The 52,257-nt window shown below is 38.0% G+C and overlaps 5 protein-coding genes across 11 annotated transcripts; 3 read left to right on the top strand and 2 right to left on the bottom strand.

The window, feature by feature from the left end:
• Positions 1 to 1,834: 1,834 nt before the first annotated feature.
• Positions 1,835 to 11,432, bottom strand: LOC147547407 (ADP-ribosylation factor GTPase-activating protein AGD3-like). 2 transcript variants are annotated; one of them, XM_086665530.1, is made up of 19 exons: positions 10,420 to 11,432; positions 9,943 to 10,019; positions 9,671 to 9,771; positions 8,612 to 8,682; positions 8,314 to 8,376; positions 7,508 to 7,552; positions 7,200 to 7,265; positions 7,047 to 7,094; positions 6,859 to 6,954; positions 6,722 to 6,763; positions 5,707 to 5,931; positions 5,486 to 5,617; positions 5,150 to 5,380; positions 4,884 to 4,970; positions 4,467 to 4,805; positions 3,974 to 4,119; positions 3,832 to 3,895; positions 3,111 to 3,583; positions 1,835 to 2,412 (listed from the first exon to the last, which is right to left on the bottom strand). In XM_086665530.1, the coding sequence occupies exons 1-19, from the start codon at positions 10,462 to 10,464 to the stop codon at positions 2,292 to 2,294; spliced, it is 2,472 nt and encodes an 823-aa protein (XP_086521656.1). In that variant the 5' UTR covers positions 10,465 to 11,432; the 3' UTR covers positions 1,835 to 2,291. The 2 variants fall into 2 exon arrangements, with proteins under 2 accessions (XP_086521656.1, XP_086521658.1); XM_086665532.1 differs by having other exon boundaries at positions 3,832 to 3,892; positions 10,420 to 11,419.
• A 2,017-nt stretch (positions 11,433 to 13,449) lies between these two features.
• Positions 13,450 to 19,706, bottom strand: MGP2 (MALE GAMETOPHYTE DEFECTIVE 2). Of its 2 annotated transcripts, XR_015237318.1 has the most exons (12): positions 18,961 to 19,412; positions 18,769 to 18,845; positions 18,049 to 18,135; positions 17,875 to 17,952; positions 17,700 to 17,791; positions 17,365 to 17,566; positions 16,862 to 16,952; positions 16,323 to 16,381; positions 15,474 to 15,622; positions 14,361 to 14,442; positions 13,798 to 14,258; positions 13,450 to 13,709 (listed from the first exon to the last, which is right to left on the bottom strand). XR_015237318.1 is itself a non-coding variant. In XM_086667874.1 (11 exons), the coding sequence occupies exons 1-11, from the start codon at positions 19,100 to 19,102 to the stop codon at positions 13,881 to 13,883; spliced, it is 1,437 nt and encodes a 478-aa protein (XP_086524000.1). In that variant the 5' UTR covers positions 19,103 to 19,706; the 3' UTR covers positions 13,450 to 13,880. The 2 variants fall into 2 exon arrangements, 1 of the variants encoding a protein (XP_086524000.1); XM_086667874.1 differs by having other exon boundaries at positions 13,450 to 14,258; positions 18,961 to 19,706.
• A 1,351-nt stretch (positions 19,707 to 21,057) lies between these two features.
• LOC147547405 (Histone superfamily protein) lies at positions 21,058 to 24,454 on the top strand. Of its 2 annotated transcripts, XR_015238910.1 has the most exons (5): positions 21,058 to 21,254; positions 21,337 to 21,408; positions 22,053 to 22,133; positions 22,567 to 22,787; positions 24,132 to 24,454. XR_015238910.1 is itself a non-coding variant. In XM_086672508.1 (4 exons), the coding sequence occupies exons 1-4, from the start codon at positions 21,143 to 21,145 to the stop codon at positions 22,707 to 22,709; spliced, it is 408 nt and encodes a 135-aa protein (XP_086528634.1). In that variant the 5' UTR covers positions 21,058 to 21,142; the 3' UTR covers positions 22,710 to 24,006. The 2 variants fall into 2 exon arrangements, 1 of the variants encoding a protein (XP_086528634.1); XM_086672508.1 differs by lacking the exon at positions 24,132 to 24,454 and having other exon boundaries at positions 22,567 to 24,006.
• A 1,441-nt stretch (positions 24,455 to 25,895) lies between these two features.
• LOC147547404 (uncharacterized) lies at positions 25,896 to 28,525 on the top strand. The gene is made up of 2 exons (XM_086665445.1): positions 25,896 to 25,953; positions 27,603 to 28,525. Exons 1-2 carry the CDS (start codon positions 25,896 to 25,898, stop codon positions 28,460 to 28,462), a joined length of 918 nt encoding a protein of 305 aa, XP_086521571.1. The 3' UTR covers positions 28,463 to 28,525.
• A 6,272-nt stretch (positions 28,526 to 34,797) lies between these two features.
• Positions 34,798 to 43,802, top strand: LOC147547403 (protein MEI2-like 4). Of its 4 annotated transcripts, none has more exons than XM_086664951.1 (16): positions 34,901 to 35,431; positions 35,578 to 35,720; positions 35,907 to 36,008; positions 36,130 to 36,175; positions 37,149 to 37,502; positions 38,093 to 38,508; positions 38,665 to 38,823; positions 38,949 to 39,065; positions 39,165 to 39,316; positions 39,951 to 40,048; positions 40,148 to 40,564; positions 41,004 to 41,658; positions 42,112 to 42,196; positions 42,317 to 42,385; positions 42,510 to 42,689; positions 43,069 to 43,802. In XM_086664951.1, exons 3-16 carry the CDS (start codon positions 35,931 to 35,933, stop codon positions 43,225 to 43,227), a joined length of 2,985 nt encoding a protein of 994 aa, XP_086521077.1. In that variant the 5' UTR covers positions 34,901 to 35,431; positions 35,578 to 35,720; positions 35,907 to 35,930; the 3' UTR covers positions 43,228 to 43,802. The 4 variants fall into 4 exon arrangements, with proteins under 4 accessions (XP_086521078.1, XP_086521076.1, XP_086521077.1 ...); XM_086664953.1 differs by having other exon boundaries at positions 34,918 to 35,431; positions 39,165 to 39,313; XM_086664952.1 differs by lacking the exon at positions 35,578 to 35,720 and having other exon boundaries at positions 34,798 to 35,431; positions 39,165 to 39,313.
• The last annotated feature ends 8,455 nt before the right edge of the window (positions 43,803 to 52,257 follow it).

Here is a 52,257-nt window from a genome sequence, read left to right as displayed (position 1 = left end):
TTATATAGGAGTTGAATGGGTATATATGTTTGTTGGGGTTAAGAAACACAACTGTTCAGAACTATGGACTAAACTTGAAGTCTGAATCAAGTTGAGTCGGTGGCAATCTGGACCATTGGATTTCTCTCAAAATCTCGGGCTAAACGCGAACCCTTAGATGGATACCGAAGCGTGCCCAACAGATGGTTACGGCGGACTTTAGATTGAGATCTGTTCAAATCCCGACAATGTCCTGACACGGAGAAGACCCGCGGCGTTGGATCGCTAAGATCCAACGCTTGTGGGAGCATCCCGAAATCGTCCCGAGGACCTAAACGCGCGACCGTTAGATCGCCCAAAATCCCACGCATCGAACGCGAGCCGTCCAGATCTTTATGTGCTCGTTTCGCGCAAATGGCCCCCAAATTGACTTATCCACTTTGACGTTCTAGTCCCTAATTTAAACGAACTTCGTTCAAACTTCAAAAACTTGAATTTCTCATTCATCCGGAATCGGATTCGAGTGATTTTTGGCTCTAAGTTTAAGACCTCGACGAGACAAACACAATGGTGCATTCCGTTTCTGAGTTTGACGAGTCGGGTCGAGCCAAAATTGACTCCGATTCTAACATCTTGCACCAGAGAGATCACCAGACTTCACATAACCTGAAATTATTGTATTGGTAGAGATAATATTTCTTTTAGACATTTGATCGAACAATTGACGTGCTTGAATTAAATTACCTCCTTTGAGGCAATCTTCCACGATAGAATTTGAGCGACATATTTTTGGGTCGAAACCAGTTTTAACCATTTGAGCGTCGACCACATCTTGATTAGCATTTGTTGATGAGTGAGAAAGCCTCTGAAACACGAAAAAGACTCCATTTTTTCCGATCAATGATTTCATGGAAAGAAGACAACAACTTTAAGGACTATAGGCACACCCCTCTTTACCCTAACCAACTTATAGTCCAGCCTTTGCTGGACTAAAAGTACGTGGTTTTGCTGCGTACTCTGATAATTGGGCAAATTGTTTGTCATTCGCTCATGTCGAGGCCTTTTGACAAGACTCGTGGAGCATTCGCAAAAAGAAAATACTCCCTTGTCGTGTGAGGTGGTAAAATCATGGAACAATGCCGAAAACTGCTAAGACTTGGAGTGTCACAGGTAGTATCGTAGAGCTAGATAAAAACCCTCTATGGCTTGGGCCGCCCACATGCCACTGCCGTCTCTCCCAGATTTTTAGACAGAGAGAGAGAGAGAGAGAAATCGCTTAATAAAGGTCCCGGCTTTGCCGTTTTTAGAGAGAGAAATTGCTGAAAGGTCCTTCCTTTACGTCTTCTCTCCCGGACTTTTAAGAGAGAGAAAGAGTTGTTCTTCTCTATAACACGACGGGGGACTATGTGGAAACAAGTATCCGAGAAAAGGGTATTACTTTCTTGACTTGGTCGGGAGTCCGAGTAGCATTATCCTTATTGTTAATGTGGAAATCAAGGAAGCATTATCCTTATTGTTAATGTGGAAATCAAGGAAGCTCATGGCCTAGACTTCAACTTTTCCGACTGATTACATCTTCATCTTCTTCGATCAATTTTCATCGATCAATTTTCATCTACTCCCTTCGATTTGTTTCTTCATCATATGATCTCACTCTTCTCCATTTGAAATTCATCTTCTTTTGTATTTTATAGCATCCGTCAAAATTTTTCTTTTGGTGAGGTTTGGTTTTGCGACATTATTCGTAATCACATATTCTTGCAAATGCCAACTACATCCTCCTGTAAATACATTTTTTTCTTTTCAAACTTCATTAGGGAATGAAATAGCAAGGGAACGAGTTAGAAACAGTTGATGAGAGAGAAGAGAATATAAACAAATTTTCTTTCAAGCTTTTTAGATCACAAGGAAGAGGCCCCCTCCAACAAGCAGCTAGTGGAAAAAGTACCCTCGAGAATCTAATAATGTACAATCCACCACATAAAAAGCCCTAACCTTTCCCTTTCTCACAAACAAAACCAAATTTAGTCAACACATTTTCATTCAGAAACCCCAACGGTCCACGAATCGATGTCATTTACTCTGTCACGGGGGAGCGAGTCTTAACTTACACAGAGGGGACAACATCGTTTACATCGAGTCAGGCCACCTGATTCGCCCCCACCCTCTCTTCTTAAAACCAAAAACCAATCCTGACTGCCCCCGCACACTCAGCCATACACCACATCTTTGTCCCATATTACAAATAATGAGACTGCCACACTTTTATGAGTGTGTTCATGTTTAAATAACACTCGTCCTCATCCACAACTTCATCTGCTCATATCTGCTGCCTGTAACATAGTTAAGACCTCATCGTCATTAAAGGCCGACTCTACAGCATGTTGCAGAACAGTTTTCCCTTCTTTATCAAAAGCCAACGGGTCCGCTCCCCTGCACCAACCAACCACATTCAGTTGAAAAAAAAATTCATTTCCCCACAAAAGAAATTCCTTGGAGGTAGCAAACAAGTGTATTATATAGAAATGTATTACAACCTCGTCACACTTCTATAGAAATATGCAATCGAACGGTTGAAATTAGCTTACTCTCCTAAAGCTTACTCATTCCCATGAATTGTGGCTATCAAACACAACCAAAGGTAACAAGAAAAGTGTAATGTGGAGGGCAAAGATGAACGCCAAGAAGAGACATCAAGCTGATAGATGTAGAGATATCCATCAGCTTTCCTCCTGTATCTATTTTGCCAAACATGTATAGGTCCCTACCATTAGTTGGATGAGACTATGTCTTGGTGTTCATTCAACAAAACGTTTATGAACTAGTTAGTTTAAAGTAAGAACATTCTGGAAATACAAAATTGATGTAGGACATTCGGGTGGCAGTGGGCCTTACTTGCCCCAAAGTGGGTTTGGGCATATCTCGCCCCAAAAGCTAGCTGAGGCTCTCTCTCACACTTATAAAGTGACCACCGCCCTCTCCCACAACCAATGTGGGAAGCACCAACTATAGCAACCAATTAGCTATATCATTAGTTATACACGAGTTATTGCTCATGGAGGTTGCAGGAGAAGGACAAGTTCTTAAAGAAGTTTAAATGAACCATGACTAGGTTGGACGAACGATCATACCTTGTAATAAGCAATTTGGCGAACACAGACCTGCCCCTAATTACACAATAGTGTAAGGGTGTTTGGTTCCTTGAATCAGAAGCATTTATGTTGGCACCATACTGTAGAAGGAGCTCTATCATTCCTATGTCTGCTGTTTGACATGCTAGGTGCAGTAAGGAGCATCCCTCCACACATTCCTCCTCCACAATCTGATCCTCCTCAATTGTACTTGCTGAGCTCAAAGCACTTCCTGCATCTATTTCTATTATGCGACTAGAGCTGCGTTCAAGACTCTCTTCTTTCGATAAAACTACATTAGGTAGAGACGTGCTAAACGGTGCCTCCCTTTGCACAGCATTGACATCTGCACCACAGTTAACTATGTACCGATACACCGCTTTCTTGTCATTGGCATAAACACTTTCCCACATCTTAACCGATAGATTATTTTGGTCCTCCTTCGGCTTGCGAGCAAAGAGTTTTTCAGCATACTACAGCGAAAGAAAACCAAGATTTAGCTCTACATCCCGAAATGACCAAGTAAGAGACTTACTGCAAGTGTCCTATCTACTTAGCAGAGAAAGGCATAGAAAAATGTCACCTAATTGGCCAAAGAATGAAATGAACTTTAACTTACACCCCATGTCAGTTCAATGAAAAAGCACATTCTGTGGTATTGCAACCCCATAATAGAAAAATAGAATGACTAGAAAGATAGATTTATGTCTTCGATTAATACCTTTGCATGAATGAACTTCTCTTTTACTGTAATAGGATCAAAATGATTAGGTTTGCTAGGTCTACTGCACAATAGAAAAGAAACAGTTATAAATTCAGTAACATATTATAAACTTTGAGAGATACAGGTTATGAGTATTTGCCTTTTGGAGTTGCTCCCAGACTGAAAAGTGCTTCCTGAGTGCAATAACTCCTCCCACACGGAATTGGCATACGTGTTACCCAGTGACTGGAACAATGTTATAACAGAAGGCTCCCAGACTTTCACATCAAGCGTCAGTGATCTTACCTACAAGTTCAGCAGTAATATTACTTATTCCCAGAGGAGGTCAACCACATATACTTCGACAGAAGACCAAACTTGATCTTCCTTACAAAATCCTAATCATACATGAAGTGCATTACGATCCGTAGTCTCTAAAGGAAATTACGATATACACCACACAATCACAAGTTAAAGAACACCTCTTTTTGGTGATATCAGCTTGATAACAAAAAGTAATAAAGGATGATTGCTGACATTGTCAGAGCACTTTCCAGAAAAACGAAGTGAAACTAATAAGGTACTGCTCGAGCTTCATTTTCTTCATTAGGTCCTTAAAACTTAAAGGAAAGAAATGGCCAATCAAGATATACCTTTGATATATGTACCCCAAGATTACGATGAACACCTGAACATTCAATGCAAACCAGAATCCCAAGGTTTAATGACGCCCAATCAGGATCCAGAGCACTACAATCAGCACATTTGTTGTTTCCAGGCACTCTTCTCAGCACATCAATTGGCTTTTCTGTTTTTACACTATATCTGTGTTGTTGTGAATTTCTAGATGAACGCTCGTGGTGTCCACTGATTACACTCCTCTCAGAGGTGTATTCTTCAATCGCTGAGTTGTCAAAATCAGAGCAGCTCTCAAACGAGCTACATTCACTAAGACAGCGGAGATCACTGTCCATAGGACTAGAAGGCTGACACTGAAATATTATATCTTATCAGTGGAGTGTTCACTATCCAACAATGATAACAAGAAAGTAGAAGTTCAGATAAGTTACTTGTTCAGGTGATTGGGAACTCAGAAGTGAAGCAATAACTCCTGTGATCTTTTCAATCCAGTCCATTTGATCCATTGCACTCTCTGCCTGTGTAAATGAACATATTGAGGTATCTTATATATATGACGAAATTCCCTTATTTACAATTCAAACAATAACTTTGGAAATGGAAAACCAAATCTGAGTGTCAAAAGAAGAGAATCTCAGGCAACACACTGTAAGAGTACCCCCAAGCTTATGTGTTCCACAGATAGCTAAAACAGTACCTGCAAAGTGTAGTTCTTCGCTGGTGAAATAATCCGGAAACAAAATCTCAAATCTGACTGATCTGCATCAACTTTTATTGTAGAAGTAAGCAGGTTCACAGTATGATGTGCAACAGACTTCTCATCATGCACTCCACCATGATAATGAGAAGAAAGCCAGCGGCTCAACAGCCCAGAACCAATCTCAGAGGAATTATGACTCCTCTGGTTGGAAATTTGACCTCCATTGCCCTATAAAGGAAACTCAATATCAGTACCGTAGAGAGATTCAAAAGGTTAACCAAAATGGAAATTCCAAATGCTGCAGGGGAGGCTATTTCTCAGCCAATGACTTACAGATGGTCTGCTCCCTTGTTTGCGGTAGTAGTACAGCATTCCTCTGCTATCAAGAACAAAAAACCTTCTCTTCCAATCACCCCTCAAGTTTGAAGATCGTTTTGAGAGATAACCTTGACGGATGGTTTGGACCTGAAATACAATGTCTTAGATTGAGAAGATAGCAGAGCCCTTAAACGTACAATGTCATACTTTTGTTTCAATAGTTTAATCGGAAATACCTTTCCCCTTGCAGCAGATTGCATAACTGCCTGTATTACTTTATGTGAACTTCGGCCGATGCTTTGCACCCCATCACCATTAGGAGAACCATATGACCCATGTGAGCTATTTGAAGACCACCTACTTTCTCGATCTATCTGTCTTTTGTACTCTTGCATCCTCTCCGCAAGAGCTGCCTGCTCATAGACTGATCTTTCCCTTGATTGTTTTGCATAAGTCAAGACCTTCCAAACAAAAAAAACCAAGATGAAACATAATTTGAGTAAGCAACATAAATTGTTCATACATATGAGATATGATCATATAGAATATGAGGCCAGAATATCATTTACATATATAGCAAATAAAACTTAGCAAACTAAACTTCGGTAACTGATACATGTTTCACTTTTTGAAACCGATACATGTTTTTCATATAATAGTGCAAGCTGGTCGATCTTTCGTAAAATTTGGAAATCGAAGTCTTCATAAAAACTTACAATAATCTCTCTATATAGTCAACAAGAAAGTCTCTAATGCTCGAATAAGCAAGTATTGCATGAACCACTACCCCGATCCTAGATTCCTGTATTCTAAATCTCGTATGCCATGTTCGGGTACTTCAGCAGTTCAGAACTCTTCATTAGGTATCATAAATCTTTTGGCCAGGTTTAAAAAAAATTAACATCTAAAACAATCGGAATTCACCATATAACAGGCAAATTAGCATACTTCTACGTTCTACCTCGTATCACATACTAAAACAATCAGAATTCCAGGTAAAATTGGTAAACAAGGTTTAGAATTTCATTTCGACCAATTTTCTAGATTAAAAGCCGAGAAGTCTCCACAAGAAACAAGAGAGGTGTGAAACAATAGACAAGCGGTTAACTTGTACTTTTGACCGCCTATACCTAACAGTTTTAGCGAAGCATTATGAACCATATAAAATTATGCTGAAAAATACATCAACAAACAAATAAACGAAAGTCAACCAAAATTTAAAAGAAAGTTCTGGGGAATGAGTTAATAAACCTGGTTGATATAAGGCTCCATCTGATGCAATAGCTCATAACCCTGCATTGAGAAACCCAAGAGTGAAATATTTAAATGCAAGAGATAGCCATGAAAGAAAAGAAAACAGAGAAAGAATATGCTACCAATAGACCAACCTGTTTGAAGTACCGAAGATGAGCATCCATCGTCCCACTAACAGCCTCCAAAAATTCAAACCTCTTTTTTGCCTCAACATTGGAAAGTGCGGTAACCTGGACTACCAGATATATCAACAACTTTTAGGATGTAGCTACATATATAAAACATCAGCATAGAACAATACTGAATGCAAGAAGTTACATACCAAACTAAAGCGAGCTTGCTCAAATGTAGATCTTGCTGCATAGAGTTCCTGTCAAACCACACAATATTATTTCTCACGAAAAGAACAAAATAATCTTAATCATAAAATAGACAGGACAATTCATTTGGAACAACTGAAGTCTTTAGTCAATACCTCCTCCAAGACAGTAGCTACATCCAGCCTTGTACTTTTCCTCAGCGATAAAAACTTTTCACGAGCCTGTTGCAAACAATGGCCACTATTGTATTAGAATAAAAGTGAAGACAAAATAGCATATTTGGGTCAAATATCTAAGAATTCCTTCACAAAGGATTCACATCAGGGTTCAACAAAAGCTGCTTTCGGCTTTCTCATTGAATAACCCTTATACCAAATAAACTTTCCATTTTTATTTGGTCTTGTGCAGCAACTACTTGCCAAAGTTGAAATTATGGTAAGCAAAAAGTAATCACAAGATGAACCTGGTCATATAGAAGGCTAGCCTTGTCAAAACGCTTTCGAGCTTCCTGCAGAAAGAAAGATGTTTCGTCACAAAATATATCACTCTATAAGAACTAAAAGACTATCCCCGAGTAGGGGAGCCTAAATGTAGAAGGGCATTCAATCATTTGAGCATGTGACTTTCTGAAGGTGAACTGTGTGCAAGAACAGCTTGTCGAAAAGAAAATATGTACTAAAAACTAAAAAATGAGCTTTCAGTAATAAGGAATTTAAGAAAAACTGAAAAGAAATCATCCTCAATGTTTCTAAGACCCATTTATATTTGCAGAGTCAGACAGCAAGTATAAAGGATCACCAAATTTAAGTTTAAGGCTCAAAGTTCAAACTCAGACACCCAATAAACTGCAAACTGGGGAAGTTCCAGACAGACTACTGAGGTAATAAAAAAGGAGGCTAAATCGACAAAAATATTTAAAAGCTAAACTAGCAACGAACCATTTGAAGACCCCAATACCTTCAACATAGACACAAAAAATATCCCAAGTAACATGACTATATTTTTCCATACTGTGCATATAAAGAACTTATAAAAGATTCACAATCTTCGAGCTGATAAAAAATTCAGCAAGATTGTTTAAGTGTTCAACTTCATACAATAATTCAAAGAAAGAATTATGGACACAAAGTATGAAGCCTTATGCACATATTATTGCCTCACAGACGTTCATAATGGCAAGATACAAATTCTACAATTGTCCTCAACTTTTCACAAAAAAATTCACATATCAGGAACCATCTTTTCCTTCTTGTTTTAAATAATACATACCTTGACATCAAGCAAATCAATGTTGACAAATTGCAGCAACCTTTCGTTCAGTATATGCTCCACCTAATAAAAACCAATCAAGTGCAATTAGACAATGAGAAGTTGAGAACCTCCTCTAACTTGCAAATTAGTACGACAAGGTTTACGCCCTCAACTGGTTAACTTATAAGGATACCAAGGCTGTGAACAAAAGAAAATGATCCAGTTAAGCTGTCATGTTTTAATTCTTAGTACGCATTAATTTTAGGAATAGTAAAAGTTCTTACAGGTATAGATAGCAAGAGTAAGATAATTTTACCTGAGAACGAAGAACTTCCCTGTATGTAGCAATTTCTCTCAAAGCAATGGTAAATTTGGTCAATACTGTGCCTGAAAACAACAAGTAGTTGTAGAGAAACAAAAAAAATCTCTTTTGTTACTAGGCAATCAACCCCATGGAAAATGATTTCAGTATATATCAGGATGAAGATGGTGAATAATACTCTTCACCAGATCATGAGACACTAGGCCGGGTTCAAATGTACCAGAAGTAAGAGCATCATCTCGCGAACAATCTACGCTACATCCCCTACATTGGAGCAAGAGAAGTGAATCCTACTTTTTTATTCAAATTTACATTGAGCAAATATACTCAGTTGAGCAGGCACATACTTTTAGGGTTTTAGCCTTATTCATGCAAGGTACTCCTCATCACATGTGTTTTCTTAGCTGTACTTACTAAATATTTTATTTCCTACAAGAGTTTGATTTAGAACAAAGCGGCCAGCCTTTGATGTCTCCACCGGAGGTTCATTCAGTCTATATCTACTGTACATCTAGCTTCAGGAAGAGAGGACTCAAGAGGCGATGATAGAGAATCAAATAGACAGGTCGTAGGTAAATCATGGCAAGTCTTTCTCGTGAAGGGTTCAACTCCCACCGCTTTGCCATGAAAATAGCGCGAAATATAGGTATAGAAGAGGAGATAAGTCTGAGCAGATAGCATAGCAGCAGTGTAAATCCTTTTCAGAGTGCGGTTTTGCTCTGTGCGTACACGCCAAACAATCAGGAAGCGGATTCTATCGCGGCAATGCAACGAAAGTAGGTGACAGTAGTAGTCAGTTCAATGAGTAACAAGACAGGAGTTTGACAACAAAGAAAAGGGCTTTTCGAATAGGTCAACTCATCGGGTCCATGACCTGAAGAGAGCAGCCTGCCCCGTCACAAGATGCGGCTGGGTTGGTGACTTCCCACTTCCCAGGACCAAAGAAGTAGAGATTTGGACAAGAAATAAGAAGCACCTAATTTACTCCTAAGAGTGAAGCTGACAAAAGCACAATATTTGGAACAGAATCAAGAGATAGAAGCAAAAGCCAACCTCCAAAAGCGACACCAATAGGATCATTATGCCCTCCTCCAAACGTTTCAAGGGCACTTGCAAAAGCAATATCTCCATCATAAGCCTCTCCGAGCCCTTCTCTGTAAACTCAAAAAAAACATGCAAGACTTAAAAAGGTTCCAAAGTTTTACGTCAACAGCAATGTCGAATCAAGCAAAACTCGTGATTCCAAAAAAAAAAACATTTTACAGATAAGAAGCAGAAGACTCAGACGAGGCATAGAAAAAAGGGTGAGCATAAAGTAGACATACGTGTATTTTCGACATCCTTTGTAAAACTTTAGACTTCTCTCCCTTAACGATTCGGCACTTTCCTCCAAACCTTGAATCTGTAGCAAATCACACTATATCAATTGATGCACCAAATAACACTATGCAGGAGGAAACACTTCCCCTTCAACGAAAACAACTCCGGAGATACACAGACATATACATTCCTCAATGAAAACAAGTAATTGGAATCAAAGGCTGCTACTGTTGATTGTGTAAGTTACTTACCTAGGGTGGGAAAATAGTTTCCGGTTTCAAATAGAACAAGATTTATCCATATAAACTGAGCCTAGCCTAACAACCAAAATGTATTACCAGCATAACTAGTATGACTTGAAGATCTATGTTCACACTATATACAATCAGTGCCGAAAAAACACATCTTTGGCTAATCGTGTAATTGTATATTCATCTTGACTTGATAAACAAGGAAAAGTTGGAGAAAAAGAAAGCACATACCTGTTTCCTGAACATGGGAGAATCGTCGAGCTTTGCAAATTGCATGATGAAAGTAGGGTTTTTGTATCAAGAAATCCTCTTTATTTGCAGCATATCACAAGGACGACGATGATGCTAAATGCTAAATATACAACTTAACTTGCCGTTGATTCATGAAAACCACACTCACTGGCAATCATAACAAAAGCAATCTAAAAGAAAGATTGCACATTTCCTTCCCGATCTAAACAACCATATCAATTGATCGATCGATCGATCGATCATAGAAGAGAGACCGAGATAGAGAGAGAGAGGTTGAAATATCTATAACTAGACGAAATACAAAAACAAGATATCCTTCAATTTTTGATTGAAGGTGGTATTGAAAGAAAGAAGAAGATCCTAATACAACAACAACAGGAACAAAAGGGGAAGGGAGGGGGGGTGAGAGACAGTAGAAAAACCCTAGAGTTGAAGAGGAAGAGAAAAACTAAAAGAAGAATAGGGAGGAAGGTAAATAGAATAAACGAGGTTGAAAGGGAAATGATGGAAGAAAGAGGGGGTTGAAAGTGAGTTGTTTTTTGACAAAGGATGGATGGATGAGGAAATTAACCAGCTTGATCTTCTTCTTCTTCTTTGGACATGGATTGGGGGGAAATCAGAGCGACTTTTTTAGGTATTAAAAATGGAGGGGGTGTCTGTCTTTTTTTTGATAAACCCACTGCTGAGAGTTTTTTTTTTAAATTTAAGATGTTGGCCCCTCTCTCCCTTTTCCCCCCCTGTAAAACCCTTTTTCTTTCTCTCTCTAACTTTCTTTCTTTCTTTACTTTATGAGAGTTACTAATAAGAAGAAGAAAGAAATCCTGGGAGGGAGGCAAGAGGGACCTCAACAATAAGGTTGGTTATCCTATGAACAACGACACTCAAGGCAAGAACTTTACAGCAGGCAGCAGGTAGGTACACACCCCGCCCCGCCCCGCCCGTTGTGGGACCCAACGAGAAGGGCAGATAATAAATAAATCAACACTGCCATTACTATTTTGTGAGACAAAGATACAGATATCATTAATGTTTTTCCTTTGGGTTAATTGCTTTTTACCCCTCCAAACATTGACAAACTCACTAAAATGACCACTTAAAATACAGTTAGTTCTGTTTTCACTCCCAACTTTTTTTAATGACATACCGTTTTCACCTCCCCACCCAAGTGTCTAGTTGTTTGTTTTGACCTCCAACTTCCTGAAAAAAATATATTTTTTCTAGGTATATTTTTAGGCCAGCGCTTTGGGGAAAGCTAAATAATTTTCGGAGTGTGAAATTTTAAAGGGAATATGTAGAATTTTAGAAATTTTCCGGGGAAATAAATTTTAAGGGGAATTAAAAAAAAAACACTCCACCTAACCTCGCTCTCTCTCCACCTCACCTCTCTCTCACCACCTCACCTCTCTCTCTTCTCCGACAAGATCGCCGGCCGGAAAATTTTCCGGCCGGCGACCTGTCGGAGAAGAGAGAGAGTGGTGGGGAGAGAGAAGATGAGGTGGAGAAAGAGAAGTGAGGTGGAGAGAGAGGGAGCTGAGGTGGAGAAGTTATTTTGCTTTCCCCTAAATAAAATTGTCAAACAAAATTGACCAATTTTTGACCAAGTCTTCACACCCCGGAAACTATTTTGCTTTCCCCAAAGCGCTAGCCTATTTTTATAGCATGTCTATGATTATTTTGTTTGGGAAGAGAGCGAGAGATGAGGTGGAGGAGTGGGAGTGAAGTGGAGGAAATAGATTGAGACCATGTGGATAAAAAGAATTCTTTACAAAAACACAATAGAGGTTAGTTCTGGAAAAAAATTATTTGGCAATTGCATGAGGTAAAACAGACAGTTAGTCACAAAATAAGGACTAAAGCCAAATTAACTTATTATTGTAATTACTTGTGTTTCTTACCACATTTGGTTTGGTCTTGTGGAGGATGCCCTAATTACCAAGACCCCATATCTCTACTAATCAAAATCATGTAATAGAGTTGGTATTACTAATCTTGTTTTTAGTCCGGCTATTGATCATATTTGTAAGAGACAAATAGATGACTACAACATAAAATCGTAGCGTAACTTTGTCTCTTCGATCGTCCTACCAAAATGTAGGCCCTTGGAAAAGCTCCCTACTTTGACTTAAAACCATTAGTCTAGCGACATCATTGGCTAGGAAACGTGTATAACAATACAAAAACATATCTAAATAAAAATAAAAAGGAACTCAATGTACATAATTGCCAACCAAAAGGAAAAAAAAAAAGCAAAGATGTGAAAATAAAATTAAAATCATAAAATAGAAAACTTTTCAAGATTAAAACACCACATCTGTATGTAAATAAGATAGACTAAACAGAGATGGAATAATAATCTTTTCTTGAGGGTTTTTATCTTCTTTTTTATTTTATTTTTTAATAAAAAGTACAGTATAAATAATGGAAACAGAGGATGTCTTTAGACGCACGTGCCACCCACCTATCCAGTAGAAGCATGTTTTCCGGAGCTCACATTTTAAACCGCGACCCACCCTGAGGAGAAAATTAGGGAACAAGTGGTGGTGGTGGTGGTGGTGGGGTTGTTAATTTGAAATTTCTCCCCAGTGGGATTTTAACACCCAAATCTTGAAGATATTTTCACTCCTTCAACTCTACAATTTGACTTATAATTACTACTAGACTAGATGGAGAGTGGATACCACGACTCTCTCTCTCTCTCTCTCTCTCTCTCTCTCTCTAGATCTACCATTTCTTCAATGAATGCCCCACTATTTTATTAAGAAAAAAAAGGAGAAAGCTTCAGCATGAGTACTAAAGCACCACGTGCCTGCCACTAGCTGCCTTCCAACCAGTCAAAAGTTTTACCTTACTTTCTACCTTCTCTGTTTCTCATCACCAACACTTCTTCTGTTAAGTGTTAATATACCTCCTACCAACACATCAAGTATGGGTTTAACACACACACCACATCTCTTTCATGAATCATAAACAAAAAAAAAAAAAAAAAAAAAAAAAAACAAGACCCAAGAGTTTTAGGTTCTTCTAACTCCTTATATCTTTTGAATAATTAGATGAAACCAAAAGCTAGGTAAATACATTCTTCTAATAACTCTCACAATCAATCAATAGCTACAAACAGAAAAATTACTTGTGATAGTAATACAAAAAAGTATACAGTTCCTCAGTAAGATCTCAATGTCATCAGTCTAGCTTGCTAACTAGATAAAGAGGAAGGCAATTCAATCAGCAACGTCTATATAATTTGCCCCCAAAGACGTTTCACGATCCATCTGACAACAGTCGAGGAACCTGTTAGTACAATAAATCGAGGTATCTCCTCTACAACACTTGAGAGTGGAATCTTCTTTCCCTGCCTACCTGATTGGGTTGCACTTGCGGAATTAATAAGACGAAAAATACAACATTTTGCTTAGGTGCCATTTTATCTAACCCTCGGACTTTCATGAGTGTTTCACACAAACTAGATCATCCAATTTGTTGCCATCCATTTTGTATAAGGAGACACCTCCTGTCTGAGTATAGTGTTCTTGTGCTTCCTTTCTTAGGCTATCGAATGGCATGATTTCCCACTTTTTGTAATTTGAATTCTTTCGCTTCTCACTCATGTCTGGGGATCCTGAAATGGGCCCACTTCCATCAGGACCAGCATTGCCCCATATTTTGCAATTACCAAATGGTCCTAACCCATCAGCCTGCCCAGCTTGTCTTCTCTTTAGGCGCAGGGCAGCAGAATGGGCTGTAGTTATCATTTCTCTGCTGGGAACGTCAGACCAGTCTTGGTTTCTCTTGGATCTCATTGGAGAATGAATCCTAATTACCTGCATTAAAAAGAACACCATTAATCCACTTACTTTTTAGCTGCAAAATTTGGTGTTCCGTGAATGAACTTGCGAAACAAACAACGGTAAGTGAGGATTTACGCCGAGACACTCGAGCAGTTGATAGTAAGCCCGTCCTTGCAGGGGATTGTGCCCTTTTCTTGGTGTTGAGAAGTAGCGGGTCCTACAAGAACACACAAAGCAAAAAGGATATCTCAATCTCTACTTGTCAAAAAGGAGAAGAAGAAAATGAAGAAACCCAAAATCTGGCCCCTGGTATATTACAATATAAGACAAGACATTGGCAAGATAAACAATCATATTTTGTCTCTTAACAAATATTAGGATGGGCAAGTGGGTCGAGACTCGAGACCGATCACCGAGGCACCTATTTCATCTTTCAACACTAAATTGGCCCTAATCTTCAATAAAGAAGGCATGAAAATGGCTTTAGAGTAATGTTATTCATTAAGTCCATAAAGGCTGCCTTTTATTTTAGATGCCACAGCTGTAACTAAGCAGACCTCAAAACAAATATGCTTAATATGAAGATATACTGAAATATAATAGGCATATATGTAATATGTATTATTGTTGGTAGACATGCCTAGTTTTCTTTTCTACTCTTTATCAGTGAGCAATGTGAACATGCCAAGTTGTATATCTGTATGATGTGCATCCTTCCATTCTACTCACCTAGAGTAGAACTGTAAAAGTTCCATTGATTCCCAGATTCTCTTTTATAAGCCGTGAACTTATGCAGATCACCACTAAGTCCGAAGTATTTCATTCCTTTGTACATCAAATGCAATAAAAAATAGCAAACAAAAGATGAACTTCACCCTCTAAAATTATGTATATAATTCATTGCTGCTGGAAAAAAAAAGGTTAAAATACCTTGTTCTATTACCCCCTCGTAATTACTCGAAACTCGAAAGTACCTTTTAAGTGTTACTTATTTCGTGAAACTTGTGAGAGAATAATAACTAGACAGGTTCAGGTAAGTGCCACCATTAATAACACACGAGAACGAATTTAGGTAAGTTGCGATGTACGACTTGTCTAACCTCACCCACATTTTGCAATAGTTCAATAAGTTACCCTTACAAGATAGGTTATACTTTTTTACCCCCAAAAAAGGAGCTAGATCAGACTCATAATTCCAAGAACAGACTAAAGAACTAAGTTAAGAAGAGCCAACGAAAATCGACTCACCATTCCGTATAGCCTGGATCCACAGTGAAACCATATATGTCAACAATGTCACACATGGAGAGTGCTAGTTCTATTGATTTCATTCCAGTTCCTTTGGCACCTCTTCTTAGTACGATACCTTGAAACAGATAGACTGGATTTGGGATGCTCTGCATTAATAGGTCCATCCAAAAATAAGAGTGAATGAGAAAGTTCTGGTTGTTACTTGACAGAAGAGCAGAGTAGTAACTAGCGAAAGTAATAACTTAGTCAATTCAATTAAAAAAAAAAAAAAGTAATAACTTAGTAAAAATGATTTGGGATGCTCTGCATTACACATAAAGTAGGGAAGGAGAAAGTTCTGCTTGTTACTTGACAGAAGAGCAGAGAGTAGTAACTAGTGAAAGTAATACTTAGTAAGAATGATATACCACTGCCCAGTTATCAATGAAGCAAATCGCAAAAGTACATGGCTCTGAATACTAAGGAATCATTTCATCATTGGCTGTTGCCTCATAGATTATTGAGGGTAATAAATTTTGAGAACTTCGTACTTTATTAGGTCTCATTCAATAAGGGTTTAGATGTTTATTTTGTCCAACGATTCTTCGTATCTTACGCCACAGTCTCGCCTTTTGAGAAGTCATCTTGTACTCCTTGGGCAGTCAATTTTCTCTCTCTATCCCCCTATATCTTATGTTCATATTTCCCTTTTAGCTTCAAGAAAATCCCCCCCCCCCCCCCTCCTCACGTAAAATAAGTTAGCAATAAAGAGCCTGAAGGCCGAAAGGGTTGTATAGTAATACATTGTTTTACTTTGTCTATTTATCAAGACATGTGGTCTATGAAGTATCAAACTGCAGTCTTTACCTTTATCATGTCATTGAAGTCTCTGTGGGTCACACTTTTAATTATGAGCACCTCGTTGTCTGCAAAATAAAATTTAGGTGATGTAAGATTGATCGCGCAAAAAAGAAACAAAAATACATAGACGACCAAGTAAAATTCAAATTGAGTGTCAGATTCTATGCATGGAAAATCATACTTTATATTCAACACAACAACCTACGATTCCAAATCACAGTAAGATATGGGTCCTCTGAGATTTACTTTTATACTGTATATTTTCAATCAACTCAGAGTCTTCATATATTTCCTCCAGTCTTCTACTGCGTTTAGATCCTCAGATGTACAGGTACTAAATTGTGACTCCTTTATCCAGCGTTGTATCACTCATCCATCATGATATCTATAAGCGATCTACAGCCCCACACTCGAGGCACCAATTTTACCTTACACCATTGTGAGTAACTCGTTTTCACATTCAATATATTATGGGGATAAAGACAAAGTTCCTATAGAAGCAGCATTTACCAACTAGCTAACTAACAATTAGGACACAAGCTAACCTGATCCATTGAGAATAGGAACCATATTACGAGCAGCACCCCGCACAACGAGGCGGAAATCCCTCTTAACACCAACATACTTCGCATATTTCTGGGTAAACAAAAACAGATAAATACGTGGATCACTGATTATATCAACTTTATTGAAAAAGGAAGGAGAGAAAAGGGAAAGAGACAAAGAAAGAAACAAGGTGACAATGTAGAATGTGTGTCATGGATAATCACAATAAAGAAACTAAGACGGCAAGTTACCACAGCAATATTTGGGGTTTAACAGATAGAGGCAACACGTCTAGGTAGTCTGTTTCTACTTTCAAGTCTTATTGACTTTCAAGCCAATCACATGAACCTAGTGACACATGTTTCATTGATCGAAGTCAATCCAAAGAAAGTTATAAAAAAAAAAAAAAAAAAACTGAAAATCTCAACCAGATTAATGTAAAACTGGATTTCGCAGACCATACTACATTGAGAAACTATGTACAAGAAAATGCTAATTTTACCTCATTAACAGGAGCTTCGTTATCTCGTATAACTGCATCATGGCTATCGATTTCTTCTCCAAATTCTGTCTTTAAGAGATCTCCGGAGTTCCCCACCACTGCGCATCTCTCAAATTGACGGGGATGAAAAGGCGGCTTTGATGGTAAAATCAAATTAAGATGCTCCTCACATAGGGAACGGTTGTAACATTTATCTGCTCCTCTATACCCAATAAACAATAACATGCTTACTTAACACCGTCGAGGTGAATTTTGCTGCACACATGCTTACTATCTAATGAAGACAAACAAGTATGAAATTCAAACAAACAAGTCGGATGAGTTGAGATTATTACAACTGTGCTATCCGTTTTGCAGCATAGTCTAGCCATCCGTCTGGTCGTGCATCCAAATATTCTCTTGTCAAAACTGTTGTCATGTTACGATACTGCATTTGCTGGTGGTGTTAGTAAAGAGAATCTTACGAAAAAAAAGGAAGTAGTAATATGAGACGAGTGGATAGAACGCAACCTGCTCCCAAAGTAGGATGGCCTCACACACATCATAATTGTACTCAAGTGGTTCAAAAACTTTGAATTGTGCATTGTACTGATCTCACATAAAGATAAAGTTAAGCAAGCAAGTGTTTGAGCCAATACATTAAACCATACAAGAAACTGTAAAAACTGCATAAAAGAACCCCACCCAAGTGCTGTTTGTGCCTTCGGGAAATTTAAGGACCAATTTACAGTGGTCAATAATGTGCGCAGTCAATCCAAGACCTCTGTTTGCCTGTTAATAATAAGTACATAGTCAATGCTTACAGAATAAGTATGATGTGGTACTAATCACGAAGATTACAAATAAGACATGAAACCGAAAAGCACAGGAAATAATTTAATAGTATTTGACAACCTATTAGCAAACACTTAACAAGTTCAAACCCCAAGAGACGTATACTAGGTTTGCTATAATCTGAATGTGACAGATGAAATTGAAGCTATAGACCAATGGCATTAAATCAAAACTTGAGTGGCTTACAGTCAACTAAAAAGTAACTGGATTGTTCTTGATTTCAATGAAAAAGCAGGATTTATAGAACAAGCACAAAGGAACAATGAACAAGTGATCAAAATTAGAGAGTCCAAAGCTTCAGTTTCAACATCCAAATGCATTAAATCATAGCTTTAGTGGCTTAATTTCCTACTTCAATTCTTAGTAAACTAAACAATAACTCGATTGCTCTTTAACTTTCAATAGCAAACGAGGATCTACCAAAGCACTCTAAAATTGCAAACTAGGTCAATGTATACTACTTACGGAAAAGAGATCAAAATTAGATAGTTCAGAGCTTCTAACAGTACAGTTTCAAGATCCATTAGAATACTAACTAGAGAGAGAGAGCGAGAGGATCTAGGTACGTACAATACATTGTTGAACATTGGATTGGAAATCAGATAGAATCTGAATTTCCTCAATATTAAGATCGGAACTCCGATTTCCTGCGATGAAGAAGAAAGAAACAACTAATCGGATCGATTGAAGAAAATAGCGAAAGTGAAATGAGTGAAGTAAGCGAAAGAGAGAGAGAGAGAGAGAGAGAGAGAGAACTAATACCAGTGAAGAAGGAGGTCTGAATGGAGACGAAGAGGAGAGAGAAAACCACAACAACGCAGATGAGAAGAGGAACGATTGGGCGTCTACTGAAGGAGGAAGAAGATGAAGATACTTTTATGGGTCTCATCGCCCTTACGAACATTACTACTCTCAGTTTGATTCAACAAATGGATTTAGAGACGTTTGAAAAAAATATGCTCTTATTCTGTCGTCTTGACTCTTGACGGTCGGTGGGGGAAGGAAGAAGCTCCCGGAGTATAAAGATGCACGCGCGGTTCCGATGTGAACCAACAAGGAACAGCCTATAGGCGCCAAAAATGTAAATCACACCTTCCCTGCCCGTTCAACCCACTCGCTATTGGAAAATGAAGCCGCGTTCGGCCACTCTCTCGGAGTCTCGGGTGAATTTCGGCGACGTGGTCGAGCCAGGTTTAGAAAAAAAGTAGCCAACCACATGACCTGGTTGAGTGGCGGGCCGTTGTATCTTTGAACTTTGATGTACGCTATTATGTGTTTGAAACTTTTCCTTTCTTTCATGGGTTAGGTTTGTTTTTTGTATTCTCTTTTTCTTGTCTTACATCGATTTCAGATTTACTTATTTGCTTCAAGTTTGATTAAATTCATAGGTATGTTCCTTTCCCATTTGCAAAAAAAAATTGTTAAAATTACAATGATTTTTTATATAAACACTTATTTTATTTTTCTTATAAAGTGTTTGTTTTAGTTTTTTGAGAGAGAGTCAGAGAGATACGCATAATTTATTTTATCGTAAATAAAAAATAAATAAATTTAAGGACTTTCGCTGATGGAAGTTATCCCAATGTACAAAAAGACTTTTATGCCCTTAGGACAGTATTAAGGAACTTCTCATTGCATTAGAACTCAAAATGTTTTGTTTTACGACGGTGGTTATCAGGCTTATTCAATTTATGTACTGTACTTTTTTCATGATGTATCCACCATATTGAATGTAACCGTCCATGTCAACAAAACGATGGCGACTTTTTCATTGTTGAGTGGGATCTGGTTAAAGAATCGGTCTGTTTGGTCGGTACGAAAATATTTTATGTGAATTTATTTGGTTGAACTTTTTTGTTTTAAACTTTTGTGTTCGGTAAGGTGTGGAAAGATTCAAAATCTCCCTCAACTATTCAAATTTGTATTTTGTAAGATGCGAATTTCTATCTATTTAAGAACTCATTGTAGTCCATGTTTCCTTTTTTTACAAACATAGGGCTTACAGAGAGAGTTGTTAAAGAGAGACCAACATAAGCGAGAGTTTTACTAATGTCCGCTAATGGAGATAGTTGTTAACAAGAGAGACACATCAGTGAATATTGTTGAAGTCGCCAAAGCTTGTTAACATGGATGATATTTTTACTTGAAAATGACATTTGCAAAGAGAGATAATAGAGAAAAAGAGCCGTTTGAGCAAGAGAGAAAACGTGTGCCTAACACATTACGTTGGAGTAGTTGAGGAGGTTTTTCAATAAGTTTCGCAAAGCTACTAGAGAGAGGAAGAGATTTGAAAATAAAAAGCAATCAGTTTTCGCCCAAAAAGGAAGAAAAAGACACGAGGAAACACATGATTCTTGAATTTGGGTTATTTAAGAGTAGAATAAATATTACTCGATAAGTCTGTCGGATTTTAGGCTCTATGTTGTTGAGCTTTAGGCCCTTTTATTATTAGTTTAACTTAGGCGGGTTATTGTGTCAGTGTCTTGTCCAATTTCTTTCCCTTCACGAGGCACTTTGCATTTAAAGGTATGTAACTCTCATGAAGTTTTTAGAGGAGAGAAATACGAATTATCATCCTTGTAACATTGTGATTTTATCACTTTTTTTTTGTTGAACTACATTGTGATTTTATCACTTATTAATGGAAAATGTTTCTCTTGGATCAAAAAAAAAAAAAAAAACTTAGGCGGGTTATCGTGATTTTCACATTCTGATAATGTATCAATGTCTTGTAATGACTAACGTAGATCATAGTCGATTTCTTAAAAAAACGTGAAATGGATGGGGGGAAATTTTCAGTTGGTGACAAAGGTCAAACACGGATAAACACAATAATATACGCTATGGTGAAAAAGTGGTATACATTTTCCCGCCTAAATTTTCCTTCGTTTATCTAACTGTGTTCAGAAAGGAAACCAAACACGAAGGCGGAAAGCCCTAATCAATGGATGAAAGAGACGAAAGGGAGATTGAGGGAGAGGAGGTAGATGACGCAACATCAAACGTATTAAGAGATCGTTTTCGTCTTTCTGTCATCTCAATTGCCGAAGCCGAAGGTTTTCATTCATCTTCTAATTTCCTCATTCAATCTTCTTTATCTTTCATTTTTCTTTTCCGATTGATATTCTAATTTTGCAGCCAAGAAGAACAATATGGAGATCTCTCAACCAGTCATGGTTTGCATTTCCGACCTAGCATTCAAATTTACAGGTTCAAACCCTATTTTCCTTTTTACTGATTAAAATGTCATTTGTTGATATGTAAAGTTGGTGTTTATTCTGTGACCTAAATAAATAAATTAGATCTGGTTTAGGGTTTAGGTGAATGCTGGGAAGACATACTTGGTGTGAATTGATTTGCCATCTACCAACTATATATACACACCGGGGTAGTCCGTCGGGTATCTGACATTCCAGTTAACAATGTCGGGGCTTGGAAGAATGGGAGTAAGCAAAGATGAGAGGAGGGGATTAACAAAAAAAATAAAAATAATAAAACCCAATGTTTTAAAATACGTTTTTACGCCTTGAGGTGCTATGCTCTATTGCTCTCACAAGGCGAGGCATATGCCTCAATGCGTAAAAGGCGTAAACTACTAAAACATAAAAGGTTATTTAAGATGCACGCGTTTTATTCTCAAGTTCAAATACGTTCGCCTCGAGGCCTCAGGTGTCCGCCTCGGCTTGAGGCGTACGGCTTGAATTTTTTTTTAAAACACTGATAAACCCCATTTGTTGTTGTGATACATCAATTATTTGTGAAACTATATACCATCATCTAATGTCGACGTTTTATTTGTGTGGCTTATTATTACAAGTTTTAAAATAGTGAATATGTTTTTCTCTTGGCACCAGAACAGTTGGCTAAAGATCTAGAGCTATTCGCACAACACGGTGGTCGAAAGACTGTTAACAAGGAAGACGTTATTCTTTCTGGTAAGTGGTAACATTGTTAAGACTTAAGAGACAAAATGATCTCTTGAAATTCAATATTTCACTAGTTGTATTTCAATATGGATCTTACATGTTTTCTTTCCCAGTAAGTAAGAAGTCATTGTTTAGCTAGGTTGATATATAAACATTTTCTGGCTGGTGATGCTAGTTTAGTGCCAATGTAGTTTTAGAACAAATAGTTAGGCTGCAACGTCACAGATTATCTGAAAAACATGCTATTCTCCTCTTTTTTCAAATTCCAAGCTTATATGCTGATAGTTGTTGGGGACTAGATATGTTTTGGCTCGTTACTCATTAGAGTTTTCATAAACTAGTTTCAATCATGTTATCTTGAGTTTGGCATCTTTATATATTTTCCTTGAAGATATTCATTTTCAAACATTAACACCAATGCATGAATCCAACTTGTTGGCAGCACATAGGAACGAAGACTTGACTTCCTCTTTAAGGTCCTTCAGCAATGAACTAAAGGGAAAAGAAGCCCAATCTGAAAAGAAGCGGAAGAAAACTACAAAAAAAGACGAAAAAGCACCATCCGATGTGCTCCATATCTCCTGATCTTTATAACAGGACGACGAAGAACGTTTCTTATTTGCCTTGAAGAAAATCAACTTTTGCTACTGTACCCGGCCAGAGGTGACTCTTGTAACTACATTACAAGTCTAAATCACTAAAAGAAACTAAACACAACACTGAAACATATATATTTGCCTTAGAATTGATAAGGTGTTGGCTTCGAGTACCCACTCAGTGGGACCTTTCAAATGACAGGAACCTAATCCATGGTATCTCCAACGGGTTGTTTGTCTCTGGGTATGAGCAACCTACAGTCATTTTGCTCACCGGTTGCAAACCGGGTTAGGGAAGTTTATCGCCATGGTTGGTTGGTTGAACTTGAAACAAAGCAAAGTAATATCCATCTCCTAATTGACAAAGCATGGTAGTTTTTTGATTCATTCACTCGTTGAGCAGAAACTGAACTCTTTATAGTCTCATCATGAGATGTTTTAGGTGATTATAGCATTTGCATGCATTTCGTTCATTTAATTTGGTTAGTCAGGTGTTAAAACAAGAGGGAAGTGTACAAGCTCTCCAACAATGGGTGTTTAGAATTTTGTTTGCCAAAACTGAGCTCTGTGGTTGTTAAGTTGCAGTTCAATTATTACATTCTTTTTCTTTTTGGTTTCTAATTTTCATCTTCTGCTACTTCCTAAATTTGCTTATTCTTTGGTGGAGCTTCCAATTCTTGAGTTGCATATCTTAGTTCCAGTGTCCAATTTAGTCAAGTGCTTCCGAAGTTGGGGACAGGAAAACTGTGTTAGTATAGGGAACAGCTAGAACCTTTCAATAGTCAAAGCCCTCAAAGAGAAGTTATGGGCTAAGTTATGGCATGATGAAACATGCCCAAGTTCTGGTACTGTTGGTCTAACTGTGAGGCCCAAGCTTATTAGAAGATGTCTGATTTGAAAGTGTTGCTGCTGCTGGGGCTGCTGTCGAAACCTTTTCTTTGGAGGAGCAGAGATTATGTTGGATTTGGCAGAAAGCCTGGTCTAGACTTTCAGATTGAGTCATACCTTTCTTATGTGGGGGATGGGTCTCCTATTATTTCTTGTGTGTTTTGCCATTTATTCAACATTTGATACTTTCTATAAAAGTAGACACACACCAATCATCAACTTAATATTGGTGGTGGATAAGAAAGAAGTGTGGTAGTACCCCAGCAGTAGATAACTCGAAAAGTATGGGGGATGGGATGGACAAATAAATGTCTTTTACACATGGTCCAGATAAGCTTTTCTTTTTATGTCTGTTAATAACCCTTCTTTCTCTATTTATTATACTACTAACATTTAGAGGTGTTTTCTTTTCTATTTGTCTGTTAGTTTCTTTATATCGATCTATTACTTTACTCCCGTTTCTTCAATGGGTTGGATCACTTCGAAACCTTTAGAACCAAGTTTTGTGTTTCTTATTTGGTAGGTTCACCATAAAAGAGGAAACAGTAAGAGGGGACCGGCCATGTTCACAGAGTGTATCTCTTTGAAAATTCATCATCATTAGTAATCTTTTAGATTAAAAGGCGGTTCATTCATACAATTTATGGTTTTCGATCATCATCTTATATATATATATATATATAAGATGGTACTTGTACTAACTTATTTTGTTTATGTTTTTACTGTAGTTTTTTTATTTTTAAGAAAGAGTTAGATTTAATTATTCTTTAGGCTCACTTTCTCAGTAGACAAGATCATAAGAGGGATATTTGGTTCTTTTTTATGTAATCATGTTGTTTCGTTACCTCATCCAATTTGTCACTCTCTATTTTACCCTAGTAAGGGTCTTCATTTATATTAAAAACACAGTAGTCATTTTCTGTCTTTGCATAGATAAACAAATACTATTATTATTGTTTTAACTGTAAATGTTCGTTTCGGATAGAACTTAGTTGAACAGAAAGAGAAAAGTCCAGCCAAGAATGCAACCCTTTCTGTAAGTCATTTTACACTCCCTCGACAGTATCAAATGTAGAGTGTACATCTCTCAGTATTCAACGATTTCACTTCAGCATTATGATGGTACTGTGTGTATCCGAATTTTTAGATGTATGATGAATTTTTATCTGGAATTGACTTCTTCGATAAATAAGATGCTCTTGACTTCAAATTCTAGACCCTCTACAAAGTTTTTTTTACTACAGATTGTAGAAATTAAAATTTGGTGGGTGTTGAAAAGGTGAGTTTTTTTTTGGGTTGCATCTGGCAGAAGCACCCCAGAAGATGTAACCCATCTGAGTTAGTGCTTTCTTGTTCCACCGCGCCACCGTGTGGTGCGATCCGAAGCTGTGTTAACTCGGTCAACCAATCTGCTGGATCTGTGACATTTCACCCCTTTCAATCCACTGTTAGATCTCTATCCCGATCTATAAAATAACACGTGCAAAGCACAAAGTGTGCCACTAAAGCACTTGAGCCACACTCGTTGTAATTTGTTTGGTGCAAACCACACAAAACTCTATCAATTCTAACTGTATGGCACACCTAAGCCACGCGCGTGTAATTTGTTCGGTGCAAACCACACAAAACTCTATCAATTCCAATTGTAAACGCAATAACTCATTCGATGAGAAAACCAACAAAGAACTTGGCAAAAATTACATTATCTCTTTCATCATATGATTGATATATAATATACTACTGTAGTAACGAAGAGTATGATAATATTTGTCTTGTTCGTTTAGAATGGGGACCCACCCACGCACTTGCTAAAGAGTGGTGTTTCTCCTTCCCGGCGCAAGCACGTGCTATGAGTTCCTTTGATTTCCGAACAAATACCCCACCACCACCTATCTTCCTTTTTTTTTTTTCTTTCCTTTCCTTTACTCTAGTGTATAGTATAAAGTTTTGATCATTCAAAACATCTCTCATCTCACTTTTTTTTTTTGTTGAAGGATCTCTCATCTCACTTGAATGTATCATCGGTTGATATTGTAATTGTGAAAGAAATTTCTATATTAATTTTTATTCATTCAATTCAATTGAATTGATGATAGTCAGCAGTCATTTTCTATGGCAGAATATTTTAAATATAAAAAAGATGGAAGTAGTTTCAGTCTGAGTCCTCTCTCTCTCTTTATTGCAATTTGCACATGTGTACAGAGGAGGAGGGGGGATTAGCTAAGGCTAGTTGTTGGGGTGGTAAAGGCACGTGGGTGATGAGATGTATTAACCTACTTTATCAACAATGGTGATAGGGAGACTCCGTGGAGATACTCCCAAATGTGCTCCCTTCACAAGACAAGGTCATTTTAGTCTTTTCACTCTGACAAAACAGTAAGGAGGACTGGACTGGAGGAGGGAGTTATTGGTTCTTCCTTGCCTTAGGGATCTAAAAATAAACAATATTTTATGGGGTAGTATAATAATCAAGACTTAGAATAACTGCTTCACTGACAAGTCCTGACCTCAATACTTTAATCCATCACAATTATAACTAGTTTCCTTTGGGTCTGCTGGGGTTGGCTGAATATGAAGAAGCATGTGTTTGCCTACAGACATACTTGGCCAAAATTTGAGTTGCATTTGAAGGGTTTTAAGCAATTCAGTATCTCAGGAGAATCTTTCTTAAATCCATCCCTTTTCCAAAGCAAAATATTTTTTTTTGGGCGGTGAAATTCGCAATCGCCGACGGTCTTTAATATTCTTTTTTATATATTTCGCTCCTTCTCTAACCACTACCGTCGTCACCACATCCGACCACCAAACACCACTTTTTTCTCTACTCATTCCCTTTTATCTCCTCAAATTTTACCGTTTAAACAAATGGATGGGTTTTCTCTGGAACTTTCTTCTTCTAAGACACGCAGAAAATTTCAGACGAGAGAACCCCTTGTCTTTTGCCAAAACAGTGAAGATGGAGTGAGAGAGAGAGACAAAAGAGATTTAGGAGAGAGAGAGAAGGAGAGACACAAAGAGAAAAAAATTGGAATGGTGGCGACAGTGGTGTTTGGAGTTGGTGGTTGGAAACGGAAAGGAAATTTAATAAAATTTTAGCATTTATTTAAAATTATGTATCTCCTAAATTTTCAAGAATGAAAAAACGGGTACCAATTTCAAATTGTTTGTTTAATTATGTATCTCCTAAATTTTCAAGAATGAAAAAACGGGTATCAATTTCAAATTGTTTGTTTAATAGCTAGTTCAATTTTGTTTAGGATTCATTATTTGATTGGACACATGTTAAAAAAAAAAATTTTAAAAAAAAAACACCCAAATCTACTACTCAGCAAATCCAACTCCACCACCCCTTTTTTTTACTAGATAACGTGACTATCCAATGTTTTGGTGTCAAATGATATTGGCATATCCCTCAACAAAAAAAATACGATATCGGGATGGGTCACTTTCTTTCCTCCTCATTCCACTTTTCAACCACCACTCTCTTTCTATCACTTTCATTTTATTTAGAGTTAATTCCTATATGGCCCCCTACTTTGTGACCAGATTCCTTTATGGCCCCCTTTTTTCGTAAATTCAAATATGGCCCCTTATTTTCATGGAAATGTCCTAACTACCCTTCCTTTAATTTTTTTTTCAAAATAAAATCAAAAAAACAAACATAATTCCACCTCACTTCCCTCTCCACCACTTATCTCTCTCCACCTCACCTCTCTTCCCAAATCATCTCTCTCTCTCTCCAACTCACCTCTCTCTCTCTCTCCAACTCACCTCTCTCTCTCTCTCCAACTCACCTCTCTCTCTCCACCTCACTCTATCTTCTCCGATGAAGTCGCCGGCCGGAAAATTTTCCGGCCGGCGACCTTCAACCTAAAAAAAAAAAAAAAATTTTTTTTTTTTTTTTACTCTCATCTCCCTCTCTCTCTAAAAACTCCGGCGAAGGGAAGCCGGAGTACGGGTCTGTTGAAGAACAGACCCGATCTGGTCTGTTCAGATTCTACTGATGGTGATGACGTTAAAGCAAGTCTGAGACAAAACCCTCCTCTTCCTCCACGAAAGGTACCTCCTCCTCCTCCTCCTCCTAGAGAGTTTCCTTCATTTTCTTCTATAAAACCCTCAAGCAGTTCGTCTTCATCTTTCGATGAAATTCGAAAAAACCTCTCTGAATTTCGTCGGAGATCATCTGTTCCACCACCACCACCGGATAATAGATCTTCTTCACAAACAATCTCATTTCAAGAGCTGTACAAGAGAAATGTGATTGAAAAAAATGAACAAACAACTAATACTACTGGAGGAAACCCAAAGAGAGAAAATTCATTTGAATCAATTCGTGAAAGTTTAAGACAACTTAGATCATCTACAGCTAATCAATCTCAAAATGATCGATTCAGAGGAGGAGGACAAGATTATAGAGGAAACAATAGAACAATTGATCCTTACTCTTTGAAATCATTTAAAGATAGTTTAAAGATGAGACCTGATGGTTCAGATTCAGGTGGTAATCAATCAATGGTATTAGGAGGATCAGAAGTTTTACTTTCTTCTGTTTTTGGCAAAGAATTGAGACCCAAATCGGAATCCGAATCTCAGGCGATGAAAACTGAGTTCGTGAAGATGTACACTTATGGAGAGTTAGGAGAGAAGCTTGCAAAGCTTCGACCCCTTGATAATACGAAGGGTTTTTCTTTGGAGGAATTGAATGATAGGCTTAGGAAGCTGAGAGAGATGGAAGAAAAAGAAATGGATTCGAGGATTGGTGGTGTATTGTTTAAGGAACTTAGAGAAAGTTTGGTGAAGATGACTGATGATAAGACCAAGAAATCAACAAGTACGTCTCTCACTCAAATATGATATTGATTTTATTTCGTCTTGTAACAAATGGCAGTTCATTTTAGTCTTCCAATATGAATTGTCTGAAAATTTAACGCCTTGTTTGGCCAACGGGGAAATAATTTGATCTGGTCTGTTCTTCAACAGACCAGATCGGGTCTGTTCTTCAACAGACCAGATCGGGTCTGTTCTTCAACAGACCTGTACTCCGGCGAAGGGAACCCCCTTCGCCGGAGTTTTTAGAGAGAGAGGAAGATGAGAGTAAAAAAAAATTTTTTTTTTTTTTTTTAGGTTGAAGGTCGCCGGCCGGAAAATTTTCCGGCCGGCGACCTTCATCGGAGAAGATAGAGTGAGGTGGAGAGAGAGAGAGGTGAGGTGGAGAGAGAGAGAGGTGAGTTGGAGAGAGAGAGAAAGATGATTTGGGAAGAGAGGTGAGGTGGAGAGAGATAAGTGGTGGAGAGGGAAGTGAGGTGGAATTATGTTTGTTTTTTTATTTTATTTTGAAAAAAAAATTAAAGGAAGGGTAGTTAGGACATTTCCATGAAAATAGGGGGCCATATTTGAATTTACGAAAAAAAGGGGGCCATAAAGGAAGCTGGTCACAAAGTAGGGGGCCATATAGGAATTAACTCTTTTATTTATCACATTTATACATATGCATATATTCATAAATTTGAAACAATAATACGTTGATAACAACCAAAGAGCTTGATAGAAACCCATATTGCCTCTAATAAACAGTTTATGCATTTTTTTTTATGAAGGAAATAGTTTAGGCATTTACTTCATTCTTTTTATAGAATATGTTGGTTCTTAATTGATTTGTTGGCATATAATAGAATTTAACAATTAATAATTTGACTAATATATTTAAAGCGCACTAACAAAGAGAATGAATTAGCTTTCTAGCCTAAGGCGTTTTAGTGCGAAAACACCATTTGAATAGGTTAAGATAAATAATATTGTAAACTACTGTTTTCCCAAACTTAATTTGAATAATTTTTCTATTGACAACAACTGTACGTTTATTCTAAATTTTAGAGATCCCATATCCATATTTTACTTTTTAGTAGGAATAGGATTCATGATTTACGGGTCCGTGGGTATATAGACCAAAATAATATTCAAAGAAGGTTTATGATCCAATCTTTCCAAAATATGGATATTTAGTCCTTTTACATTATGGACATAATAACCCATTCTTTATGAGATAACTACCGTCCATGTCCCTCCTACAAAAATCACGGGATTTTTAATTTTCTAGGGTGAATTTGGAATGTTTCTAATGTGGGCGTGATTTAGGGGATTTAAAGCAGCTAAGTATAAATCCGAAATTGATTTTTCTCTATCTTCTAACCGTTTTGGAAGGCAGATCTATTTCCAAATCAATTCAAAAAATAATTGTAACCAAATCAATTTTCTCTCTCTCTTTACAGATTTGGAAACCAAATCAATTTTCTCTCTCTTACTATGTAATTTTTTTTCGATTCAAATCAATTTTCTCTCACTTAACTTTCAGATTTAGAAATAATATATTTTCTAGGATCAATTTAGCGTGATTTGGGGGTTAATATACAAAACATATATATATCACTTTCTCTTACTTAACTTTCAGATTTGGAAATAGTATATTTTTCTGGGAACATTAAAGCAACATATGTTTTCGTTTTTACTCATACATAAATAAACATAGAATACAAATTATGAAACAAATACGTAAATTATGTATTATTTATGACGAGGAAACCATCTTTGTCAAGTATACAACATAATTTATCAAATGTATGTAGGTCTTGTTCAATAAATTACACATAATTTCTTTTACATTACACATAATTCCTTTTACATTACACATAATTTCTTTTACATTACACATCCTTTACTTTTTGTTACAAAAAAAAAGTACAAAATCTTCGTTGGTTCAAAAATGGTGCCCATCCATGTACTCTCCATTAGTTTCGTTGACTCACTTTGATTTGATGATTCTCTTTGAAATTTCATCTGGTATATCAAATCTACACACATAAATACACATACATTAAAGAAAAAAAAATCATATATTGTATTATAAACTACATGTACAGTTTCGTAAATTATATATAATGTTTGTCAAATTTTGACAACATTTGAAGGTTTTCAGTAGTTTGGTAAACTTATCAAGGCTACTATTTTGGGTGAAAAGTACACGTAATGGTAAATAAATAATACATAATTTATGTGCACTTATACGTAAATTATATACATAATGGTAAGAACATGAAGATATACGTAAATTACATATACTTTGTTGCAAAGTACACGAGATTTGATAGTAAAGCGAAGTATTTCTACTAATGAAATGAGTACTGTTTTGGTGTTAGAGCACGGGTAATGTTCTATAAATTACCCATAATTTACTATAAATTATGATAATTTACGATAAAGTACATGTACTGTACATTCTGTTATGAGTAACCGTACGAAAGAACAAATGTTTCATAAATCTGTACGGATTGAAAACCAGATCTGAAGAAAAAAAAAAGAGAATATCATTAAGCATAAACTACAAATCTAAAGATATCTGCTATGATGATTGATTGCAATAATGTCAAACTCGAGTTGAAGGATTAAGATAATTTACGATAAAGTACATGTACTGTACATTCTGTTATGAGTAACCGTACGAAAGAACAAATGTTTCATAAATCTGTACGGATTGAAAACCAGATCTGAAGAAAAAAAAAGAGAATATCATTAAGCATAAACTACAAATCTAAAGATATCTGCTATGATGATTGATTGCTATGATGTTTGATTGCAATAATGTCAAACTCGAGTTGAAGGATTAAGATAATTTACGATAAAGTACATGTACTGTACATTCTGTTATGAGTAACCGTACGAAAGAACAAATGTTTCATAAATCTGTACGGATTGAAAACCAGATCTGAAGAAAAAAAAAAAGAAAATATCATTAAGCATAAACTACAAATCTAAAGATATCTGCTATGATGATTGATTGCAATAATGTCAAACTCGAGTTGAAGGATTAAACATATAGATTAAAAACATAAATGAAATTTTAAGAGAGAGAAAGAAAATAAACATCAAACATTCGATTGATGATTGATAACATGATCTCACGAAATATCAGAAACAACAGAAGATTACACATAGATCTAAAGAAATATGATATTATCACTGGATGCAAACATAACATACTAACTTTGAAGGAATCATTGAATAAGGAATAAACATAAAGATCTTAAACAGTTATGAAAATTTTAGGGTTTTAGTTATGAATCATTGAATAAGGAATAAACATAAAGATCTTAAACAGTTATGAAAATTTTAGAGAGAGAAAATAAACATCATACATTCGAAGTTAATGAAGTTAATGAATTAGTAAACAGATCTTATAGATATGTTTTAGTTATAAGAAGAAATATTAGATATTAACAATGGTGTATATAAAGATTTCGAAAGTATTAAACCTGATAAATGATGAATTTGGACAGCAATATAATGTAGAAGAAGAAGATTTTCTGAGTTTCATGGAGGTTTGTCAACTGAATCGATTTTAAAGAGATCAAATAAAGAGTTTCCGTTACTGAAAATAATGAAGATATCCTTACTTTGAATAGAAACATGATTGGAGAGAAATATGGGAGATAAATATGGAAAAAGATATGCATAGATTTCGAAGGTAAATCAGTTATAAAATATGGAAAGGTTAGATTAGGGATTATGAAATAATATTTATTCTAGAGATTTGTGTTTTCTCTCTAGATGAGACCAAATGGACTAGATATCCATTTATATTATTTTTTTGGTTTTAAAACCCTTTATATGATTAGAGAAGATTATATCTACTATTAGGACTCGTTTTTTGGGCTATAAGCCCAAAAATTCTCATTGAACTCTGATAATAAAATATAAATAATGTTATATGTGAGATAGTTTTTAAGATCTTTTTTTAGTTCATATCAAAATAATTAATAGTTGTTATAAGCATAATTCATATTTTGATGCATCAAACCTATTAATATATTCATATTATTTAAAGGAAAAAAAAAAGTCATCCACCAAATATTTGTGTTGGATGTGAACATTATTGTTTTGGCAATTTAAACAATAGGCAATATCCTCAACAAAAAAAAAAACAATAGGCAATATGTGTTTATCCTTTAATCTTGACCCATCTAAATGTGTTTTTCCACTTCTTATCTTATAGTAATACCAAGACCAAATGCTTGTTTTCTTTTGCCGATTTCTCTCCATGTGGATGGATGCCTATAAATTTTGTCGTGTACACTACAACCACATGTGATGGAAGATGGTTGGAGAGTCTTATTAGTGCCTGGTTACCCATACCTGACCCTGTCTCGTATTGGGATCTCACCATTTTGTAAAATAAAATACAAATTAGAATAAAACATAGCATTAAATATAAGTGGATATGAGTGAGTGGGTGGTGTATAGTTCCCAGTCCAGCTCCATCCAGTGTTGATTTTTTTTTGTTGAAGACCATCCAGTGTTGATTGGAAAGAAGATAATTATAGAGAGAGAGAGAGGGAGAAAAAGATGGTACTAGTACCAGTTAGTCAGTCGTATCAAAATACTTTGCGTTAAAATCACGCTGTTTCTTACTTTTTTTCAATTTTGTACGAACACCCCTCAAATCAAATATTCAAATCGAATACCCCTGACATAACGACAAAGTCAAGCACATTCCTAGGGCTTTCAACTAAAAAAAAGAAGTACATTCTTAGGGTTAATTATGTCTTTCACATCTTCTCCCCATCGAGATATTGATATGGGTGTGATTCTCTAGCCTCGTCAAATACACAAATACTAATTAGATTCCTGAATAAACGGAAGATGGATCAAGAAAGGACAGTAAATAAGTTTTATGTCATTGTTCTACTCAAATAGCTACTCTACTCTACTTCACTTCCCTCCATATATATACTTACTTTAGGGATCCCTAGACCTTAGAATATTATACTCGTACTTAATGTATTGGACTATAGAGGATGCTGGTAAGCAAGTAAAATAAATAGAGTTATTTATTTATTTATTTTTTGTTATTCCATCACCTACTTCTTTTTAGATAAATTCTAAAAATTATTACATTTAATATCTCGTGAATAAATGTATGAATCAATGAGTTCAGTAACTATCACCTTTATAGATATGTTACACATATTTGGGTCATAGCGTCCATACAAAAATCTATAATGAATCGAAGACGTGACTTTCTGATTTTCAGAATAGATGCACGACCAACTGACTAAACAGTTGTTGGCTACAATAACCTTTTAAAGTTATTATTATCATTAAATTGAAAATTAATTAATTGGATAGGATCACTCATGGAGTGAGATGAAGAGAGCAACAAAAAAAAGAGATGAGATTGAAGAAAAAGAATTCCGACGAGGGTCGCCGACCAACGACCTTCACCGGCGATGTTAGAAGAGGGTGTGTTGCGGAGAAAAAAATCTGATTTTCCACCATATGAGATTTTGTACCTCATGAAGTTTCCGTCTTTCTCCAAACAATAGACCTTGTTCAGCGAATGAGTAACACATGCCCAAATTTTATTTCGTACAGACGGTGGTAAAAATGTGCACTTGATGTTTATAAAGGTTAGTAAGTTAATGTATTCACTGTCAAATTACAAGCACTATGTTTTACCAGTCCCTTAGTATGAAATGCATTTTTTAAGAAATGTCACGTCCACGAAACAAAAACGTAACTCTTAAATGAAATTGGAAGTAAGCATAAAACATAAAAATGGAATAAACAATTTTTTTTGAAAGGGTACATTGAGAAAGGAACTTTCCCCTTCAACAACTTTTTTTTCAAAACATAATTTATCCGACCTATCTTTTTCAGTGATCTTCATCAATTCTTATAAAAACTTCGATAAAGGAACCTTTATAAAGATGTATTTTGTCTGCCAACTAGCTAGATAGCGAGTCACCTTATTTCTTTCTTTATAAGTATGTTTTGTTGTTGAAGTATTCAGATGACACCTTCACTTAAATAATGTTTCTCTATATTCTCCAACACTATCATGTATGGTGCGCACAAATAGAGTTAGTACGAGACTAGTGCTTTCCTGAATTCGATGTTCATTTAGCAAGAAGCCACGTTTAATTCTTAACAAAAAAAAAAAAAGAAGCCACGTTTAATCCAATTCCCAATCTTTTCAGTTAATGAGTTGTGATGGTCGAAGTTACAATTCGTCGGTGTCGAAAATCGAAGTTACAATTCCTGCAATCTAACCTTTAACATTTTATCCAATGATTACATCGAAAAAAATTCATTGAATAGAGATAATCATTTGAATATAAAAAAAATTGAGATTAGAGAGTGATGGAAAAAGAAAAATATCTTGGAGTTGATTAGTTTGGTGGGTCACGAAACAATTTGTTGGAAGCGTCCTTATCCACCATTTTAGTACACTAGCAAATTAGAAACCACCAATTTTTATGTGAAGGTGGGGGGTATAATAGGAAGAAGAAATTCGGGTGAATAGAACGGACGGACGATTTGGTCTATGTTGAATCAAAGGACAAAGTTATTATATCCAATTCCCGTCTTTCCCGATCCCGACCAACCTTATTTTCTCTCTCTATACTTTTTTTTTGATTTGCTGCGGAATTCGCCGGGAAAGAGCAGCTCGAGTCCCTTGCCGGTCACTTCATTGGCATTTCCGGCAGGGATCCGAGCTAAATCTAGAGAGAGAGAATTTTGTATGGTGATTTAGCTTGCAATGCAGGGAAAAGAAGAAGAGAGAGAGAGGATGGATCAAACAAAAGTTAGGAGGTTGAAACACGGCAGAGATTCCATCATCATCGATCTCTCTCCTTAATAAAATCATCTTGCTTGTGCTGTAATTTATTCGATTTCTCTGTTTCTCTCTCTATCTATCTATCTATCTATTTCGTCCGAGGAACGAAAAGGAATACATCAAGACAGAGAAGGAAGAAGAAGAAGTTTGTGGTGAGTTTTACTGACTACCTTTTCTTTTTTGTTTCCTGTGATCGGTTTTCTGCTTAAAGGTGGTTTTGGCGGGGGATCAATTCTCAATTTTTTTTACTTCTCTCTCTCTCTCTCTCTCTCTCTCTCTCTCTCTCTCTCTTTCTCAGTGTTTGTGTGGTTTCGAGCGATCCTTCTTTGTTCTTCACTCCCGAGACAAAAAAAATAACATTTTTTTTCTAAGCTTGGTTTTTATCGATACATTTGAGCAGCTGATCTTGTTCGAGGAGAAGCTGAATTAGGAGGAAATTTGGTACTGGTTTTTTCGATGCTAGTTTTTTTTTAAGTGTTCATCATTTCAATTTCAGCTGAAATTTTTGATTTAAATTGATCATCTTATTTAGTAACCAGTGTCTAGTGTGTATGAGGAATTTGAGAACAGATGAAAGTTTTGATCTTGATCATTTAAATTTCTCAAAGGGGGAACTTTGAATTTCAGGTTTTATAATTTTCAAGTTATAGGATGCCTTCTGAAATAATGGATCAAAGTAGTTTCTCTCCATCATCATACTTTCTTGAAGAAATCCGTCTACCAGCTGAGGTACTTATAGTCTGACCTAATCTTCTACTGTTCTTCGGATAGATTATTAATATTTCACCCCTTTTCTCATTTATCGATTAACTTCATTTTTGTGCTTCATTCTCATTCATTTTATCTGCAGAGGCAGGCTGGATTTCGAAAACCTGAAATCATGTCAGTTCACCAAGGTGAGGGAGGTTTTTTTTTTATTCTCACTAATAATTGAAGTTACAGTTATTTTAATCTTGTTTTTCATGAGTGTTTGGTTGGTTGATTGATTGATAATTCAAATATGATGTATTTTCATAGATCATCTACCTCATGATAATGCCATTTGACACCAGGGCTGGGATCTCATCTGAGAATATTTTGCCAATCCGCGAAACGATCTTCTATAGATATATAACCCTTACTTTGTAGTTAAAGCATCATTATGTAATGAATTATAAGATATGAATCTCTACATGCTCATCTCTTCAGTAGCAGTAAGCCAGTGACAGCATTCAACTAATAATAAATAAATGATGTTTTGAAATGCAATTTTGGAAGATGCATCCAGGGAAACTTGCATTGATATGATGAGCAAACTTTTTGTGAGAAACTAATGACGATGTTTCTGATTTCTGTACCGACAAAACAGAAATTTGTATTCCTCTTCTGCCCATTTTTGTAAAGACTAAAGAAAGTTAGGCCATCTTCGGACATAATTATTGTTCACATAATGATCTTTATCAATACAATTTTAGTTGATCTGTGTCTTGCAGTAAGTTAACCTGCGCTTAAAAATATATATTCTGAAATCTGAAGCATTCTTTCCATTTGTGGATTTAATTTAGTTTTGATTAGTGTGGCCAATTGGAGTTGACGATTTCCCCCGAACAAGGGCTTTAGACAATGGCTACGGCTAAGTAGGATATAATGTAACTCCTAAAGCCATGGCCGTGCTGTTAGTATTGGTGGCTGTTTCCAGCGACTGGTGCTCCCACTTGTTCTCTCACTGAACGCTGACCAAATAGTAAAGGCCTTTTTTTTTCATGGGACAGCAATTTGGCTTTTATTTTTTCCCTTGCGAACTAAGCTTTATTGGAATTTGTAGCCATACAGATTTCTGAAGTCAAAACTCTTGAAAATACTACTGTCTGAATGATTTTATTTTCCCAGAAGTTGGAAAGGGTGGAATGCCAAGAATACCTGGAAGCGAGTCAGTTGCATCATTGGCAATGGAGAAACTCATACCCATGGGAGCTCAGTCAGTAGAGGGCGGGGGATTCCCTCAGACATTTCTTTCCAAGAACCAGAGCTCCAGGCTTAGTTTAGAACGGAATGCGGTGGGAGCAGAAAGAACAACCAATATGCCCATCGCTTCTTGGGGAACCATAAATAACAACATGGAAACGAGGTCAAACATGTTCGGACCTGCATCTCATGCTGTCGGTAGTAACAAGATTCACATTGGGGATCAATATGAAAATGGTCTCTTCTCAAGTTCGTTGTCTGAAGTATTTAACAAAAAGTGTAAGTTTCTAAGTTTGGATCAATCTGGAACTAATTCTTATGTTGATGTATGCACATAGGAAAGTAAAACAAGAATCACCTAAAGCAAACAAAACTAGGTAATTGTGGCTGTTGATTGCAGCACCCATATGGCTGAGCCATGAATCCGATTTCACATCCAATATTGAACTGCTAATGCTGTATCTTAGTGCGTCCTACTGATGTATTTTTATGTAAAGGTACATCTAGGCAACTCAGGTCTATTACCACTTCTCCATGGCTGCCAAATATTAGTACGGAATATGGGAATGCATATTTTAATACCACTTTCAAGACACTTAATCACAGGAATTGGTATTCTAAATATAACCACAGAAGCAGGTACAGCTGAAATGTTGACTAAATTCATTAACCTTGTTCAGCCTGAAGTCAGTATGAATCTTATGACTGGATGGATTATGGAAGCTTGAAATCTGCCTTCATTATTTGGTTTGAAGTCCACTAGACCTAATAGCATAATCATCATGATATCTGTTGAGCTTTTTCATATACATCATCTTTGTTGATTTTGTATCTCCAGTTTTGTTCCTTATTTAATTTTTCCTGTGCAGTGAGCTTATCATCAAGTGATATTCTGTTTGGTCAGTCTGTGGATGCCGTGACAAATCCCTATGAAGAAGAAGAGCCTTTTGAATCACTTGAAGAACTTGAAGCCAACACTATTGGTAACTTACTTCCTGATGATAATGACTTTCTTTCTGGAATGATAGATGATCTTGACTATACCGCCAAGCCAAATAATGCGGAAGAAATAGAAGACTTTGATCTGTTTAGCAGTGGTGGAGGAATGGAACTAGGTGGAGATGAAGAAAGAAACTCAGAATTTGCTGGAGGAGCTTCTCAGCAGGGAGGACTTAGTGCTGCACTTGCCGGCGAACACCCTTTCGGTGAACATCCTTCTAGAACCCTTTTCGTGAGAAATATTAATAGCAATATTGAAGATCCCGAACTGAAGGTTCTTTTTGAGGTAGTTTTTTTGTTTGCCCGCTTTACCATTTTATGTTACTGAAGTCCTTTTGTTGTTGAAATGATAAAGTCTGTAGTTTTCGTATCTGTCACTTTGGTCATGCCAAAAGCTTGAGTGTGATTATTCATGCTAACAGATTCAGTTTTGTTTGCTCAGCAATATGGAGATATCCGTACTCTTTATACTGCATGCAAGCATCGCGGCTTTGTTATGATCTCTTATTATGATATAAGGGCTGCATGTAATGCAATGAGAGCGCTTCAAAACAAGCCATTGAGACGTAGGAAGCTTGATATACACTTCTCTATTCCAAAGGTATGATCATATTTGGTGCCGTGCAGCCTGCCCACTATTATACAGTTGTTGTGACAGTGTTGCTATATCGTTACATATTGTGTAATTCTCGCACCGTGTTGATATTTTGAGTTTTTAATTCTCAGGATAATCCATCAGAGAAGGATACTAACCAAGGAACTCTTGTTGTATTCAATCTCGACTCTTCTGTTTCAAATGATGAACTTCACGAGCTTTTTGGTGTTTATGGAGAAATCAAGGAGGTGAGATTGGTTTAGTAGCTGAATCTGTTTGCTGAGTATCTCTGAGATATTCTTTGAAACTTCGAAGTATTATTGATTTGGCTATCCTTCTTGGTATAGATACGTGAAACACCACACAAGCGCCATCACAAATTTATTGAGTTTTATGATGTTAGAGCTGCCGAAGCTGCGCTTCGAGCTATGAATAGGAGTGATATTGCTGAGAAACAGATTAAACTTGAACCAAGCCGCCCTGGGGATACAAGACGGTGGTATTCTCTAAACTGGCCCTGCAATTTTCCTATATCATTTTATTCTTCCTGGGATTAAATTTCTTTCTAAATAACTTCATAATGTATTCTAAATAACTTCATAATGTATTCTATATAACTTCATAATGTATTCTTAACCCAATTTTTGATAGTCCTCTGAGGTATTATATCTGGGATACGAAAAGATAAAAGGGAATTTAGGAGTTGGAATAGAAGCGTGTATGAAGTTGCGGGGAAAGAGGACAGACCAACACAAAAAAGTTTGTTACTGGGTCTTCTTTTCCGAGGGGAAATTATATTTCAAAATTTGGTAGTAGTGTCTTTCTCGGATGTCTTTGTCCTATATTCTTTTTCCTCCTTTTTCTAAGGATGGTTGTATAAGCCAAAATTGGTTCAATTAACAAGAATCACATAACTTTGAATCCAAAGCCTTTAGAGCAAACATCCCAACATAATTATTCCCTTCCCTTGTTTTCTGGGTTATCGGTTCAGTTGTTGCTACTTGCTTACAATAGGTTCCTAACTAAGAGTACATTCAGACAGAAATGGTGTTTAACCGATCAACTTAGCCCAAAGTTCATCGATGTAGTGTTTATAGTTTATTGTGTTTAATTGAACTTTCCCTTCGTTACAGTTTTATGCAACAAATTTACCCTGATATTGAGCAAGAGGAATCCAGTGCTGGCCAGCAACATGGAAGCCCTCCTGATAAGTCACCTTCTAGATGCTTTGGTACAAGTCCTATGACTCGTTACTGCTGTGAAAAATAAATTGTGCTTACGAAAATTCCCAATTGCTCTTGTTGTCTAACTTAGCATGTTGTTTTTCCAGGTTCTCATGGACCAATGAGCTCTAGTTGCATGGAGAACGCAGTTGTCCAGGGCCTTCACTCTGCCATCCGAGCACCTACAAATCAAATAGTTGAAAATAGATTTCATCATGGATTATATTCTAGTGTTCCTCAAAGCTTACCCTCTCCGGCCCGGATTGCCTCAATTGGCCGTCAATCTGATTTTGGCGAGCCTAGACTGTCTTTGGGTCAAACGGACTTGGGGTTTCGACCCATGCGAAGTTTCCGTCCTCATTCGCTGCCAGAGCATCACGACGGCTTAGCCAGTCTTTACAACTCTTCTAGCACCATGGCAGGTGTGACTGCAAATGCCAGTCCCATACCATCGGAAGAGCTCGATAACAGGCACCCTCGCAGAGTCAGCCTTAATTCGCATTCAATTGAACACAATGAAGGCAGTAAGTTCTACTCGCCAAAAGAATTCAGTCTGTGCAGTTATCTTCTGTTATATGAGTTAACTGCTTATGAACATTCACTTTCTTAGGCGTTTTTTTGAAGTGTTGAAATTGTAAGGAACAACTCACACTGTGAAATACTATAGGATACACAATGTTATACAGTAAAGTTTATAGGAGTGAATGGTCTAAGAAGGAAAGCAAACACATAGAGTTACAGTTCAAGTACCTTTTAGTCTATTTCCTTATACTGATCATTTTGTTCCCTGGAATGAAGGAATGCATATCTGGCCCAATCTTCCATTTTAGGAATTTTGCAATAACCTATTAATGAAGTGGATATACTATTTGTTAGTTTCCTATTGTTGCTTAGTGTCATTGGGACTTTCCCAGATTAACTATATTTTACCTAATTTTATTAATGCCTTCTCTCTTTTCGCAGTTTTTGGTTCTGCTGGTAATGGAAGACACCCTCTTCATGGGGATCAGTATTTGTGGAGCAACTCAAACTCTTATACTTCCCATGCTCCAAACTCCATGATGTGGCCAAACTCAGCATCATTTGTAAATGGAGTTCATCCTCATGCTTCACCTCAAATGCATGGATTTCCCAGAGCACCAACTCATATGATGAATGCTGTTCTACCACCTATACACAACCACCATGTGGGATCTGCTCCAACCATTAATCCATCTGTCTGGGATAGACGACATGCCTATACAGGGGAATCTCCTGAGACATCCGGTTTTCACCCCGGCTCTCTTGGGAACGTAGGGTTTACTGGTTCACCACATCAAGTCGAACCTTCTTCTCGGAACCTCTTTCCTCATGTTAGTGGAAATTGTGTGGACTCGGTTTCATCTATGAATGTCATATTGCATTCGCCACAGCAGAGGTACCACATGTTCCCTGGCAGAAACCCGACGATTCATATGTCAAATTTGTTTGATGCTCCTAATGAGCGAATTAGGAGCCGTAGAAACGAAGTAAGTACAAACCAGCTTGATAATAAGAAACAGTACGAGCTTAATATTGATCGCATTGTGCACGGAGAAGATACTCGAACAACTCTTATGATAAAGAACATCCCTAACAAGTATGTATATGAATTCACTTTCCAAGTCTTACATCTTTCATTTTCATATAATAAATCTTGATCCAGTATGTGATTAATTTGAAGCTGATCAAGATATTATGTAGTACTTAATAAGAGCATATGTTCTTGGGAATTCAATGATCCAGTATGAGCCACCACTTCGGTTGGTTGTAGCCCAAGATTATGCTTGATGGGGAGGGGTGTTACTTAGCTGGGCTAGGCAATATCCTCTCCTGTTCACCAAACAACCTGGTTTACTTTCTATATTTCCTTTTAAAGAACGGACCATGACATTTGTTTTAATTATACGAGATAGTAACATGTTAGTTAGAAATGGATATTGCTTTTATCATAGTTATGTGATTCTTCAATGAGAAGAAAGATTAGGGAAGGATTTTAAGGTTCTTTATTACTTTTTGTGGCTTATTTTCGTTCATTTGTTCCTATATATAGGTATACATCTAAGATGCTTTTGGCTGCCATCGATGAACACCATCGAGGAACTTATGATTTCATTTATTTGCCAATTGACTTCAAGGCAAGTTTTTTGCCTTCAAGAAATATTTGTAATGTTAACCTATTTACTTCATTTACTTATAACTTACCATATTCATGTTCCTAATAAGTTATTGAATTTCCTTTACATTATTTATTTCAGAACAAATGCAATGTGGGGTACGCATTTATCAACATGACTGACCCTCTCCAGATTGTGCCATTCTACCAGGTTTGGACCACGTGTTTTATAATGTTAACAACTTTTCTTATATTTTCTTATGGACTTACTCTTGTCCTTTACACTTCATTGGGAATGAAAATTTTAAAAGGAACGAGAACTTCTTATGTTTCAGGCATTCAATGGTAAGAAATGGGAGAAGTTCAACAGCGAAAAGGTCGCCTCACTTGCTTATGCCCGCATTCAAGGGAAAGCTGCTTTGGTTACACATTTTGAAAACTCAAGCTTGATGAACGAGGACAAGCGATGCCGCCCTATTATCTTCCATTCTGATGGTCCAAATGCGGGTGATCAGGTATATTTATCGCTTCATAGTTCATACATTAATCTAGACCAAAATTTAGGCTAAAATTAGGTGTTCTCTTCTTATCTTTATTGCTTTTTGCATCTAAAGTTGTACATACATAATTTAAAAGATATCATTTGTAATATTATTGCATTAGTTGTAGATATCGTCATTGGTATCAAACCAAATATGGTTCTTTACATCTATCCTAGACCAATTCTGTACACGTCAACTACATAGAGGAATGCCAGAAAAAGTTTATTAGTGGCACTACTTGGTTGTAAGCATGTCATAAATAGGTCTAAAGGGATGTCTAGGCAACATTATTTGATTGATAAAACTTGTAAAACCTGAAAAACCTGAATTTGGAGATGTTTGCTCTATGCAGGAGCCTTTCCCAATGGGAGTTAACATTCGATCAAGATCTGGGAAGAACCGCACGAATAGCGGTGACGATAATCATCAAGGAAGCCCATCAACTTCAGCAGATGGGGAAGAATCCAACATGACTAACTCTTCATCGGGGTCTGCTAAGGACTTGGAGTGACCAAAACCTGCTTCTCTCTTGGGGCTACTAACCTTGTAACTGAGAGCAAAGTAATACTGCATCATATCCGTTCTAATGTCTAGTAACTCAGTATCAGGAGACAGGACTGTGTGATTTGTCTTAAATTTTTGGCATTCTGAATTCATTTTCTAAACAATTTTGGGAGTTGGGATGTTTTAGATAGTCCCATAGGAGGGACCTTTGATTCATGTGAATTAAAACTTGTACTAGACTGAGATATAGAGGAGGTTCCATCATTTGGCGAGCTTCGAGATTTTTGGTCGATGATGATGAGAATGTACAGGAGTTTCAGAACAAAGTGGAGTCATTTTGGTGCGGCAGCGGAGGAGGCTTCTTCTCTCTGAGGTGGGCGGTTTGGTTCTCAGTCATAATTTGTGTTGTTTTATGACTATTGGGGAGTGAAAACCATAACAGTAGTGGTATTAAAACTGATGTCATTGAATTAGAGAGAGAGAGAGAGAGTTGTGGTACTCTTTTAACTAAGTTGGTGGGTGACTAATTTTCCTTTTCCAAGGAGGGTTTGTTAATCTTAATTAATACCAGATTTTACTCTACTTGTTTATTTTTTTGGGTTATTTCCCTAATGGCCCCCAACTTTGTGACCAGCTTCCCGCCTGACCCCCTTCCGTTATAGCACCGTTTGTCTCTCTCTTCCATTTCTTTTCTCTCTCCTCCAACATGTTTTCTCTCTCTGCCACCTCGTTATAACCAGCCACATCATCGTCTTCATCGACCAACCAAATTTCCGGCCGGCGACCTTCAAACTTTTTTTTTTCTCTCTTTCTCTCTAAAAAAAAAGAAATCTTTTTTTTTAGATACTCCTCTCTCTCTCTCTCTAAACTCCGGCGAAGGGGGTTTCCCTTCGCCGGAGTAGGTCGAAGTCAACAGACCTTGAACAGATCTGTTCAAGGTCACGAAATGACCTTGAACAGATTGTTCAAGGTCACGAACTGACCTTGAACAGATTGTTCATGGTCACGAACTGACCTTGAACAGATCTGTTCAAGGTCGACTTCAACCTACTCCGCCGAAGGGAAACCCCCTTCGCCGGAGTTTAGAGAGAGAGAATCTAATTTTTTTTTTTTAGAGAGAGAAAAAAAAGTTTGAAGGTCGCCGGTCGGAAATTTGGCCGGCCGGCGACCCTGCCGGTGAAGACGATGATGTGGCTGGTTTTAACGAGGTAGCAGAGAGAGAAAACATGCTGGAGGAGAGAGAAAAGAAATGGAAGAGAGAGAGTACCGGTGGTATAACGGAAGGGGGCCATATGGGTATTTCTCGTAAAGTAGGGGGCCAGGCGGGAAGCTGGTCACAAAGTTGGGGGCCATTAGGGAAATAACCCTATTTTTTTTTATGGCTCTGAACTTGTTGGTTAGGATAGTATGTTTTTCTCTTCCAGTAGTAGAGAGAGGATATATGTTATGGATCATAATTCATAACTACGGGTGGGAAACGTGTCAGGTTTGGGATGATCGGGTAGAAACTACTTCTAGCTCGGGCTGCTACCTCCATTGACTATTTGACATTTCGGGCGGGCAAAAAAGAAAAATGAGAAAGTCGATTCCCCCGTTTAAAAAAAAAAGTTGGAAAAAGGGCATTTAAATTGTGGATTCAAACTCTAAATAGATCCATTGATGAAGAATCAAACACTAATTGAAAAGTCGATGCTGCTCATTGTGTGCCTCGTTACTGCTCATCGCGTGCTTCCTTACCTTAAAGGATCCCTTGACAAAAGGATTATTTTGTCAGTTTCTAGGTTTTTCCATATTTCCGGATAGGGTGCCTCTATAGGCGCCTCTCCGAATTGCTATAGGGGCCTCTTAAAGGGGGTTTGACCGTAGTCAAACGCCCGACCACTGTAGGCGCCTCCCACCGGACTGGGCAAGTCCGAGTCTTTGTCTTGGCCCACGGATGACCCAGTCCGAGAGGCTACGGACTAGCCAGTCCGTGAATCTTGAAGCTTGAAATAACATGAAGTGTTCATGGAAAGGGGCAGTCTGTTGAAGGAATTAATGGAGTATGATTTTCCCTGGTAAAGATAGCAACATCAATCTAATACTACTACTAATTTCATTGATTTGTCTCTTTAAGCTTTCTTCTTAGATAGATCACTAGAAAGAGGAATTTAGCTTATTCTCCCTCTCTCTATCTCTAAACTCCCTCTCTAGTCAGTAGGTTGTTCTTCTACATTCTTGATCTTGTTAGTGTGTGTTGAATGAATAGAAACAAATCAAAGAATCACTTGTAAGAATTGGTAGAGCATCAATTCTTTCCATAGCTGATTCTAGGTTTTTAACAAATGAGATATCACCAATGAATATTTTATATCCTTAAATGATGGATCAATCAATTAATCAGATCTAACCAAACCCCTGACTTCAACTTTGTTTGATCCTTGCTTCAAGAACAATAAGCTTTTTAGATGAATCTGCCATTTCTTCAAGTAGAGAGAGAAAGAATAGTGTGAAAGAAGAAAAGAAGAAGAGGCGTGGGAGGTTCTGCAGGAGGCGTGGGAGGTTCTGCAGGAGGCGCTAACAGATGGAGGCTCCTATAGCAGTTTGGGGAGGCGCCTATAGAGGCACCCTTCCGGATATTGTGATTCCGGCTGGGCTGGTTGTCCTACTCCTAGGAGATCCACCACTAGTTATTTTACAATATTCTGTTTTAGTCCTTTATCTTGGAGATCCAAGAAACAACCAACTGTTGCCAAATCTTCGGCTGAAGCCGAATATCATGCACTTGCTATTGTACATGTGAACTCCAGTGGCTCAAATATCTTCTCAAGGGTTTGGGGTTTGACCATCCTTCTCCAATAACAGTTCATTGCTATGATAAGACAACACTTATATTGCTGACAATTTGTTATCTCACGAAAGAACGAAACATATAAAGATTGACTGTCACTTTGTTCGTGAAAAATTAAAAGACAACATCATTGAGACAAAGTTTACACCAGCGACTGAACAACTTGCAGACATCTTCACTAGACATTAGGTGCGGATCCCTTTTAGAAATTAATTGGCAAGTTGGACGTCATCTCCATCCCAGCTCCAAGACCCGGCTCTACTCGACCACGCGAGTACCTGGTTGACGTAGTTGTACTTACCCAAATATAATCTCGTTTCTTCTATTCTCTCGGCTAACTCATCTGTTGGAATCGGAGTCGATTTTGGCTCGACCTGACTTGTCAAACTCAGAAACGGAACGCGCCATTGGGTTCGTCTCGTCGAGCTCTTCAATTTAGAGCCAAGAATCACTCAAATCCGATTCTGGATGAATGAGAAATTCAAGTTTAAAGTTTGGACGAAGATCGGTTGAAATAGGGACTGAAATATCAAAACGGACAAAGTTAGATTGAGGACCATTTGGGCGAAGCGAGCACGTCCAGATCTGGACGGCTCTCGTTCCACCCGAGTTTCTGAAGCGAGATCTGACGACCGCGCATCCTATGTTTCGGGACAACGGTGGGACGCGACCAGAAGCGTTGGATCCACGAGATCCAACGGGTCGCGTCACCTCCGCGTCGCTCACAGTTCGGGATAGGCTGAGATCTTGATCTAACGACCAATTTTGTCCTCTGTTGGGCTTAGTTCGGGACAGATCTAACCCCATCTAACGATGGGCGTTTCTTCCGAGTTTTAAAGCCTGATCCGACGTCCCAGGTTGCAACCGACTCAAGAAATCAGTTATTATTTCAGATTAGTCCACCCTTTCGAAAGGATACGTCCATTAACCCCAAAAGTCACTATGCACCCATTCAATTCCTATATAAACAACCCAAACCCTTCTCATTTATCATCAATTCATTCTCTTCTTCTCTTCTCTTTTAACAATTAGAGGTTCTGATTTGCCTAGAATATCTGATTGGAAAGTAATTCTAGAGGTTCTGGTTTTGCCTAGAATATCTAGAAAAATGAAGAAAAAAGTTTTGAGTGAAGTGATAATCATAAAGCATCTAGTACATCAAATTCATTTTCTTCTTCTCTTTCCTCAATTAGAGGTTCTGGTTTGCCTAGAATATCTGATTGAGAAGTATTTCTAGAGGTTCTGGTTTGCCTAGAAATCTTGAAAAAGAAAGAAGTTTCGAGTGAAGTTTGAATTTTCAAAGCGTCTAGAAGATCAACCGCATTAGTCCAAGAGCTCATAATATTTACAAAGGTTCGTCCGCTTTCAGAATATAGAAGTACCATCTTAAAACTTTGAAAGGAAAGTCGTTGTATCCCGAAGGCATACACCCTAACGTTTGGTACTGTTACGGGGGTGTAAAATGTCTTAAGGAAAGAAAATTTATTCTCGCCTCGACTACATTAACGTCTATCTCGGTTAATCCGAAAGAAGAAATATTGATAAATCATTATTCTTTAATAGTCTATCTCTCTATAAGTTAGAGAAAGGAAACTCTGTCTAAATCAAGTCAAGACGGAGAGAAATCAACTTATCGATTGATAACCAGAGGAACAACATCATCTCTATCTCTCGAGTCTCGACTAGGGGTAGGAATCGGGCGGGCGCGGACGGGCTCGGGCAACTATGAGCCGGACTCGGACGGATCGGGGTCGGATAAGCAGAGCCCGCGATAGGGAGTCGGGCGGATCGGGCCGGACCAAACTCTCACTATAGGAGCCCGTAGCCCGTCCGAGCCCGGCTGCCCGAGCGGGTTCCAACGGGCTCGGGTTTTTGAGACTTAAAAAATATTAAAAAAAAATAATACAATAAAAAATAGTATTTTGTTGGTACTAGTAAAGTTCTTGATTTTGAACTCTTTCTATTATAAGAAACAAATTCCATTTTGGGTATTGATTTTCCATTAAAATTTGATCTAAGAAAACCTAATCCATTTGGAGTGATGAGTGTGAGAGTTTCAGGTCCATTAAGAAGTATTGTTGAAGAATCCATGAAATAGAAAAATAAACAAAACCCACAACAAGAAACTAGTATTGTTCAAGAATCCATGAAATGAAAAAATAAACAAACCCACAACAAGAAACTAATAATAATCTGGGCAATGTGTTGACCAAAAACTACACCTGGGCCCTCGACGATAAAATGTCCATCGAGACGTCAAACCCAACCCGGCTCGCTTGTCCTTGTTTGGGCCCATCCCAGAAGTCTCTTAATGGGTACTCGTCAACTAGACCCTAAAACTCGTGTCAAGGCCCAATCACGTGCAAAGAGTTCCCACGTGCACAAAGCTCCACACGCCCGAATCTCCACAGGTCTGGCGCTCGACACGTCTATATCTCCACGTACCACGTGTAAGAGATTATTTAATGAAGAGATACTCTACATGTCAAATATATCCATAATGACAAAGATATCAGACTTGGTCAACGTAACCCCAGCAACGAATATTCCCCCATTATTGACATGCATAACATGGTAACGTCTCACATAAATGTGAGACCATGCACATGCACAATCAGAGTAGTTGCCAGAGAACATGCACAACCGTTGTGCATGTACAGCCAGCGTACACGTCACCATATCCCAGGTATCTTAACATGCATTTACTCCGTAACGGTCAGCCTTTACTCCTCCCAACGGATTACTCCTCAAGCCTATATAAAGAGGAGCACTTTCATTTCTCAGATCATGGAATACAGAACAAAACAACCCATACTACTTCTTCTTCTCCACTCGCTCTCTGTTCTTCGATTATCCTTGAGACGTTTTGCATACAAGGTCACCTGGTTCTGGTCGTGGACACTACTGGACGCCTCAAGGGTGTTAAAGCTTATCCTTGCTCGACGCTTCCCGCTCGACGCTTCCGGCTCGACGCTTCCGGCTCGACGCTCCCTGCTCGACGCTTCCAGACGTCTTCGAAGAGATCACAACCTTCTTCTTGCTCGACGCTACTGGTAACATCTACTCTCATACTTCCGATCATTTCACTCCCGTAGATTCGAACTCCGGTCATTCTACGAGCCTAGCCACTCTCCGATTACGCATCAACGGTTACATCCTCGGCTTTTCATTTATTATTCATTGTAATACTTTGCTGACTTGACCGTCGGAGGGCCCTTGGCAGGAACCATCCCGGTGTCCCCCCAAGCCTTCACGGGTTTGTTTGTGTCTGTTCACCTTCTTTTGCAGGTTTCTTTCACACGTTGCTGGTGCCCATCAATCAAGAACTCGACGTTTGGAATTCCAGAAGACGTTTCCGCTACCGACCTTCTGACTTCCGACCCGTAGACTTTTCACCGTCTACAGTATGGCGCCCACCGTGGGGCGTCAGCAACTAACAACGAAAACAATCAGCCAAATGGAAGAGAACATGACATCTACTCCTCTTGACGTTTCTGCTCAACTTGCTGCACTTACCGCTCAAATACGAGAGAACTCTGAACGCTTCAAAGCGTTGGAAGAAGAGAACCTGTTGGTTAGAGCAGAGAACCAATTACTTCAGGAAAAAATTACCGAACTTTCTATGATGACTCCAGGAGGTTCCAGAATTCATACCTCGAGAAATGCCAGACCAGTTCCTACAAGTACAGAAGGAGCAGGCCCCTCGAGTCAAGAAGTTCCTGTAACAGCTGGAGGATCAACTCCAGTCCCTACCGCTACTCCTGTCACACCATTACGTGTCTCCCACCACACGCATCAAACTCTTCCAACTACTACCCCCTTTTACTCTTCTCTCCCATATACTTTACCTACTATGTATCCTATGACAAACGGATCAACTCAAGTTAATGTATCTTCTGATTCGCTTCCGTTTGCGTTTACAGGTACTCCTCTAGAACAGGCAATGGCAAAGAAATTGGCAGAGATGGAAGCATTGATTACACGTATTCCAGGAATGCCCACCCCTTTCAAAAAGAGTCTTCCTCACTGTTACGCTGACTCGCCCTTCGTCGATGCTATTGCGTTGGTGGAGATGCCAAAGAAGTTTTCTTTCCCGAACATGAAGATGTATGATGGTACATCTGACCCAGATGACCACATTGCCTCTTACAAACAGAGGATGTTCACAGTAGCTATTCCAAGAGACCTACGTGAAGCCTGCATGTGCAAAAGTTTTGGGTCTAGTCTCGTTGGACCAGCATTGCAGTGGTACACAAACCTCCCAAATAACTCGATTGCGTCGTTTGCCCAGTTGACGGACACTTTTGTCGAACAATTCGCCAGCAGCAAAAAGTTGGAAAAACTTTCTGGTGACTTGTACCGAGTCCACCAAAGAAGAGGAGAACCACTACGTGACTACGTGGGAAGATTTAACAGGGAGAAAGTATCTATCCCTTATTGTAACCAGGAAACTGCTGTAGACGCCTTCAGAAAAGGTCTTCTACCAGATGGAGAGCTTTACAAAGAACTCACAAAGTTCAACTGCATTACGATGGAAGACGTGTTAGCAAGGGCGTGGGTAGAAATTCGTTGGGAAGAAGACGAAGCCCACCGGAACAGGTCATACTCGTATGAAGGAAGAAACAGTGATCGACGTTCTAGACAGTCCGACAGAAGGACCGATCGTCGACATGCAGAACCATATCCAACAACCAGAGGACCCTTGTCCTGAGAGAACAGGAAACCATTCAGCACCCCCTCTGGGCGTCCAAATGATAAGAATCAAGCGCCTGTTCGCTCCAAAATTCCAGAATACAATCTCAACATTGAACCTGTCGAAGTAGTCGCTGTAATGAAAGGAATGGGCAATGTAGTAAGATGGCCAGCCAAGACAAAAACTCCTAGTGATAAGAGAGACAATACCAAGTGGTGTGAGTTCCACGCTGACCACGGGCACATGACCGCTGATTGCATAGCCCTTCGGCTAGAAGTAGCTGAACTCTTGAAGAGAGGTCACCTCACTGACCTATTGACAGATAAAGGGAAAAATACTATAGCCCAAAGAGATGTTCATCCAAAGGAACCAGAGGAACCAACTCCAACAAAAACATGTTTGGTTATCACGGGAGGATCAGAAGTAAGCGAAGTCAGTCATTCAGCCGCCAAAAGAAGTGCACGTGTAGCGGCCAATCCAGACGCTCACTCATCTAGAACATCTTCACCTGTCTTCACCGACCAAGTTCTCAGCTTCCCAGACAGTGAAGCATCAGGGCTCGTCAACCCTCATCATGACGCTCTCGTTATCTCACTTACTATTTCTAATGTTCTTGTTAAAAGGATACTTGTCGACAATGGTTCATCTACTAACGTGTTGTTTTTACATGCATTGCAAGGAATGGGACTGGAAGAAATGAGTATATGTCGCCGACCCACCATTCTCATCGGTTTCAGCGGCGAGCAAAAGTACACGCTCGGCGAAATTTCTTTACCTGTTTTTGCAGGTGGAATCAACATGAGTACAACCTTCGTAGTACTCGACAGTCCCTCTGCCTACAACATCATACTTGGACGTCCTTGGATCCACAACATGAGGGCGGTTCCATCAACCTTCCACCAAGTTATAAGGTTCCCTACTCCGTGGGGGGTACGTGAAGTCAAAGGCGAACAGAGCACGTCTCGAAACTGCTACAAAAACACCTTGAAGACGCCCAAAGCTCCCTTATAGCAATTACAGACAGAACAACTACACCATAGTGACCCAGACAAGCCAACTATGGAGGAGTTGGATGAAGTACAGATTCACCCAGAGCTAACAGATCATAAAGTACAAATCGATTCAAGACTAAATCCTACGCTCAGAGAAAAGCTAGTAGAATTCCTCACGCTTCACCATGACTGCTTCGCATGGTCACACGCTGACATGACAGGTATTGATCCACAAGTTGTCGTTCATAAATTACAGGTTGATCCGAGCTTCCCCCCGGTCAAGCAAAAGAGGAGAAAGTTTGCTCCAGAAAGAAACAAAGTAATCAACGAAGAAATTCAGAAGTTGATCGACATTGGCTCAGTTCGTGAGGTCCACTATCCCGACTGGCTTGCGAATGTAGTAGTGGTAAAAAAGAAGAATGGCAAGTGGAGAGTGTGTATCGATTTTACCGACCTCAACAAGGCGTGTCCAAAAGACTCCTTCCCATTACCACATATTGACATGCTAGTCGACGCTACATC

This window comes from Eschscholzia californica, unplaced genomic scaffold, assembly GCF_041429995.1.
Source record: "Eschscholzia californica isolate CP2 unplaced genomic scaffold, dmEscCali1.0.p SCAF_3, whole genome shotgun sequence".
Lineage (NCBI taxonomy): Eukaryota > Viridiplantae > Streptophyta > Magnoliopsida > Ranunculales > Papaveraceae > Eschscholzia > Eschscholzia californica.
Note: the sequence above shows the minus strand (reverse complement) of the source record. Positions and strands in the feature narration are given on the sequence as shown.

Coding starts and splice junctions, on each gene's coding strand:
- LOC147547405 (XM_086672508.1), top strand. CDS start 21,143: ATGGATGAAAGAGACGAAAGGGAGATTGAGGGAGAGGAGGTAGATGAC. Junction 21,409..22,052: donor CCTAGCATTCAAATTTACAG/GTTCAAACCCTA, acceptor TCTTGGCACCAG/AACAGTTGGCTAAAGATCTA. Junction 22,134..22,566: donor GGAAGACGTTATTCTTTCTG/GTAAGTGGTAAC, acceptor ACTTGTTGGCAG/CACATAGGAACGAAGACTTG.
- MGP2 (XM_086667874.1), bottom strand. CDS start 19,102: ATGTTCGTAAGGGCGATGAGACCCATAAAAGTATCTTCATCTTCTTCC. Junction 18,846..18,960: donor TCAGACCTCCTTCTTCACTG/GTATTAGTTCTC, acceptor TCTTCATCGCAG/GAAATCGGAGTTCCGATCTT. Junction 18,136..18,768: donor CCAATGTTCAACAATGTATT/GTACGTACCTAG, acceptor TATTATTAACAG/GCAAACAGAGGTCTTGGATT.
- LOC147547403 (XM_086664950.1), top strand. CDS start 35,931: ATGCCTTCTGAAATAATGGATCAAAGTAGTTTCTCTCCATCATCATAC. Junction 39,317..39,950: donor CCTGGGGATACAAGACGGTG/GTATTCTCTAAA, acceptor CCTTCGTTACAG/TTTTATGCAACAAATTTACC. Junction 42,197..42,316: donor ATTTGCCAATTGACTTCAAG/GCAAGTTTTTTG, acceptor TATTTATTTCAG/AACAAATGCAATGTGGGGTA.
- LOC147547407 (XM_086665530.1), bottom strand. CDS start 10,464: ATGCAATTTGCAAAGCTCGACGATTCTCCCATGTTCAGGAAACAG. Junction 8,377..8,611: donor GGGAAGTTCTTCGTTCTCAG/GTAAAATTATCT, acceptor GGTTTTTATTAG/GTGGAGCATATACTGAACGA. Junction 5,618..5,706: donor AATCTGCTGCAAGGGGAAAG/GTATTTCCGATT, acceptor ATTGTATTTCAG/GTCCAAACCATCCGTCAAGG.
- LOC147547404 (XM_086665445.1), top strand. CDS start 25,896: ATGGTGATAGGGAGACTCCGTGGAGATACTCCCAAATGTGCTCCCTTC. Junction 25,954..27,602: donor TGCTCCCTTCACAAGACAAG/GTCATTTTAGTC, acceptor TGGTCTGTTCAG/ATTCTACTGATGGTGATGAC.